At 49.5% G+C, this 71,877-nt stretch overlaps 2 protein-coding genes across 2 annotated transcripts; one reads left to right on the top strand and one right to left on the bottom strand.

The window, feature by feature from the left end:
- Positions 1-23,191: 23,191 nt before the first annotated feature.
- On the top strand, positions 23,192-28,252 carry LOC128270012 (connectin-like). The gene is made up of 3 exons (XM_053007415.1): positions 23,192-24,049; positions 24,126-24,342; positions 27,687-28,252. Exons 1-3 carry the CDS (start codon positions 23,192-23,194, stop codon positions 28,250-28,252), a joined length of 1,641 nt encoding a protein of 546 aa, XP_052863375.1.
- Positions 28,253-36,811: 8,559 nt separating this feature from the next.
- On the bottom strand, positions 36,812-38,588 carry LOC128270011 (fibrinogen C domain-containing protein 1-B-like). Its single transcript, XM_053007414.1, has 3 exons — positions 37,900-38,588; positions 37,198-37,824; positions 36,812-37,127 (listed from the first exon to the last, which is right to left on the bottom strand). Exons 1-3 carry the CDS (start codon positions 38,586-38,588, stop codon positions 36,812-36,814), a joined length of 1,632 nt encoding a protein of 543 aa, XP_052863374.1.
- Positions 38,589-71,877: the final 33,289 nt, after the last annotated feature.

Raw genomic sequence — 71,877 nt, 5'->3', positions numbered from 1 at the left:
TGCGTCCACTGGTTAACCTTGGCAGGGACATCATCATCCTGGCCCGGGGGGGACTATTTGCTTTTCCCTCGGTTTCACGAGACGACTTTTCGAACTTTTGCACCCTGCACCCCGAACCCGGTGGCCTTTCGTCCGCCGACTGCCGACGGTGAGCGATCCAATCCGATGACGGTGGTAAACAATCGTTTGCCATTTTCCAGTGGGTTTTGTTTTTCGATTCTGGCCAAGGGGATCCGTTTTCCACGAGCCACTTGAAGCGTTTGCTTTATCTTTTCTTTTGCAACGAACAAATACAGACACACACACACGTGTGGAAGTGGGAGTCCGCTTGGAGTGGAAACCCCAGCGTCCCATCAGGATCGGGGCCACCGTTGCCCGGGCGACAGCGAGCGAGTGGTGGAAAATTTCATTTTCGATGAACACAGAATTTTCCGTCCCGCCTTTCCGTCGTGCGGGCCCCTTGTTTTCTTCATCCCCTGATTCGACCCCGTTCCCCGTTTCCTCTGCCCCGTGGAAAATGAAAACTCGGGGAACTCAGTTTTAAGGTTCCGTGGAACCAATGAAAGCCAAAACGAAACGGAAAACGGAAACATTTCCTTATTCTTCGGCGGCGTAGCTTTTTTTTATTATGTCCTCCCCAACCGTTTGTGGAAAGTTGCGGAACCCGCCGCAGCGCCCGGCACTCCCCGCGAACCACCCAGGATCCCCGGAACTGTTGATGATGGCTATCTATTAGGTTGAACGGTTTCCATCTGAACGGGCGATCGGTTTTCATCCTCAAGTGGGGATCGCCAATACGAGCTGGCAGCGGGCTGATAGGGGGAGACAGAGAGACGGAGAGAAAGCACCGTTCAAGGACGCCTCGAGAAACAAGGAGAAAAGTGAGCAGCACCGAAGAGTGGGATGTTCGTTTTCGGAACGAAATGAGATGTTTACAGTTGACCGAATGACTTGAACAATTTTATTGGACTTTCGAGCGGAACTCGGTATGGGAATGCTTTTGCTACAGTTTTCAGCATTTTCTGTCCCGTCCTTCGGGTGCGCTAATCGAAGAACCATTCGTTCAAGTTCAAGGTGGACGCTTCACCGCCGGTCTCACCATCCCAGCAGGTGAGTCAGCCCCGCGAGCAGCGAAAGAAAGCATCCTTAAGGGGACGTGTTTTTATGTAACAAAAAATGTTGGCCGAATGTTGGTCATTAGAATTTGCATCTTATAAGTGGTTCGTGAATAAGAGATGCAACTTCCCCGGGCCGACCGCGATGGGCTTAAGACGATTGCCGATTCGCGGCCGATTTTAATATTGAATGGTTCTTCGTGGTACAATGCGCATTTCCGGAAAGGCTTTCGGAAATCAGAATCGGAAATACCAAACTGGATATAAAATATGTCTGCCGCTTCGTTAGGGTGTTAGGGTGAACATATCGACTGAAGAAAAGGTACGGCAAACTTACAATGTTTTAAGAAAAACACGGCATTCTTTCCTTCTTCTCTTTTTGCTCCACATGGAGCTGCTATGTCTCCAGCGATGTTTTAATTTAGGTAGAAATACAAATCAGTTTTCGGAAACGCTCAACAAAGCCGACCAAAACATCATTTGTGTGGCTGCCTGAAGCAAAACCTTCATATTTACCATGCTGTCACAGCACGTGATTTTGGTTAATTTTGCAGAAGACGCTCACCGATAGCCCAGAGCCGGGTTTGATGACTTCGGAGAAGTTCTTAGAAATTTGCAGAAGAAAATGGAAGATTATCACATATTTGAAGCCACAAGTTTTTAGCAAATCTGGACCATCCCGCGTGATTTCATCCACCATAAAGTATTGATACATTTTACGTTCACTACTCGATACTGCATTCGTCAGGTGATGTTCAGAGGGTTTAGTTTCTAAAATTTTTTATAACAGCAAGCACCCCAAAGACTTGAAAGTAAATAAACGATTGCTCGAGGTTGCCCACATTGCATACATTTTGGCGCACCGTTTTCAGTTCAACACGATTGTTTCACCATCAAAGTCACCGATGTGACAGAGTCCAGTTCCCGTTATTTTTTTGTGAGCTATCTGTGACCGTTCCGGTTTCCGCTTTCATCTCTCTCTCTCTCTCACTCTCGCGGAAGCCGAACAATGCGGAAGCGACAAATTCCATATTCCGCTCCGTTATTAAATGATTGAAATGTTAATGGTGTTTGATTTGACATAAGTGATTCAATATTTGCAGTTCGTTGCCAGTTCGTTCGCTGTGCGTCCACCGTGGAGCGTTTATATGTTGCCACCACACGCATCACGCTGCCCACCCTTTGGAGTGGGGTCGTCGGAGCAAACCCGAGCATGAAACGGGAACACACGGTAGTCCCGGCCCGGTTTTGCTCCCCGATACTTCCGGTTTGATCCGGTGGCAGCAACGGCAGCGCCAGTGAATCGATAGTATGCAATCAAATATTTGTAGACGATAACCTGCCCGACCCGGGGCAGATTGATCGGTGGATCGCGGAACACCGGGTGGGAACATTATTGTAGCAGATGTACGTTTATTGGAGCGCAAATTCGATCCTTTTTTTTGGATTCGCTCACTTCGTTCCCTAACGACCGCTCCGGATTCAGGATCGAGCCGGGCGAGGCAACAGCAGCATTCAGATGCGGATGCGTTTGCCAAAGGAATCGATCAACCATCCAATGTCGGCCGGCGCAAGGGATGTTACCTGTTAGGATCTGGGAAAGCGGGCGAGTTTTATGGCACGGTTTAGAAATTTAAATGCAACACGAGTCTCACGTCAAACTCCATTACTGCCAAGTCGGAGCCAATTGTGGAGTAATGGACGGTAAGTGTGTAGCTTTGTGACGTGATACGCCCCGTGTTCCGGTCATTGACATGCAAAAACTTACTTATACGGCGTCACAACCGAGGATACAGGCCTGTAATAGGCACGCCACATGACATGAGCAGCTCACCGTAGCCTAGCGAGGCGTATACGCATGACCAGCGATGTTATCGTACAGTGCGAACGCCAAAACTCAATCTGAACGGCTCCCCCACGTATGCTCTCTAGTGTTATTGGTACGGTTACCGATGATGGTGCCACCATGAATCCAGAGCTACATCGGAGAGCCTTAGATAGATGGTCTCCAGTCAAGAGTCCCGGTTGGCTCGCTCCAGCGGGATATTGAACAGGAAAAAGGGCTAGTTGTACCCTTGACGGAATCCTTTTTGTAGTAGCCAAGGTGTTAGAGAGCTTGCCATCCACATTTACCTGGTTTGTGACGTTGATCAAGGTCAGATGGTCAGTCGAGCATGTCTGGAATGTTTGCCCGTTATTCCGAAACTAGTCATGGACTCATACAGTTTTACTTTGGATAAGCTGTCGTATGCTGCCTGTAAATCGACGATGAGGTGGAAACTGCTCTTACGTAACTTTATTATTTCAAAGGCCTGTCGAGCGAGTGACTGACACGAACGGAAATGTTTGTGTGACTGACGCGAACATGTAACTTAAAAAGCAAAAAGGCTTCTCTAAATTGAATCAATTTTATTACGGACGTTCCATTCAATTTTATGACCCTATTCTGGAAAGTATTCTGGACCACGGACCAAGCCAAGAGTTGAGTCACGGGACCGGAAGGCAAACCGCAAACATCGTTCTCCGTCCGAGGTCGACCGGCGCAGGACAAACGGTGGCTATTTGCGCATTCGTCCTGCAAATCCGTCCGCATGTCTGGTAAATCAATCCGGCAATTGATTTTATCCTCGAAATCGCCACAACTGGGCGCCTGGGCGAGGGCGCTTCGGAAATGTCCGCAACTGCGGACGAGGGCTCACGTCACCCGGCCACTGGCCACACACGCGGTTGAGCGGTGTTTGCGACTCACGAGCGCTGCGGTATTGGCTGCATGTGCCGCCCCACACAGAGCCTGAGCAGATGCTGAAGCGTGAACTGGACCGATCCGGCCGTTCCAGAGAGTTCGTGCGGAGTCCAGAAGTCCGACCGTCACCGCGGCGCTGTCCGGTGGAAGTGCTGGAAACTGAACGCTTCCTGCGGTAGACCGTAGCCGTGGCCCTCGCCGAGCGGTCCGGGAGATTGAAGATTGGTTTCTGGTTTCACCAGCCGCGCTCCGCCGAGTTGCTAGGCTGTTGATGTGCCGATGTTGGGCCACCGAGCCGTCGGCATTCTCGTTATGATGATTATTATTATTATTCTGGCAACGCAAACTTCACATTACTCAAACCGGGTGGGCCCACCGTTCACTTCATTCCCGCGAACGTCGGAATGGCCAGCTTTCCAAGGCCCGGCACAGCCAATGTAAGGCTTGGTGGTCGTCCGTATCGGACTATGGTGCACCCGTTCTTATCCGTATGTTTATTGCGACACAAAACCAACCCACCAAGTCACACACACTCACACACAAACAGGTCACATGTAAGCTGCGAACCGGACCCCGAAACGTGGCCGGTTCCCGATGCTGATCGGATCGGTTCGGCACTGCAAACGCAAACAAACTACCGGATTAGAGGCTTCCGGTACCGAGTACCGTCCGGGTGCACCTGGACGCCGGACGTCGATGCACGGATGCACTTTTGCTGCGTCAATCTGCATAATCGAACGGCCGGCCGTGCAAAGGGCTTACTAACTGTTTTGTAGATGCAGAAAATAGATTTCACGAGCCGCAGCAGGAGGAGCAACATTTTTCACTGGGCTTTTTCATTTGCATCTCTTGGTACACACGGTGGAGTCATCTTAATTAATGGACCCGTGAGTGGAGGGAAGTGGTCCTTCGGTTCGTTTTTCTTTTGCAGTCCTAAAGCCCTGCAATGCGGTTACACAGGCATTCCATGAGGCGCAAAATGCACTGTTCTGCTGCATTCATAAGCCGTGAGCCTCGTGGGCTGTAGGTTGCAACTTCTAACACTAATCTGGCTCGTCCAACGGTCTTACATGCCGGGCGTGCGGTTCTCGAGTAGCTCGTGGTCTGAATATGGTCTTACAAAGAAAAGGATTATGCCAAAGATCTTGACCCCAGCTCTTGATCTCCGTGTAGCCGAGCATCTATTGAAAGCCTAGCGAATAAAGAACTGCAAAGCTCTTTTGAATCGCTTGCAAGGATTAAAAATCGATTTATGGGGAGAAAAAATAGCATCTTCCCTTGTTCCCCGATCAGGAAGCTTTGGAAGTGGATGCAAATACGGTGCTACAAATCAAACAACTTGCTCGGTAAAGGAGAGACAGGCCATCGAGTACTGACTTCATCGAAACTTTAATACCGGATAAGTCTGTTGTGGGCCAGTCGTTTCCAGGCACATCGATTTTTAGCACCACAATTCGTGGAAGGGCCTGGTCGACCTTTCCACGGTCACTGCAACAATGTTCGGGATTCTCCGAAAACCCCTGGCCCCTGGTACAGGACATGTGTTATTGAGTTATATTGCTACCCATCATTCACTTCTCTCGTATTTTTTTTTACTTTTGCTATCTAAATGATTAATTCCTTTGATTTTGCGGTTCAGTAGAGAAGAACGAATGTAATCGAACGGTACAAGTTTGTGTGTGTGTGTGTGTGTGTGTGTGTGTGTTATGGATCAGATTAGTCAGAAGGGAGCTCTTTTTTATCTGCCTTCTAGTATATAGTCTACCTTCTAGGATGGTTTCGTTCTTCGAGGTGAAGATTACGTCCAACAAGAGAATGGTACCCAGAAACTGTTCCTCGGGCGATGTTACGTTCAGCTCACCTTTGGCCGGGATGGTTAAAACGATTAAAGTTAATCTCCAAAATGGCAAACAAACGATGCCGGTGTCGGTGGTGGTGCTGTTGACCTGGTGAGAGAGAAGTCACCCCACCGTTCAACCAGAGCGCTCGCCGGGGGCGATCTCGAAGTGTGTCTTGAGGGCTCTTCGAGGGCACTTGAGACTGAACTACGGGAAAGTAAAAAGAATAACAAAGCTTCACCCACTTTAGCGAAAGAAGCGTTTAACTTTAATCTTCAATTGCACAACCCACCCTGGCTTGGTTTGTTGTTGGTGGTGGTGACGATGATGATGATGATGGTGATGGGTATCGCACGAGCGCGGGATCAAGATACAACACACGGACGGAGAGCCACGGCGATGGAATCGGCCCACCGACGAGGAGCCCCAGGAATGGCGAAAGGGTTTCGTAATTTCAGCTGAACCCATCCGAGCACCACTTTCGTTTGACATTGGAGCTCTCAGCGAAAACAACCGCCTGAGAGCTGTGTGTCGCGTGTGTGGTTCGCCAACCGCAAGGATAATTTTTAGTCGTAACGCACACCATGTCTAGCGAGAGAAAGGATCGCAAAGGTATGATAATGAAATGGACGCGCGGATCGCGGAGCCTCCAGCAAGGTGTAGTACGAATTGTTCAGTGCAAATTCCCGGCCCACGGGTTACGGTCTGCAGATTCTGACGGTGAGCGCAAATTGTTTGAAACAGAATCCGCGTGCGCGCGGTTCACTCGGAATTCGCAGTGCTAAGTCGAAGGATTCGAAATTAGTCTGATTATTGAAATAAGACACCAACAATGGGTAGGGTTTGACGGGGGAGGAGCACGATATTGACACGCAGAATGTAATACTTTCATGTTGAACCAAATATCGAAAGACAAACAAATATTTACTTCACCCGTTTCTTGTCCTGCGGTTTGGGTCCCGTGTGGTTAGTGATACTTTACTTGTCAAGTCCAAAACCGGCGAAGGATAAACACGACTCCGTCGATGATGTTTGCCTGGCAATACGATACGCTAAGTGTGCCACAATCTTCTCATTTAGCGTGTTGTGACATCAGATACAAGCTCGAACACACTGGCCAATAATTCTTGGGACGAGCCAAGCCATGAAGTGGCTGAAACAGTGTTTCGGTGTCTGTGCTGTGAGTCGAGTTGCTCGAATTTGCTGAGTCGTGTTGGTATTTTGCCCAACTTTCGTTGGAAGATAGTCGTTACGGGACGCTCCGAAAGATCCAAAAGGGGACGTAACGCCAGCCTGATGTTTGCCAACCTTTAAGTGAAATTGTACGTGACAGTTGACTCTTGTAGGTTATCTAAATGCAGTGTAGCCATCTTTTTGCGTAAAATTTGGCTGTGATTTCACATCGTTGGTCAATAAGAGAATAAAACCTTCAATATCGCTTTAGATTCAATGCTGTATCTATATTAACACAGGAGAGGCAACATTGACCGAAGAGCTTTGTTGCTAAACCGTTTAGCAAGGGCTGAAAGTTACACAAGCATGAAGTTGAGCATGAAGCATGAAGAGATTCGAAAGTTGGTTTTCTGATAGCGTTTTGGAAGAAACCTGGTACAGAATCGCATCGAATGCTTGTCGCAGCTTACGGTAAGCATATGCTCTGAGGCAATCGCAATCGCTTTGAGGGGTTTGAAACTTTTAAAAATTACTAGCTCAGCAACTCCACGATTGTATTTATGTATTGAAGAACCTTTAAATGGATTCCAGACTTATCCTGCTTCGCCAACTTTTTGACGAACGATGACAAATACGATAATCATGAACATTGTAAAATGCATCATCATCATCTCCGTTAGTTTGCGATGCTTTAAAATTTAAAAAGCCATCGCTTTGCGCAATGGTGGCAAATGGAAAATACACTTTTTCATATTCATTTTCACCATTTACTCGGAAGAGCCCGAAGCGATGGTGCAAAGCCATTACCGTCGTTGCCAGCGTGATCGGTAAATCCCACCGATGGTCCCCGGGATGATCTTCCGAATCCTAAACGGCTTACCGTGGGAAAACCTGAAACTCCGCTTTACGGCCAACAATTTACGTAGAAGTACATCTTTGGCGGCTTGCGCAACAATTCACTCGGGTCGGCGTGTGGAGTGCTGAAGCCTTCGAGAAATTAATTTATATTTCGCCATCGTTCACGCTCTCGCCCCACCGGTCACGAAGCTGCGCGTGGCTTTGGAAAGCAATGCGTTTTCGGTTCATAATATTCTCCCCGGCCCGGGCTTCGGGGCAGATAATACGAAAGCAATTTTCCGCGAAACACGAAAACGACCGAGCGGCACCGAATGACGGAAAAATTAAGAAACGAAACGGAAACAACGTTTCTTTACCAAACCAAACGCGACGACGACGATGGCCCTCCCGAGACGGGGACGTAAGTGGCTCGGAGCACCGCCGGCCCAGTGCCGCGCGGCCACGGATGAGCTCTCTTAGCGAGTGGCCATAATCGGGCGCGCGCGTTCAGAATAAAAACGCGAAATAAAAGGAGAAGAAACAACGGCCGAACCCACCAAGAGGAGGCAAAATAAATATATATTACGGAACAAAAGAGCTGCACCAGACACGACGGGGCCGCAGCGCAGCGCAGCCCAGCCCCGTGGCATGGGGACATGGACGATAAATGAAACTGACACTTAACACCACTCGAGTTGACGATAATTTTCTCGAGCGGTTCCCGCGGCTGCTGCTTCTGCTCTGCGCGGAGCAGCGGGTTTGCGTGTTTCGTGTTTGCGTTTTCCGCGTGAGCACCACGCGGAGCTTCACTCCAAGGAGCCCCCATTTCTTGCATTCTTTTTCCTATTGCAACCCGCAGCCAGGATTACTTGTTTCGTGTTTGCTTTCCGATTCCACATTCTCCCTCTCTCGTTCTCTCTCGGTCACTCGCTCTGTGCTATTTGTTTCCTGGCGCAAGACGCGTCACTGGTGAATGAGGTGCGAAGGCACTGTAAAGTGGAACGAAACGTGCCGGTAAAATAGCCGACGCCGACGGGAAGCGCCTTGAAAGCGCAAGCAAGTTTTTTAAACTTTAAATGGATCCCTTGAACAGAATCCAGAAAATTAGTTCGTCCGAAAGAGCGGTGGGACCGGGGGCAAACTGGGCCGCCGAAGGATCCTTTTCGGGGTGGACAAGGAAAAAGGACACACCGCAAACCTTTTCCCGACTTTTGGGATGCATGGAGCCGTAGATAGCTTAACACAGCCCAATTACGGTGAATAGAAAACCGTTGCCCACGCACACGAACACACCTTGGGTGACATATTTGGGAGCCACGGCAGGCCACGCTCAAGAAAACGGAGGGGACGCACTTCGCTTTCAAGTGATTGTTTTCCATTTCCACTTTCCGTCGAGAACCGCGAGACGGACGGTTATTGGGTAGGATCTTCATTAATTTCCCGCCGGTTCGGGCAGGTTCCACGTCTCATTATGACACCATTTGACCCGACCCCGGTTTTCCATAAACAGGAAATTTATCCCTCCGACACCGGCTCCGCTCCGGTGTTAGGTGTTACCACGCCGAGGAAGACGTTATCAGCCGGATAAGGGCCCTCAAATAAGTTCTGATTATTATTTAAAATATTGATATTGGCAACATCGCCGCTTTTTCGGGTGGCCATCTCATCCGGGAGTCGGAAATGGGGTGGTGGGGAGCGATTCCTAAACGGCCTTGCCTTAAATCGGTGCGCCGCCGGTAGGCCCAAGGAAATGGGTTTCTTAAACGGTTAAATTGTACGAGCTTAACGCCGTTTCGTCGAATTGTTCCGCCCGCACGGTTCGGGCGGCTGTTCCGGGGTTCCCGGGGAGCGGTGGCAGCGGCCCGCAGTGTCTGATAAGTTTATCCCGCGTAATGAGAGTTGATTGCTGTTTTCTGAAGCGGCCGGTGTCGTCCGCCCCATTTCCTGCAGGCCGCCGAAAACATAATGTTTTTATCGTCAAACGGCTTACGGTGGATCATTCATTAGCTGTTCCGGCAATCGGTACTGGCTGTTCATGGCAGTACCAAAATCGGTACCAGATCGGAGTCTTTTTTCCGGTGTGGAGTGCAACGTGTTTACTTCAATTTAATCTTATATTTTGTCAGTCTTCTTCACCAATGCTCACAATGTTCCTACAATCAAATAAGTCCAAAATATCGGTAAAGTGTGGTAAATAATACTTATGCTGTGTTTAGATATTTTTTAAATTCAGTCATCAACTCCCACATGTTCTCAATGATTGGCACATCTGCTGAGAATACTCAAAAACCTAAATATCAGCCTCCTCGAGGTCCAACATGACTACTTGCGCCCTGTGGATTGTAGAATTTGTATTTGATTGCATAAGGCCTTTGTAATTCGCTGCCTAATGATGATTTACCACGCTTATAGAAGAAAAGCTCGACTTCTTATAACTGCAGTTGAGTCTTACCAACAATTCATCAGACCAAAGTACCTTTTCCCAGAAAGTCAAAGGAAAGGTCAAAACATGCTGATGGTCGAGTGCAATTCTCTTTCTCAAATTAACTTACTTACTTAAGATATGTTTGGTTCTCATAACACGGAGATGAAATGAATTACTAAAATTGGGCGTAGTATTCAACTAATCAGCCGATAAAAATATTCATAAAACGTAATTCATTGTTGAGTAAACGATTAGTGATGAGCGTTATCTTATTTTAAATTAATCATATTTATTAATAGCGTTTAAAGTTTTATAAGTTTCTAGTTCAATTGTACAAAGTTTTTACTCCTATATTGTAGCGTCGTTTAAACACAAACTTATCTATGGCAGAGTATTATCATTCGTAACTCGTCCTTTCTATGCTCGAAGGCAATGAAATCATCGTTGCAAATCGAGGGCAACATTCGACAGAAAATTGCAATTTCAAAAGAACACTCAGCGCATCGGAATGTTCATTGGGTATGCAAACGTTTGTTCCACATTCAAACAATGGGAACACCGGCCTGACACTCTCCAGCAACCCGTTCCGCGCGGGTAGCATCTGTATCCGGATCCCAAGCCGAAAAAGGGCCCACTCCAAATTATTCGAGCAATGTAATAATATGAAGTATGCTGACTGCTCTGCGATCTAGAGCAGCGACTTCAGCACGCTTCCTTGCCCCTTTTTTGCGATAAAGGCGGAGCACATGCAACGAGAGTATGCAGGCCCCCCACGAAAGGATGTGACTGTGTGTGTGTGTGTGATTTTTTTTTCTCGCACGCCCGAGTGTATGTGCCTCCGGAGGAAAAGATTTTCTTTCACGATCCCGTCTCGAGAGGCAAGAATTTCAGTTAATGGAATGGATTAGCGAATCGAGCGAGGACACGAACGGCAGCTCGACACATGGTGGACCTGGCAGCGTAAACCAGAGCGAAGCTCTCTCATCTGTTGCCGGCTCGGGGTTTGCCTCGTGGCATCGGAAGACAGCCCAGAAGTGCCATGCACACACACACACACACGTACTGGAGGATTCTGAGGATTTATGCCCCGTTCAAGCGAAACATTCTTTCGGTCCGCACAATATCGAACGCTCCACCCCAGCGGCGCTGCCTTTCGTCCGCACGGAGCGAGAATCCAAATGGTATTTGCTACGCGCCAGCCAGCAAGGACGTTCCCGTTGATCCTGCGTTCGTTTACCCGAGCGTGGCGCTGGGCCCGATAAGGTGTGTCTCCGGCTCCGCTGCTCCGGAAGTCCAAAGGAAGATATTCGCGTTGTGGGACTGAGACTGAGAAAATGAATGAGCTCGCACGGAATGGAAGGAATTAAAACATTACTCTTCCGGGATGCAGTAATCCGGCAACCATTGGGCGGCACCCGTACCCGCAGCTGCATTCGATCGGAGCCGCAGCTCGTACCTAATTTTCAGCCCAATTCCCGCCGGTGTTACTCTTCTTCGAATGCTCTCGTCTACCTCGGTGCCGTGTGCAATTTCGTATCGAACGAAGACACTGAGGCCGACCTGGCACCATTCAGACCGGTTTCCATATCTTCTCGCAGACATGTTAATTAACGTCGGCAAATCGGTAGAATCAATTACTCGCTCGCTTGAAGTCACTGGGACAAGTTGGGCGCCGAAGTCGCCCCTTTCGCAGACAGGCCACCACCTTGCTCGCTTTTTTAATTCTAAAACTATGCAAACGTTATCTTTTTTCCTATGGAGAGCCTTATCAGAACCTCATTACAGTGAGAGCTGGTTGGAAAAGGAGTCGTTTTCCTTACCGAATCAAAACTCGCTGTCGATTTGAACAAGTGATAACCGTCCGATAATTCGTTTGGCTTGATTTAATATCCTGGCATTGCGTAATGCCGTGATAGGCTCTCCGCTATGATCTATATTGAGTAGTAATTATGGCGGCCTAATAGGGCACTTAAGCCCTTATCCGAACAATGCTCGGCTTATCAATAATTATCGAAGCCATCTGGAGCGGTACTCCATACGATGCCTGACCCTGTTCAATGGCCGCAATCAGAGCCCTTGAATGGCGCACCGCAGCACGAACGGTGCAGTTGGAGCCGTGTGTCCCAACGGAAATCAGCTCATCGATCCATCGCTGCTGGTTCTGCTGCTTAAAGCCTAAGCAGAACGGTTCCAAGAACCATTTCGTTTATTGGACCAGGTCATCGAGCTGTATCGATAACGTGCAGATTAAACAGGGGGCCAACGTTACACACCGGCCGTTCCGCCAACGGAACGCGCGGATCGTAAATTTAAACCTCACTCCCGATTTCACCGCCGTCGGTTAAACGGATGCAAAACGATTCGGGATATCAGATTTCGGCCCAGACCACCGTCCCGGTGGTCCCCAGCGGCGGTACGGGCAATCAATTATGAAGGGCGGAGGGCAGCCAAACAAACCAACACCAAAAAACGGCCCTCTGAACGCCCCTTTCCTCTGAGCCGCTTTTGGCCGCTGATCCGGATGCGAAGGGCAAGCCAGAAACCATACCAGAATTGTCATCAACGACCGGTGGGCGACCGGCGAAATATTGAAATTCAATCAAGTACGAAAACGGTGGCGCCGACCAAGACAGGGAGGCAGCGAACCGGAAAAAATCAGGACCGGAAGCCGAGACCGACATCCGATACACCGCTCACCGGGCAGGTTGGGTGTTCGCGGGACTGGCTTCGAACTTTCGAGCGCCGGCCCCTGTTTCTAGATTTGTTGTGAATTTTTTAAAAAGATTGTGCCATTTTGAAGTAGTCTTTTTTATCTTAGAATAACGGAACGGGGATGTTGAAATTGTTGTGTACATTATAAATAGGCGACTTGAACCCAACGCACACTACGTTGGGTGACCCTTCGCGTCGGTCCTTCCCGGTTTCTTGTTGCGAAAACCGCGAGCCCGCAATACGGTATCCATCACGCCGCACCGCAGCTTCCCTGGCCCTGAGCCACTTGAACCGTAGTGTAATGGAATTACATGCCACGGCCGGCGACCGACGGGCGATGCGGATTAATTTCAAAGTTGCGGTTATTGGCGAGCTGCTTCTCGGTCAACCCGGGCCACTCGTTAGGGCATCTCCCGGGCCACTCCGATTAACCTGACACCGTTAATGTCGAGGCCCGTTGGGAATCGGGCGATGCAAAAGTGTCGGGCCGGGTCGGGGACCAGAGTAGCCTCGTAATTTCCGGTCTGCGTTCCGTAGTCCGCGCACTATTCAAAGTAACTTCCCACAAGGGAAGGCGTCTTCAAAAGATTAACAAACCGGGCTGCGGGAGCGCAGTAGAAAAAACTACCCGTGAAGAAAGCAAAGCATAAAGATACACACAACGACCGAGAGAGAGAGAGAGAGAAGCCCAGAGAGATAGGACAATATTTATTGATTTTTTTATTGGACGCCCCACGGCTTCCGGACTCCCGGAGCTCACACGAAAGTGGGCCGCAATCTAGTGGCTCCATATTGGAACGCTTAAGCCTTCGCCCAAAGGCTCCGAAAGCCTTTTGGCAAGCGGCGCCCGGGGCCATTTTGTTGGCCGCACAACGGCAACTACGCTGCTGGCCGTGGGCGGGGGGCGAGCCCAGGTGGCCACAGGTAAATCCTTCGCTTGCCCGACGCTAATCGGACACCGGAGAGCCTTTCGCTGTCGGCAATTACAGTCATGGCCCGGCCCGGTGGCCCGGCGTTCGCTAAACACATTTTTAGCTAAAATCGGCCTCCGACCCGTCGGAACGTCGTCCTTTGGTGGCTCATAAAGCCATAAAACTTCCCCTTCGTTCGCCGCCGAGGCAGCATCCAGCATACAGAGTGAAGCCAGCACTGCTTCTGTTGCTGCTGCTGCTGCGGGAACGCCAATAAAATAAACGACTCACGGTGACCATTAGTCCGGTGTTGGTGCGGGCCTTCTCGCAGTTCCCACACAGTAAACGGTCGTTTCACGTTTATGCACGACCAACCGGGATAGATAGGGCGCTCGGAGCGCTCTGTGTGCGTGATTGGTCATCCTTTCGGGGTGTAAATAAAGAAGCGCGCCAACATGGGCGCCTCGGACCCGTGGGACCCACTCGCGCGGAATCAGTTCAGACAGTCCGGCACTATGGGACTGTGGCGTCAAAAATTAGTGCCATAAAATAAACGTCTTTATTGTGCAAACTTTTTGGGCCATAATCGGGCAAACTTCGGTTTTGACAAGGAGTGCCTGTCACTTGCGATGCGCTGTCCGACGAATTCAATATCCTAATCCACGCGCGCCCGAGAGAACGAATGTTGTAGCGGCATAATCATACCAGAAACGTCCTCGGCGAAATGGGTCACCCCACCGGTTGGAGCCATTTTCGGCCATAATGACCACCGTGGCCGAAGCTCGTCCATTGTCGGTGGAATGGCTTCTTCGCTTCACAGTTCGCACGGCAAATGGGCCGGCGAGTGGTCGGTGCGACGAAAACATGGAATTTATGAGTGTTTTTAATGTTCGTCTCGGTTCATTGCTCACACACACACACACACATACACCGTTACACACCGGTATACCGAGCGGAACAGGCCCTTTTCTCCACCCTGCACTACCTCGCCCGGCCACTAATGTTGTCCCAAATAGTGCAGTCAGCATGGCTCCCTGTTCGAGAATCCGGTCCATCCGGTGTGCCGGAAGGTGGGCAACTGGTGGAAGAGGGTCGTAAAGCAGCATCGAGAGCAAGGCAAGGCTCTCTCTCTCTCTCTCTCTCTCTCTCTCTCTCTCTCTCTCACGCTCTCTCTGCGTGCGAAGTGGATCGATGCCAAATTGCTCTGTAATTGTGTTTATGAAACTCTTTTGCAACTCCAACTATCCGAATACATTTGGCATGGCGCGCGCACAGCAAACCACCCGACCCCCTCAAACGCCCCCTCCCCCCGCGCAGTAATGTACCCGTTGGCGCCGGAGAAAGTATTCACATTTTATTTGTCCCCACCGCCGCCCGATGCACTTTTTACGGCCAGCGCACCAACGGCGCACGGCGCACATCCGGCCCAGAACGGGCGTCCCGGTTGGTGCCCCGTTTTATGACCCATTACCCATTCCGGTGGCCGGAATGGTAGGGATGGCCTCCCTGCCACACCGCACCGTCGACATGCAAAAGCACGGCCCCGGATTATTTGGCGAAATTCTTTTCAAACACTCAATAACACTTTCCTCTGTCCCCCTGCGCCGTGTGTGTGTGTGTGTGTGCATCGTGTCCTTACTTAACACGACGACCATTTGCAACCAAATGGCGAGCGGAAGCGCAATAAGAAGCGCGATGGGCTACGAAATGTCTTTCTTCCGATGGGCGAATTATCCCTTTTACGAGCCGCGCCCCTCATCGCACCCTTCGTCGGTTGATTTGTGTTGAAAAGATGGCGGATGCACGGAGCTTTCTTTGATGTGGTTTCCTGCAAACTGGCAAACGGTGGTAACTGCGCTCCAATGCCGATAAGGTTAAATAAGCAACAACAAGTGGACGATTTGGTGCAGCCGCAGCTCCTACAAATGTCAGGAAGTTCAGGATGCAGTTACACAAGGACACGAATTGAAAAACAGTGCCTCAATGTATGCAATCCGCTCGCGAGTAGCAGTGGAAGACGCCTAAGGTCATGTGATTACCATTATAATGCTACTTAACTTGTTCTTCCGTTACCTTTTTAACAATGAATTAATTTTAATTTAATTTCTAGTATAAGTAACGCACTAGATGAAGAGGATAGTTTTCTGGGATCATTCTGGGATCATTCTGGGATAATCATTTTAAGTAGTTGACTTTAGTAGCTCTCAACGATAAGAACCCAAAAGTAATTAAAAGCTAGTCAATTCGCTAGTCGCTGACAGCTTCCTTCTATAGTTGATTCAAAAGCTTCAGCTTCAGCTAAAGCTTCTGCTACGTTGGACTCGCAGTTGTTGTGTAACCATCGTTTTAGTGAGTTGATTGTCATTCAATATTTGTTTTTGAAAGGCAATAGGCCTACACCAATCGAAGATGAGTTGGATTCTGTATATGGGGACTCCGCACCATTATTTACAGTGACAATTAGATAGGTGCATTTACCGTAGGAGCTTGCGCTTCGATGAATTTTCGGGATGTTCGAAAACTGCAACAACCGGCGAAAACATCGCCAAAGATCACCAAACGGTGCTAGTCGAACGCTGCATTAAAGTGAGAGAGAACTTGTCAAATGAACATGTTTGTATCATATTCAAATTTACATTTACATTTACATTTACAAGAGAAAGATGTCCGCGTGTTATGTGCAACGTTTGTTCACGTTACCATCACGTTGCTCAGCGGTTGCCATGGCGAAAATCCGCGAATTACGGATCGAACTTCTTGACCATCCGCCTTACTCACCGCAAGCGACGTCGTTTAATTCCCTGATCTGAAACTTGCGCTCGCAGGATAGAGATTTTCGTCAATGGAAGAGACAATCTCCTTCGTGAACAATTATTTTGCTAAGCACAACAGAGATGTTAGATCGGACACTTTTCACACAACCCACGTCCTCATAGTCCACCACCAGACACGCACTCGAAAGGGCCCCAATGCTCTTGTCGTAAGTTCTACTCACGTCCTGAGCGCACTCCACCGTATGCTAATAATGAGCCGTGATGCTAATGATATGCCTTTGTCGATGGGACTGCAGTCGTAATTTAATTAGTTTTCACTTCCTGCGCTTGATTAATTCATTCTCCCAACGGCCAACCGTCAACAGCCCAACAAACCGAAGCCAATGGCCCTCCGAAAGCCGATGGCTGCTACTTCATGGGTTTTCCGTTCGTTCGTTTTCTTTTCGCTGCCGGCTTTCCTTATCAATCAGCTCCTTCCATGCCCGGCCGAAACCATTCTCCCAGTGGCCCTTCGGAGGCGGTGGCTATGACTTCATCAATTTCTAGCTTCTCAATTCGAGTCCGCCGACCGTTGAAACAACCGGAGGTCTGTGCGCGGCAGAGGACCATTACCGGCGTGCGGCAGTGTGGAAGTCAAGCAGCCGGACTGGCCGGAAATAAATCAATCCATCCGCAGCGTACCTTCTTGTCTTCTCGTTTTCTTTTGCCTGGGCTGCGGACCCTCAGTTTTTCGCCGTTCCCATTCCCCCGGTGCCGAAATGCCGGTGCTTCTTTGTTTCTGCTGCTGCCGCCGCCGGCGCTGCTGCTGGTTTATTTATGTTTTTATTTGCGTTCTCTCGTCGGGCCCGGGTTTTTGCAGCCACTTTCGGGCCCCAAGATCCGTGCACCGGGCCCCCGGTGGGCGCTATTTTATGCTCAATCATCGTTTGACTGCTCATCTTATGTCGATTCGGGGAGCTTTACTTTCTCGCTTGTATTTATCATTCCACCTCGAAAGACCGTTCGCCGGAACGGAGCCGCCCGGCGAGCGGCTATTGGAAATGACTGCTTTCTCTGGCGAAAAGAGCAATCATCCCTTTGGCGCCCGGAAAAAAGAAATCTCCCAACTATTGTAGCATCATTCCGCCCACAACCGGTTTCTGTGGCTCCGGAGCGCTGACGGGCAGAAGGCTAGAAAGACAAATATATTTTTTTTTGCTCGTCCACCCTTTCGCACGTCAAAGGGTATTCGAGAGTTAATTCCTCAGCTGGCAGCCACCGGGGGGCCAGGTTCAGGGGCCGATTACCCCGAACCGAGCCACACTGGAGAACTGTTCCGCCCAACACCGGGAACCGGGAAGTCGTCGAAATCGAACACCGGAAGCAAGTCGATGATAAATAAAGCCCGGCGCCGGATCTCGGCCACAGGATCATCGCGTCATCAATATGCCGTCATCCGCATGCAACCGGCCCACGGGTTGGGCTAGGTTTGACCCGTTCCAACTGATCCGGAACCTCCCTAATCTGCAGCCATTGGCCGGGTGGGTGCTTCGGTGAACCATTCGGTTCGGTTGATTTACATTTTAGCTGGGCACTTCCGGGCGATTCCGGATTGCCGGCTGGATCCGGTCCCAGTCCGGATCGAGCCCGGCCCGGTGTGTAATTGGAAGAGAATAAAGTGTAAATGAGCTGCAATATTTCAAACCCGTAGCCAAACCCGCAACGGAAAGGGCATTTAAATTTTATTACTATTTGATCGCGATATTGTAATGCGATTATTTCCAATTTTTCTTTCCCACGGTGCGCTCGTTTTTCACGGCCCCAAGCCGTGACGGAAAATGATGACCTTATTCTTCCGAACTGACTGGGGCGGGGACAGGGAAAATTGCCAGAAGCAGGACACCGTGAAGAGGATGTTCACGGTGGCCAGCGAAACGCGTCAATCGCCCAACTTCCCGAACAAAATGGTAACTCAGTTTTTCCATACTGAGAAGAAAAATTTGAGAGCCAATTCTTTTCTCACCAAAGGCCAGAAAGAGAACGCGACAGCGAGCAGTATTTTCTCTCTCTGTCACGCTAATATAGCGTCCAGTCCGCCACTCAAACGACAAACTGTTGGAGATTTTTGGTTCGGTGCAAAAGTGTAAACCGATAAAAGCCAGAAAGAGAGCTCAAGCGAGAAATATTTTCTGTCTTCTTCGCACTATTGCGGCACTTTCTCACATCCTTGGCTTTTTCGTTTAAGACGTAAATAAACAAGCTCGTGAAAATCATATTAAATTGTGAATTATAGCCACTTGTTTATTACGATACCGTACCGTACGGTACGGTTACGGTAACGTTAAACTTAAGTGAAGTGCCGAGCAGCGAAGGTGCATAGTGAAAGTGTTTAATATTTTCAGTCGTACAATGACTAAACGCATCACCATCCCATGGAATCGCACCGATCGACCGGACAGTGCAAAACGGCGGCGACGACAAGTATTTCAAACTCATAAACTCATAAAACAGGTATATTTCACCTAATATTTTTCCTAGTACCTAGTATTTCAAACTAATTCACATTGAAATTATCACTTCAGGTTAATTCACTAGCCAGCCAACTGCTGCTTATAAAGGTGAGTAAAGCTTTCGAAGCCAATAAGTTTCGAGTAATAAGTAGATAATTTAAAAAAGTTGTAAAAGCAGTAATAAGTAAATAAGTTAAAGAAATTATCTAATGCACCTAAGCAGGTTTGTTTTCTTTCCCTTTTGCACGTTTTCGCATTGACGGTTCCCTAAAAACTATTTGGTTTCTTCTGCGACCCGCAGCTAACATCCATTTGATTTTTTTCTCACAATCACCTTTTGTTAGGTTTGGGTCAAAGCGGTTACCTATTTTGTACATTAACTCAATAATATTGCGAAAGTCTCTAAATTGCACCACTTTTTCGCCAGTCTTTCGTGTGCCTGTCCACAAGCATTTTGATAACATTGATCGGGTAAATAAGAAATCTGCCGCAAGATAAACAGCGGTTACTCCGGTCAGACTTGAGCGGGAACGTGAGTTTGCAAATAACTCAATAACTGAATCGACAAAGTCTTTCTTTTTAGCATTCTCTTCGAGCAGCAACAGAGCTTCCAAAGTATTCACGGGAAAAAAGGAAGGCGGAACTGTCGGGTTTCCTTGGCTCATCGAGTTCGTTGGGAGCAGATTTCCCGTCGCGGTGTGGTCGTTCTGACACAGCTGACACCTGGAACTTTCCAGTCGGTCAATACGTTCTGTTACCGAATTTAGGTGGGCCACCATATTGCTGACCAGGGATCCTAGCGCGGACCTTTCCGAGGAACTTGGATTCATCGTATCTTCAAATAAATCCAATGGTAATGAATTGAACGATAACGGCGCGTTATTTCGATACAACTCAATGTAAGTATACTCACATATTATGATTGTATCAAATGTATCAAAATACTGATCGATAAATTGAATGTTTTTCAGTCGGTTTGCTTGAGAGCAACAACGCTCGTCCACTTCTTAACGAGTCACACAGAAAACTACGTATTGTGCCCGTGTAGGCGTAAGTAAAACAAAGCACGCAGGAGGAAAACAAACAAGCCTGCCATTGAATGCCAGCCATGCAGTAAAAAGTGCTTGCCGGAAACAAAAACGCTATCCAATTTTAGTAAAATTGTAACCTTGTGATTGTAATAAACTGTTTGTTTACATCAGTGACAAACACTGAAACTGTTTGACAGGTGAATGTGAGGGAGAGGATAGAGCGAAAGAAAAATATATCCAAGACACAATAAACACAAAACGCTTCATGAGCGTTTCTCACTTTTCTGTTTGTAGAAGCGTTTTACAATTATAAATGGACGAATGAGATTTACAAACACAAAAACGGCCATAGTGAGAGGGGTCTTCTCACCGGCTGAGATCTGCGGCTAGAAAAATGAAAAATTGAGTGACTTTTTCGTTCGGGTTGCTCGATCGTCCATTTTGTTCGCGCGGTTTTTCTTTTGACAATCAGACCGCCGAGCAAAGCCACCGGAGGGAAAGTGAGTAAAAATTAAATTTTCCTTCCCAATTTCCATCCTTCTCGGCCGCTCGGGAAAACCGGTCGCTCCGTTCGATTGATCCACTCGCCCGCTCGCTCGCACCGAAGATTGAAGTTTTTCCCATTTTCTTTAAGATATTTTTACCCAACATCATTCGCACCGCTCCGGCGTCGATGGGGCCAATGTTCTTACCAGTGCCGTCGGACGTTCCACGACTTTCACCTCCCCCGAGGGGACGCTTTTCTTCGGCCTCGCGCCTTTCTTTTTTCGGGATATTATGTACCACTTGAGGACCGCTTTTTCATCGACTGCGTCATCGCCCCGGACCCAACCCCAGGCACACTTTCCGTTTTGAGGCTCCAATCCTTTCGCCGTCGCGCCTTCACCGAACGTCTTCCACGGCGCCACCGAGTCTCACAACAGGAAATTACTTCGATAATAAAGCTGTTCGCCGCCGGTCGCCATCTGCCTTCCATTTTCGGTGCTTCGAAGTTTCTTGGGTAACTTTCGCGCGCCTGCGAGTGACGCAGGACTTTACGGAGGGCACCGCGAGATCTGTCGATGGTATCGGTCCGCACGTTCGTTCGCTCGAATCTGCTAAACTCGGCGAAACTTCCGGTGGGCCGGATCGGTACCATCGTATCCATCGGCTTAAGTTTGCCACTTACGGGACCAGCACACACACCCATACGGTGTTCGAGGGCGCACCTCCGACATAAGACGCGTTCGAGTGGCGTACACTTTAAATATGAATGTGGATTGAATTACATGAATGATAAATAAATGACCGCGGAACTCTGCCGAGCCGAGTGCCATTTCTGTTTTTTCTGGGAAAATCTTTCCCCAGCCGTTGACCCGATTCGGCGTGTCACTTGGTGGCACAAGTTACGTACACCACCATATCGTGCCGTTCGTTGTCGTTGGGAAATTATGAATTGAAAACCACCGGGTGTCGTTGTCGCTGCGGCTTAAATTATGCATCGTATGCGGCATCGACCCGAACGAACGAACTCGACAGTTAATAATCAATCGCATTAAAATGTAACCGGGAACGCCAGTATGTTGGCTCGTAAAGTGAGTGACCAAATGGGTGCTTTAATGCTCGCCCCCAGTACGCGAAACATTATGTAGGTGCAACATGGAAATTCCGTTGCGTTGGTTCCTTTCAAAGGTTCACAGATGAGAGCTTTCGACGAGTACAGCTCTCCTCATTTTTTTGGCGGTTCTCTTCATTTTTTTACCAATTATACTTTCCTCTCCGACGAATTGCTTTCTATAAATGTATCCATTGGCTAGGTGCTTCGTTTGTGCTCCGCGCTTTAGTTCGTTTGTTCATTTGTGCTCCGCACTTCAAGGACGTCCAAAAACAGCAACAACATCTAAAACTGTAGAAAAACACAGGATAGGATTCGCATTGGGCACCTTTGGCAATATGTTGAATGAAGTATTGGGTTTGAGGATCACTATGGATGAGATTTGGGTCTATCACCATGATTCTGAATTTAAAAAAAGGCTAAAAAGTGGTGTGAACCTGGTTCTTCGGCTCCGAAACGAGTTCGTGTCCAAAAATCGTCCAAAAAGGTTTTGTGTATTTTGCAGTCCTTTCAGATTCTCACTTCAATGATTGAATTCACGAATTGGAATCTCGTTGAAACAAGAGTTGTAATGTTCAGGGAGACTGTTCTGAATAATCCACTGTATTTCAAACCATAAAATTTTGTTTTTCTTTTCGAACCACAAGACTTAATGAATTGAATAATATAAACAAGTGACGACCAAAGACTCTTGATCGAGCAGAAAGGTCTGGCCAGTTGCCTAACGTCTACTTTATTGCAATTGCATCTCTGAATCTTGTGAACATTTCGAAAACCAAAAAAAATATGATTAAATGTCATCTACTTTGGCCGCACTTGACCATTTTGACGGCCCTTTACCGATTCTTTGGTTCCTGACAGTTCATCAACATGAATGCAAAACTTCAAGTTGGTGCTTAATGCAAAGAGGCCCCCAAAAATTGAAAAACAAACAACGTTAGTAATTAAATTAGAGAAACTTTGAGCTCAAACACTTTTTGGCACTTTAGAATGCCATCGAGGATACCGATAACTGATACAAATTATCTGAACTGGCCCGATGAAATAGATCGCCGTATAAATAACCCTTTTACCGCTTAATGACGCGTTAAAAACTAATTTGGTGTACAATTTCAGCCACGAAACAGTGTAGGGCCACCACGCTGGGACCACTTTTTGGGTCACAAGGATGTGTGTGTGTAAACCGAGTTCTCGTTGAAAATTAAAATCAGGTTCCAGAGATGGGCTTATTTGGGGTGTGCAACCTGTGCAAACTCTGTCCTGCACTTGGGGAAGTTAATTAATTTTGAATGGTTTTGTGCTTTCCAAATTTTGGGACAACTGAAGAGCACTGCAAACACTTTGATGGCGCGTATCCTTTCACGCGTGATTGGTAGTATCACGCGACAGAGCGTCCCTTTCGCCATCGTTGAAGTGCCCCTTCTTAAGGGCGCCTTGTTCGTCAAAAGGAGCCACACCGACACGTATGTAATTTCTCTTGCTTTTTTTCTCTCTCGATTGCAGACAACAGCGGCGACTCGATTTGGTCAGGCTCCCGCAGACTGTCACGATGGCCTCGGCGACATATCAGAGCCTCACGCTGGCCCTGCTGGTGCTGTGTAGCGTTACGAGCCCCATCGAGAGCCGCTACCGGGAAAAGGACGGCAAGAAGGGAAAGTCATCGCCCCTGAACCTCCCGCCGATAGTGGTCCCGTCGCCGCTGATGAACCTCTGCTCGGGCGACCGGGAGATGAAGCTCGTCTGCCACTGCTCGCCGGACGATCCGCACGTGAAGGCCCAGAAGGCGAACTGTTGGATATTCAGTAAGGAGTTACCGCGCAAGGACGCGAACTGGCTGGCGTTCCAAACGCAATCGACCTTGGAGCAGCTCAAGATCACGGTGCAGAAGATCGGCAACCTGGCGTACATTCCGTCGGATGTGCTGCACACGCTCAAGTATCTGAAGCAGCTGACGATCGAGTACGGGGTCATACCGGACCTGCAGAACTACGCCTTCGGTAACCTGACCGAGCTGCGGAACGTGACGCTGCACAAGAACCAGATTCGGCTCGTGCACCCGTTCGCCTTCGCCAACCACCCGTACCTGGAGGAGATCAATCTGGAGCGCAATGAGATCATCGAGCTGGACAAGGAAGCGCTGGTGCACCTGCCCGCGCTGAAGCGGCTCAATCTGGACTTTAACAATCTGACCCTGCTGCACGACGATGTGTTCGTGTACCTGACCAGCCTGGACGAGCTGAAGCTAGAATCGAACCAGATTTCGGTGCTGACACGCGAGATTTTCAAAGGGCTGGGCAACCTGCGGATACTGAAGCTCACCGCCAACAGTTTGACTTTCATCGGTGACACGATCTTCGCCGAGCTCTGGAGCCTCCAGGAGCTTGACCTTGACCACAACCAGATCGAGGTATGTCCGGACCGTGACGGAGTGACCTTCGTGTCTCTAAGACGCGCCCCCCCTCTGTCCAAATACTTTTCCACAGAAACTGTCGGCCCGGGCGTTCGATGGACTGAACAACCTGCGAAAGCTGAACCTGGAAAACAATCGGCTGAAGCGGTTGGAGCGTGGCATCTTTACCGGCGTCCCGGCCGTGCTCAATCTGAACCTAAACTCCAATCAGCTGGAAACGATTACGTACAACAACTTCCTCCCGCTGATGGACAACCTTGTCAACAGTACGGCCATTCTGCACCTTAAAGGTAAGGTCACCCCCGGACCGCCCGAAAGGACACCGATCTGACAGCCCGATCCGCAGACACAAACGAGAACAAACGATGCGCACCAGTAGGTTCCGGACACGGGGCACACGTGCAAATCTCAACCCAATTAGTGCCACAAAATGGTGTCGTCTGCCCACTGCCACTGCCACCCGGTACCAGTTGGATTGTTTTTAAGCCCGACGGTCCTTTATTTTAGTGCCAACTCTCGGGGAAGGCTTCCGAGTCCGGGGGTCCCTCGAGTGATTCGAGGATTCATTTGGGCTACAAATGTTTTTCGCCTTCTTTCCGTGCCCGGCGGCCCAAGATCCACACACACACACACACACGCTGGCCATTGACATAAAAAGAAGCGGAATCGATGCGGATAGAAAACTTAAACGACTTCCCTTATTTGTTCGCCCCGGGGAAGCGTTCCCCGGAGAAAGCTTAACGGAAGCGAAGTTTTCTTGTTTGTTCCTCTTTTTTCTGGTGGATATTGTATCTTTGCTTTTTACACCCGGTGCATGTGTGTGTTTGTGGCGGTCGATACAAAAATCCGAGCTCTCCGAGGTGATCCTTTGGAAGGGTACATAGAACCGGGTTTGGAGGACTTATGCTGCAATACATGAAAAGTTTGCACGCAGAAAGAGCATTTAGTGAAATTTTGAAACTTTTGCACACACTGACCCAGCCGACGGATTGAATCGTCGTGGTATGGGGGCAGTTAGTTGATTCTATTACCTTCACGGTATCTCTCTCGAGGGTTCCGATGACATTTCACAACATTGGCCATCCGGAAGGGTGGACCTTCAAAGCACATGCCCTTTGGAACTCAGTAATGAAGTAGAGGTGAATCTGGCGTAGGTTGGGTTGCAATTAGTTGCTCCATGGGCTGGATAATTGGATTGGCTACCGTATAAAAAGGTATCAAAGCAATTTAGATGCATACTTCATGCGAACGACGGGGGAAGACAGGGACTTCCGTTCGAGTGCTTTACGGTCCACTTTGGCTCCAGCCTTTTTTTTGTATTGTGAGGATTTGTAGCCAAAGAGGCTATAATTTGCAAGTGCGATAATCTGCATCTGCCGGGGGCCGGAAAGCCTCGGTAATTGCATATGCTGATGGCATAGCGGTGTGAAAAGCGCCATTCTTGAGTGCGACAATAATTCATTGAGGGCCACCATTTTTTACTGTAAAAGTAATTTATTTACCACATAACCGTTTGCGTCAGGGGAACATCAAAAGGTTTCTCGGGCTTCGATAAGCTTTCTTCGTTGGGCGCAAAAAAGGCGATTGCTTTAACGATTATCTGTCCCTTTCAACACTCACACAACAAACGATGGAACGACAAACGGCTTCGAATGCCGCACGGTCCGAAGTAATGCATAATTTGTAGGGTCATTTATATTTTAAAACAGCATTTGCAAGTCCATCCCCACCGGCACCGGCTGCGATCCGTTCCGTCCGATGGGCTTTACGCGCCAGCCGGTCAGCAACGCAGCCAGAGGCACACCAGGAACACATGTGCGGCCACACGATTGATGAGGTCGTACACGCACGTTTTAATGGTCTTTTTTTTAATTAACTCAAATAACACTTTCAACCGGGCACGTTAAAATAACAACATTTCGAGCGAGTCTGTCTCGATTGTGTCGTCTCTGTTGTTGTCTCTACGGAAGAGCACGGAAAACGTGGTCTCTTGTTTCGCTCAACCCCAAAACGAGTTCCAGTGAATTGAAACCACTCTCTCTTCCCGTTTTTTTTCAAGAACGCTGCGGCATAAAGCGTATGTGCCGAACCGAGAAAGTCTGTCCCTCGGGAGGGGGCGGCCCACAAAACCAACATCAATCACAATTACTAACTGATGATCCGGCTACACCAAACTGTCACTCTCGCCGGACAGCCAGGGAAATTGCTGGCAAACTTTCCCCGGGCCTGCCCGGGCTTTTCTCTCGGAGCACAAAATACTCAGCCAAATGGCGGCCACAAAAATGAAGGCCCACCTAAACAGAATAAAAAAAAAAGAGTGAAGGGAGAAAACACTAAAAAATTTGCCATCAATCATCGTATTCATTAGTCGCCGTGAGGGACACGCCGCACGCCGCCTTGGCCGCACCAGACGCCCACAGCGGAGTCTCGGTGGACGTACTTTGGAGTTCATTTAAATTTTCATTAGCCGTAAAAGCTCAACATAAACTTTCGTCCTTTCGGTCGGCCACGCCGCACCGACAACCGGCTTGAGGTGGTCGGTCTGTGGTCTCGCAGGGAATATTCTTGGGCCAGCCTAAAGGTCACTCTGGGGCCGTCCGGACCCGGTGGTGGCCAGCGCAGCGCAACGGGTTGAAGCAGGTGAAAAGTTGTTCCCCACATTTTCCGTGCGCTAATGATGATTTACGTCAAGTGTGCGTCTCACCCGGCCGCCCGGGCTACCGAGTCTTGTGGCGCAAAATAAATAGTACGCCAACACTACGCAATTACGGCCAGCTGCTGCCCTCACCCGGGAACTGAGATTAGTTTGTAAATTGCTTGCCGTCGGGCGGCCGCCGCCGCATAATGTGGTCCCGGCAAACTTGAATCAATCATTTTATGATTGGAAACATTTGCGCCCGTCGATTGAGGATCGAACGTTCGAAACTTTGCCCCACAAGCGCATGGAATATCATGCGGGTGCCGTTCCCGTGGCTTCGTAAAATTAACTTCTGTAGAGGGTGACCGAAGCGGCGGGAAAAGAAAATAAAAAAAGGGGAAAGGTACGGGGTGGCCACTAGCTACAAATCCCTTCCGATTCGGAACGTTGCACCAAAAGTTGCAGGATTATTGATGGATTAGCGTCTGACAGCCCGTTCCCGGTGCAACCCGCGTCGCGTGTCGGGCAACTTTCGCACGAAGGTGAGCGAAAAACTTTTGGCCACCCGACCCGGCCCGTCTGCGCTGCGACCTTCAGCGCCGTTTGAGAAAGCGTTTCAACACAAAACGGTACCGCACTGCACAGTTTTAAACGTCGCTCAAACAGCTCGGCCCAGCTGTCAGGGTTGTCAGGCGCGTTGCCTAACTTTAAGGCGCACTGCACCGATTTCCGTTACACGCGCGCTGTTCGCTTATTTTGACGATGTAAACTGACGCTATTCGCCGACAGAAACCAACAGATTGTTCCGCTGAATGCAATCAGGTCACGCGCTGTCTAGAACCATAGTGAGTCACACAGCGCATAGTCATCTCACGCCACTCTCAGACCGATGACATTGTAATCGTCGTAGATGGCTATGATCTGGATGGCGAGCTTTGACGATTGACCGCTCAACTCTATTAATGTGCTACTTCGATGTGCATTCTTCCTCCCCAGACAACCGGTTCGTCTGCGACTGCCGACTCCTGTGGCTGTTTGATCTGCGGAACAACACCAAAAACGATGTGCTGCGACAGGCGCTCCAGCAGATCGAATGCCTGCACGACTTCAAGGGAACCTCCGTGTACGGCCTTCCGCTGCCGAACCACCTGCTGAAGGAGTACGGCCGCGAGCTCGTTCCCGCCACGGACACGGACTACTACGACGAAACCGGACACCGGCTGCAGAAGCCACCGCAGGTGGCGGTACAGAAGAAGTTCAGCTCAGCCCGATCGGCTAGCGATGAGCGAGCGGCCGTGGCTGCTGGTCAGCTAGAGAAGCCCGCCACCTTGATGGGTCCCCAGACCGTGACGTTGATGAGCCTACGGAAGGACACCATCATGCCGTGCCCGAAGGAGCTGGACGAGCCCACGGAGCTGCCGCTGTCGCGCGAATCCATCGGCCTCGATATGGGCTGGCGGTCGTCGGTGACGGCCACCAGTGCCACCGGGCGGTTGGGTGGCGGCAGTGCGGCACTGCTCGTCGGTACGCTCCTGTTCTTCGCCTTCTCTCCCCAGTGTTAGTGGTGGTTACCGACCAACAGGGGCCACCTTCAATTAGGACTTAAACAGGCAGGCAAGTTACAGAGAGTAGAGTAGACCTATAGAGACGTCCCTCTACCTTAGGCGAACCTTGTTTTCCCGTTTACACCGCCTTTCCGTTGGCCGTTCGCGCGAGTTACGGTGCTGGTCGCGGAACGAATTGCATTACCCAGTTAAGTTTACGTCTAGAACGTAATAGAAACCACACACTCCACTCTCTGGCCGCAGACAATGGCATTGGCAATGGCTGCGGTTACGGGGGGTGCGCAGGCAGCCTGTGGTTTCGCCTTTCGTTCGCGAGCGGCGTGTGTAAATATTTATGTTTAGATCACCGAATCGTGGAATCGTGGACGGCGGAAGTAGATAAACGAAACTCATCTAGCAACAGGAAAACGAATTTACCAGAAACCCCAGGCGAACTGTCGAGCTCGGTTTAAGGTCCGTCTAAAGCAGGAAGTAGGGCGGTAGAAAAGGACATTTCGCGTGAGGGCAGCCAATCGAATCTCCCCCCCGGGAGGGGATGATTCTGTAAATAAACTCCGATCCGGCCCGGGCTCGGTATTTGAAGAATCATACAGCAAAGAATATTCTTACTCACTGTAAATAGTACTGAACTACTAAACGTGTTACTACGCGATCGCGAAGACGCGATCCACATTTGTCCTCAGCTAGCGCACACGGTCACACACTCACTCACATTCAGCGTACCTTCAGGACGAACCCACTTCTAGTGCAATCAACTCGTCCGGAGCTCGGTTTGTTGTTGTTGTGTGAAGCATCGGAAGCATCCTGCGGTCAGCATCGCATCGCTTGGATCGGAAACACTGGAAGACGGCCGAGGCGGCCACTCGCTCGCTGCTGTGGAAAATACTTTTGCTGGCTGCTTGATAAAACAAATCCCTTGTCTTCTTTCCCCTTCGGTATGTTCGGTACTTCACCGGGTACGTACGTAGACTGTGAGCAAGGCATGGAATTGAACCGGTTTAACGACGCTCGACGGAACCTTAAATGCTGTAGCTTTATAGATCCGAACTACGCGATTGTATCGTGTTGCTTTGCAACAATTGTTGTTTAATATGCAGGATTCCTTTCAATTAACCATCGTACGCCACCCAACACGCCGAGCCCGATTAACATATTCCAACGGGAAAACCCTTGTTCGGTACTCGAGCAACAAGGATTCCAGCATCTCGACCGAACGATCCACGCTGATTAATTACAACAAGCACCACGCACGTGTCGCCAACGGGAAACTCTTTCTTCCCCGGTGCCCAAAACTCGTCCCCGTCCCCGACTCAGGACTCGTGTTTTTTCGCAAGCACATTCATTTGAAAGAATGAAAGCCACCAAACAGCAAAAGCTGCCGGAAGTACCTCTTTGGCAGCTCATCAAGCAGGCACTCCGAAACGGAGGTCGGCCGACATTTCATGGCCGATTTTTACGGTCCAAGTCCAAGGGTGCTCTTCTGGAGCTTCTGGGAGCTGAAATTAACTCCGAAACAGTTTCCAGTGCCATCAGAGTTTGTCGGCCCGGGAAGTCTTAACTTTTTCGGCCCCGTTCCGGACCCGTCGGTGGCACAAAAATCATGTCATCAAAACCGTAATTTACATGCACCACCACCACGGTGCCAACATTAGCATTCCGGGTGTCGCACAGAGAACCACGCGCGAACGCGGACTGTGAACCCCTTTTTCTTGGTGGTCTGATGAACTGGCCTGGCACTGGCTCTCTCTCTGTCTCACTCGCACTGGTGAGGAGATAAAACAAAATAATTTTCCTGCACCGCACGAAACTGGTGCACTGACTCGATGGTCTGGCGCCAGGAAGCATAAACTGGCGCGGCATAAAATGTGCGCCACGCCAAAGACGCAGCGCAGCATCCGGGGCGCAAAAAGCCCGAACTAGAAGAAGTTAAACGGCTTGCAAGACTTCAACAGAAGGAACGTCCATCAAATGTGGCGTCGAGGCGCAACAAAATGGGCGGAGGCAATGTTAATAAAGTAAGCAAAGTACTACGTACATTTAACTGCATCGTAAAACGGTGTAAAACGAGCCGGCACATAAACCGGCCGGTCTCCGTTTCTGGGGGCAGCCCTCCCCTTTAAAAGTGGTGCTAGTGATGGGGCTGATCGATGCTTATTCGGTTAAAATCACGCTCCAAGACCCGGTTTCCGGTTTGTTTTGTACAAACCCCCCAGTGGCCCAGAGTGTGTTAATCTATTTAAATGCTTCATACGTAACCCGACCTCCGGGCACTCGCCGGGCCGGCGCTTCATTTTGAGTCCGTTAGACACACACACACACACACGCACGGGTGAGCGCTAAAAAAAGGAAACCGATCTTCGTGGTGTGAATCGCTAAACACGCGGGCACGAAGAAAAGAAAATTAATATTTAATGTACGCCGCACCGAACTTTTCCGACAGAGGGGGGAGCTTTTTTCCGAGAAGATACCAAGCGGCCGTCTTTCGCTGGTTGAAGACCTTGGGGACTGAGGCTCCCCAGGGGGTGGTGTAGCAAGTTGATTTGAGCCCCGTTTCGTTTTAGGATACAATCAAGTTAGCGCTTCCGCGCTTATTGAGCACAACCGATGGCGCAACCGAGGCCACTCGCTCCTCGGATGGTGGTGGGTACTAAAAATTTGTATCCACTTCTTGGTAGCTGGTAATTGCCTTGCCTTTGCGAGCGACAGAGATCCCGCGCGGGACCGAGCGGGACCACCACTCACCGGAGGATCGAGCATAAAACTAGCGCGCACCCAATTAGTAGTCGAGTGTAATCTGCGTAATTGAGTGTAATCACATTACGCCCGGGAATTCGCCATCGATGGCGCGGAGGAAGTTTTTGTTCCGCCAGGTCTTCGAGGTTTCCCTTTTGGTTTCCCGTTTCTTCGTGCGATGGTCCCGCAGAAAGTTGTGCCGGGGGATCTGGGACGAGCCGGGGATTTAAGGAAGATACTTCCAAAAGTTCGGTAACGAAGATTTACGACCCCGCCGGACTGCCCGCGGAGATGATGTCTACCGCCATGTCTACCGTGTGGGCCTACCGTGTCCAGGCAGGCAGCTCAAATTTCCGGGATGTGATGAATGTGGTTGTAAAGAGCGCGAACCAGGATGCACCGGAGGCCGAGCGCGACCCGAGGCGCGCATTCCAACAGACAAACGGCAAACTCCGACAGACAAACGGGAAAGATACAATTAAGTACACTCTTTAAGCAAAATCCACATTCTACCAAAGATCCCACTCTTGCTCGTGAAGGAGAAATCGAGACAGAAGAAACCGGTACGTGCACCATACAAACTTTATACAACAAAACAAAAAACACGAATGACACGTAAGTTAAAAGAACACAAAAAGAGGGGCAAAATAATAAACAATCCATTCCGATTAAAATGCAAGCTTTCTGTAACTGTAAATACTGTATAAATGTGATTCTACTAGGTGTGCGATACTAAAGAAACCGATACCGACAACAAAACAAACCAACAAGCAAACAGACAGAGAGACAGGGCAGCAATGCGAACCTGGTGAACAGACTAGCAAACCCTACCCACGATCAAGTGACTAAGCGGCGCACTAAGTGAGTAGGAAAGTAACTTTAAAATACGAAACGCGGCTGGAATGATCGAAGACGATGTGAAAAAGTCTGATGAGAGAGTGAAGCGAACGATAAAAACGAACGAATGGGAAGGAAACACGCATAAGGAACGGATGACTGAGCGGAACAATCGATAGACATACGCAACCGGGAACCGGAGCCCAACACGGTCCGGGGAAGCCACACTAAACCAATTATGTCCGACAGTTTATGGCTGCTGCGATTGCAGTGCCGGGCCAAGGACGGGACGCCGGTTCGCCTACCGGTATGTGCGCGCCTTGTATTTGTTTTTCTTCCTACGTACTCCCTTTAAGATGTTCCGTTTCCCCCCCCCCCTCCCTTTTCGTTGTGTGCCCCTTTCCCATGGCCGGTTAGTTGGGGAAAAAGAAAGAAATAAATAAAACGTTCACCTAACGACCCGCAGGCACGTACGTGCGTTGCGTTTTCCGCGCCCGTAACGGCGTGAAATGAAAATACGCTTCGAAGCGTAAGGAGCCGAGCCGAGCCACTCGAGCAAAGCGACAACAAACCACAGATCGGCTCTCGGCCAGTGACATTCGGTGCACACACAAAAAAAAACACAAAGCGAACAAAGGAGATGTACATTTTTTATGCTTCACAAAACAATGTCCTTGATTCGAGTAAGTTTAGTGAACCCTATGAAAGTGAAATGAAATAAAACATAATTTGACCTAAAACAGACGTCAATTCGATGCACAGACGGCCGGAAGGTGTTACAGGTAAGAACCACCCAAAGAGCAAAGTCCGTCGTCCGTTTCCGTCGCCAAAATCAACGGAACGCCCAGGGCCGTCACGACAATCGACGAAACTAATCAAATTTCGGCGCAGATTGCCGGTCTCTACTCGATATCCGTGCCTATCGGAGGCTTTTGCGGGAAGAAAATTATTCAAATCCGTGGCCCCGGATCGATCACCGCTTCTTCGCCCCGGTAAGTGGCGGACCCCTAGCGTCCCGGCCATTGTTCTTTCCGCCCGTTCCGATATCGGGCTTTTTTTGGCTGGGCCCGGACCAAAAGTAGATTAAAATTTATAATCCCCTCCTGTCGGTAATTTACTCGTTCTTTTCTTCCTGTTTTACTGCCTTCTTCTTTGCCATCAAAGAAAAGATTCCAGATTCGAGCCGGCCGCAACCTTCGGAGCGGGAGATCGATGTTTCGACCGGCCTGCTGAATCATGGGGCCAAACGAAAGAAATTCCGGCACGATCCGGCGCGGGGGAAGGATGGACACAAAAACTTCCGCCCAAGAAGTTTCGCCCGGCCCGGCGTCTTAAGAAGCATGTTTTCTAAATTAACCCCCCCGGCCAAGTTTTTGGCACCTCTTGTGGTGCCGCACCGCTCAGAATATTGATGGGCGATTGGACCATCAACTTAAAGCTTATGGTGCGCCCCGTTCGAGGTTGGCCAGATTATTATGGTTAACGTCGGGCGAACGTGACCTCTTGCTGATGAGAGAAAATTATGTTTAAAAACCATCAAATTAGCAAACCGCCGAGTGGGCCGCTTGACTGAAGCACCGCGATCCAAACAGCGGCGTGAATTTAAGCCTCTCCATGATTAATACCGAAGAACCGGTCGCCTTTAGGAAACCGATTCTACTTTCGCCCTCCCGGGCATGACTTACGAAAATTGCGAAACTAATACAATTTCGCGCATGAACGTACATCATCCGACCACCGCTCGGTGTTCCGGTACCGGCGAATCACATGGCCATGGAGCCTAATGTGGGCCAATTATCAAAAACGTTTTTCCGGCAAAAGTAAGTCGCCCACAAACTGTTCCTTCAGAAGTTAACTCGTCCGTACCTAATTTCCCCAGAGTGCGGTCCGTTCGTACGTCGCTCAATCGCCTCCGCCTCGGTGCCCTCCGTGTTCGGCCGTATTTGTCGGCCATTTTAAAAATGTATGCTTACGCTAAACAGCATACCAACCACCGACCGGCACCGAGCTTCGAACAAGTCAACCAATGCATGGGAAGTGAAAAAAAAAAATACATCACCAAACGGTAAATTGTCCGGTAAGTTCTTCCCCGGGCCGAACGTGAGCTAGTTTTTTTTCCCGAGGATTAATATAATTTGCCAAATGGAAAAACTTTTAAAGCCAATTTAATTTCCACAGCCACGGTTTTGGCTGCGCATGGCGCGCGGAGTGTGTGAGAACGATGAACGCTGCGCGGTGTCCGCCCGTTGGAAATGCCAAGAAAACTTTGAATAGTACCGAAAACGTGAGCAAAAAACGGGCTCGCCGGGCACAGGAATTGGTATTTGTGACCCAAAGTACGCCAACGGGAGACGAAACTTTGGCCACCGCTCAACGCTCACTAACCGACTCCGAGCAGCACACGCTAATGATGATTATGATTGCGGAGGGATGGTCCTGTGTGTCCTGGGGGCCGGATTGCGGCCCCGGGAGAGATGGTCAAATGTTTGGTTCATCAGGTGAAAAACTGCAACAAGGCGCATCATCATGTGAAAAACTCTTCCGCATAGTTGGCGCTGCATTTGCGAAGGACGCTTTTTTCAACCCCGCGCCACGCCGCGTTGTTGTGCCGCCGGCGGAGGTCTTTTAAAAGGCGTGCATTGAAACCGCATTCCATGGCCGTACCGGGTCGAGTCCGCGTCCAAAGGTCGGGCATTCCGTTGGCCACCAACGGAGCGGGATGACCGTACTGCATAGCGAACGGATCGGTCAAAAACATCAAAGCAACCCAAGGTTTGCGTGGAGCCATGGCTCTCACAAGCAGAGGCCACCGCAGGGAACCGCTCGTCCGATTTGCGGCCGAAACGTCGACGGCTCGTCGAATATTTCATTAGCACCCAGAATGGCGCGACTGCTTGGCTTAATTTGGCACGAGATCTCTGGCAAGAGGGCTGCGCCACCGCGGAAGCCTTTTTCCGCAAGGTACTGTAAATGACATGTGATTTGCTGCTGCTGCATCGCCGGGCTCGGTTTAAGTCGCCGGATTGGGCACTGCCTTTGACAGCCGCGCTGTTTTGAATTTGTTTGTACTTTTAGCCAAGCATCAAAGCTGCTCACCCAGCGATCGTTCCCCACATCGTACTAAATCGTAAGGGCGATAAAAAAAATATTTTTTTTTACTTAGTGTTACCCATCGTCAGACATTTTCGCCAGCGCAACATGTATGCTGAGGGCAGCATGCCAGTAACGCTGCTTCCGAGCGACCCGCCTACGGGTAGAACTTCCTTACCAGGAGTTTGCAACGAACGTTTGACCAACAGTATCTACTAAGTTTACTAAGTTTTAGTAGCTCAATGGCTTTCTAGCTCGAACCCAATACTGACAACATTTTTCTACAAAGCCTACGAAGCATGCTTCTTTTGTATGCCTCTTACCCCCTTTTTTTGTGAATTTTTCATTAGATGATTGAGCATCAGACAGGACATTCGAGCAGTGTTGTTTTGTGACACATTATATTAAAAAGCTTTTGAAATTCTTCAGGCTCGTAGTTCGTGGTCACGATCACGAGCGTGCGGTGTGTCCTTCTGCGGTGTTTTGTACACCAAAAAGGACACATCTTCCTCCAGCAAACGCTGCTTATCACTGCCGGGCAAAAGAGTGTTAAGGGACTACTTATTAAATTAAACCTAAATAAATCAAGAACCACCACCGAGCGGGTGGAGCACACACACGTTTATCGAACACAACAGTTCATTTAATTATCTGCCCCGTAAATGGCGATTTAATCGACCCGCCCCGGCCAAAAGTTGCTGTAACATTGAGGTTTCGTAATTATTATTAAATCTGTCGTGGTGCATGTTTTTTGCTTTTGGTCCGTACCATTCTTTCATCCAAAAAGCACTACATTCAAATAGGGAACCACTACGAGAGAGAGAGAGAGAGCGAACGCAACCGGAGAGAGCGAGATCGACAGCATCGCAGCGCGTAAATCATGTTCAAGTCGATGGTTCGAGTGCGGCAATAAATAAAAATAATTTAAATTACTCACTCTGGAGTTGCGACGCTGGCCTTAATGGCGCTGTAGGATCGCAATCGGTGTCCGGCAACGCACCGAAACTGTGAACCCGAAATTCGACCACGGGCAGCCTTTCGGGGGCCATTTGAATCGCGGGGCGTGGGCGAAAGAATATTTATTATGGCAGAAAATAAATTACTGATATTAATATTTGTATTTTGTAACGTGTGACAGTCACACACAGTGGACAGTGGACATAAATCTACCCGCTCCCGGCCGTCTAGGCGATGGGCGGACATAATGAAGTGGAAACTAGTTTTGGCACAACTCAGCGACGTCACTCAACGCCCGAGCAGGTTGGCGCTTAACAGGATCTAATCAAATGCAGCATAAGTCGGGCGACATAATCACGTCGCTTAAAACAGGATTCTTCCCCTTTGGCCGGAAGAACCGTCCAAACCTAACAATGTTTGGTGGTAGTCCGATGGAGAAGATTTGGACGCAAGTTGCAGTCACAATGTTGTGCCCTTTAATTAATGCTCTTTTGCCTCTTCCCACAGACCGCGTGCGCGTAGGGAGCAAAAATCAAAAGTCAACATATGGACACGGGCCGCTGATTGGTAATCTGTAAGGTCACCTTGATAAGGTCCATCATCCGCTGCGATGATGATGGATCGCTGCCAGGCAGAAGTGGCCCTGTTTTTTGTTTGGCTGCACCAAAAAATTCGCTCGATTGCCCGTCCGCAGTGCGTAACTCGTGCCGAAGCCGAATTAATCAAGCAGCAATCAGTGCCCGGGAAATCCGCAAGCAGGAAAATGTTTAATTAAACGTAATGCAAGACCAAAGGTTCCGGCCCACCGCGGGGCAAAAACGAACAACGGAATGTTGAAGAATCACACACAATTTTGCAGTTTATTTTTATTAACTACATCCATATAAATAGTGGACTTGCCCGAAAGCGCACCAGCCCAAGAAAAAGCCCGGCTTCTTCTTACTTCTCAAGTTCCTCCTCTTCGAAGCCGTCCCACAACGTGGACCATGACTCCTGTTCGATCTGGAAGTCTTCGTCCTCCTCACCTTCGCTCTCGATTATAACGCCATCGTCTTCCTCGGATTCGGTCTCTCCCGTCCGATGGTAGCTGTGATGGTGGTGGTGGTGATGCTCGTCATGGTGGTGATGGTACTCCTTTTTGCTGCGAATCATAATCCGGGAGCGCTTGAGGCTGTAGTTGAGCCCCCGGAACTCCTTCCAGTACATTCCCATCTGGTCGTGCGAGTACTCCTTCCGGTACGCTCCGTTCAGGTTGCTGACACCGGGGCGAAAGTCGAAGTGATCAGTGGTCAATCGTCGTCAGTGGAGCCCGTTGGCCTTCTTACCTGTCACCGCACGCACGGAACCACCAGGCGCCATGGTTTTCTTGGGCACAGTTGCCCTTGTCCAGCTTGTCGTTGTCCCGATCGTAGGTCGTAAACGCCATCCCGTCGGAGGTCTGCAGCGAGTTGCCGGCACTCCCGATGTATCCGTGCAGTTTGGCCAGCTTGTAGTTGTACTTTTCGCCCTCGATGCGGAAGTACTTGTACTTGGCGTACGTAAACGCACCGTCAAAGTCCTCCAGCAGGATGAGCAACTCGTACTCGCGGCCCCGCGTCATAGTGTAGATGTTCTCCAGCCCCAGCCAGTACTCACCGAACCCGAAGTACCCGAAGCCCTGCTTGTAGTGGTTCCACGGGCGGAAAAAGTTCTCCCTGCCGTTGTACCGGTTCTGGATGACAGTCCAGGCGTTGTGGCCAAAGTCCAGGCTGCACATCACGTACATCTCCTTGGTGATGTTGATCGCGATCCGGTACACGCCCGTCTTGAGGATGCGCCGATCCTGACACGAACCGTACACGGGCTCGTCGAGCTCCTGCAGCGGCGGCATATCGGTGCTCGACTTCAGTGGTCCCAGCGCATCCACCAGGTACTCCTTCGTAATGCTCTGCAGGGCCAATGCCTTTGCACGACTAAACAGAAGGTTGGCGAGGTTGGAACGCAATACGCTCCACGTCTCTCAACGGTGGCGCTCTCACACAACCTACCTGAGTTCCTTCGAGATGGCGGACGTTTGTTCCTCGAGCGCTCCGAGCTGACTCTCGCTGCTCGAGACGGATCCCCCGGCGGTGGTCAGACTGAGGTTGATGTTTTTGAGCAGGTTCTTGATCTGCCGCAGATCGACCTGCGCCTTGCCCAGCTTGTCGAACGACGCGAGCACGATCAGTACCTTCTCCCGGAGCTTCTTCAGCTTTTGGCCGATTAGCTCGCAGTTACACGTGGAGTCCTCGTTCAGCCAGCGTGCGTTCGACTCGAACGGATCGCCGAACCCGTAAACCTCACCACCATGATGATGATGATGATGTTGGTTCTTATGATGGTTTTTGTGCTTCTTGTGATGGTGATGATCGGCATGGTGATGATCGGCATGGTGATGATCTGGATGATGGTGATCCGGATGATGTTTATCTGGATGATGGTGATCCGGATGATGTTTATCTGGATGATGATGGTCCGGATGATGTTTATCTGGATGATGATGGTCCGGATGATGTTTATCTGGATGATGATGGTCCGGATGATGATGGTCCGGATGTTGATGATCCGGATGGTGATGATCCGGATGGTGATGATGATGGTTGTGGGTGTTCTTCTTGACTGGCTCGCTGAACGCACGTTGTAAGGCCACCGCCAGCCCCACGGCCGCTCCAACCAACAGTAGCTTCGTTGGGATCATTTCCGTTCTACTCCTAAATCACGACTGCCATCCGACGGTGTCTGCGGTGCCCAGCGTAGCTGCCGCTACCACAATAGCCGCCAAACTGCGCCGTGCCCGATAACTGCCCGCCGTTCACCGTTAGATGCCTTCGTAAGGAAGCTTTCTCTGCCGCAACTGGTTTTCGCGGGCCTGCAATCAACCGCCGTCCCATTCGCCCCAGTCTTCTCTTCCTGGTCCGGGTCCAACTGGTCCACCGAAAGGCTATTTTCAGCAAACGGGTCACAAATTAAAATAACAAAAACCAGGCGCGTGGGGAAGCACCGGACGAGAATCGTCTTGCTTTTTCGATGGCCGCGATCGATGATTGATCGCCCACGATCAAGTGCACCAAACCAAATCTGTCTCGGTCAAGTGCATTAGCCATTCCGGCGGTTCGAAAAGATAGTCGAAAGTGCGAACTAGAAGGTGTGTCTTATCACAGCCACCAAAACACCATCTTCGCTAATGCGGCAACGATCGCTCGCTCCGAAGAAAACCGGTCCCACTCGAGTTCCGGACAGCGGACAGAACCTGTTCCCGCGAAACAATGTATCTCATTTTTATGACCTACCTCTAGCGCGATCCCGCTGTGGCACATAAATTAATAACCCTGGACAATCCGGTGGTCCGGTTTGGGCCGTCATTATGTAAATCGACCACACAAAACACCCGGACCAGCATCCCGGCCTAGCGGAATGCACCGTCATTGACGTCATGGAACGATGCACGGTCCCTGGTTGGCATAGTGACCTTCGGCTGTGCCAAACTTCGGTGAGGCTATTTGGAACAAGTAGCGTGTTAACTAAAAACTAAAACATTCAGTTCAGTTTTTCGGAACCACACACTTATCTTTACCACCAATAGTCCCACGGAAGCGCATAAATGGCTGAAAGTTTTGAGCGATTTGACGAATTTACACTGCTGGCCAATAAAATAGGTAATTGTGTGAAGCTGATACAATTTGAACTGTACTCAAGCCACTACTGAGTTAATGATCACCAAACTGATACTGTACTTAGCTACACTAGTTAACGTCATTTTTTTGCTATGTTGGTGATATTTATGTCAAAAGTGACAGGTGTGTTACCACTTATTTTGGCAGCAGTCTGATATGGCCTGGTCAATAAATTAGGTAATTCGTTGTATACGATGCAATTTCATCCGACTTCTTGAACGAAATTGGTTTAATTGGTCTTGTTGCAATCAATTTTCAATTGTGAATCTAAAAAAAGGGTTGTTTCCTGGTAGAACATCTAGAATGGGCAGAAGAACTCATTGCAATACTTGAGGAAAGAAAGATTGTGAAGAATCTACGCAACGAAGGCGCGAGGTACAAAAGCATCGCCGAACTACTAGGAAAATCAGTAAATTTTGTGAGAAATGCTTTGTTGTGGAAAAAAACAAAGGAAACGCGAAGTAAACCAAGAAAAACCAGACCAACGATAGATCATCGCATATCATTTTAGGCAAAAGCGGATCCGTTTGGTGCATCTAGAGCGATTTGCTCAATAATAAATAACATTATTAGCCCAAAACCTGTCCACAGGCGGTTACAAGAAGCTAATCTACCAGGGCTAATTGCATGAAAAGTGCCACTATTGATTAAAAAAAAAATACAGATGAGGTAACAGTTTGTTGCTCAACATCGTTCTTGGGGAGGTATTGAGGGTTACGAAAAATTGGCATAATATTTTATGGAACGACGAAACCAAAATAAATTTGTTTCGTTCGGACTCTCAGTGTAACGTTTGACGACCTGCTAGTAAAAAATTCCATCCTAGGTTTACAAAAAAAATTTTAAACATGTAGGTGGAAGTATCATGATTTGGGAATATTTGTCATGATCTGGTATAGGTCCCTATTTCAGAATAAAGTACACCATGAATGCTTTCGAGTATAAGTGAATCATGAAAGACGTTTATGCTACCTTACTTAGTAGAAACCATACCACTGAGATGGATATTTCAACCAGAAAACGATCCCAAGCATACGTCATAGCTTATGATATCGTGGTTTGATGGCAATAATGTGTCAGTTTCGCCTTGGCCAAGTCAGTCTCCTGACTTAAACCATTTTGAAAACTTGTGGAATACCTTGAAGCAAAAGTTAGCTGGACAATAGTTTTCAAACAAAGATGAATTGTGACAAAAAGTGCAGCAGGAATGGTATTCCATTCCAGTAAAAACTTGTCAGGATTTGGTCGATTCGCTGCCAAAAAGAGTGCATAAAGTGCTGCAAAACAACGGTGGATATACCCCACTGACTAATTTTTAAATAAAATATTCACTTTTGATAATAGAAAAAGAATAAACCGTCTAAATTCATTAAAATTTGCCATATACGCAGAATTACCTATTTTATTGACCAGGTACTTTTAACTGCTTTCTATTGTAATGAGCGAATTTCTAGAATTTTTCACTTATTATAGACTATCTTTATCTTATTTTTAGTACTTCTATCTTATGCTATCATTGAAATACCTGTGAATTCAATAGGTTTTGAAAAATGATCAAATAACGCAGCCTCAATACATTTACCTATTTCATTGGCCAGCAGTGTATATGAAACGAAAGAGTAGAAAAAGTAGAAGAGTGAACCATATCGCAATCTAGACGCGTCTAGTTGAGCCGAAAAGTTTAGCATTGAATCGTTATCACGTTAAGTACCATCGATCTAGCCTGTTGCTATCAGAATCAGGTCAACTATTGTCGTCGTAGAAGCGTTCCACAGTAATTGAGCCGTCTGTCCTGAATTCAACGCTTTTCTTGGTCCGCTCCAGAAGCGCTCCATTTGCCCGACACAAAGAAAACACTTCCGGCAATTGCTAGAGAGAGAACACGTCCGAGCCCGAGCACCGACGAGATCCTGGCAAAAGAAGTGAAACCGTCGCCCACACCGAGGTGCTTCTTCGGCCGCGTCGACTTTCACTTCACCGAATGCATCGGACAAATCATATTCCGTCTTCGTTTTTGCGCCCGACTGGCCCGACCCTTTGATCAGTGTAACAACTTCAGCCGGCGTTCTGATGGCGATGGCGAACAGGAGAAGCCCGAACAACATAGACACGGCCACTCTCGTCTCGGGTCTCACATTTGCGGCACAACGTCAACGTCCTAAAAATTGATATGTTATTTAATTTCCGGGATGGGCCTTCGAGCGCATTAAGACCGTTGCGTAAAACTCGCTTTTGCTAATGGACGTCCGAGCAATCGATCAAAGGAATGACCCCAACAGGCAGGCATCCGTGCGGACTTTGTTTCCCAAAGGATGCTTCCACAAGCATTCCAGCTTGAACGCTGTCGGTTAATGTCAAGTAGTGAATCCCCATAATGATGAGTACCTTCCATAATGTAAGCTGCACATAGTTGTAGCAAAAATGTTCCAACGAGTGTCCACTTTGGTTGCTATTTGGCACCTCGTGACACCACAAAGCAATAGTCCTCCTGTCGGGGTCAGTCACGAAACTGCAGACGATGCACACCAGTACCTAGGGGTCCGGGCCAACTAATTAAACCCGAATATGCCAAAAATTTAGAGCAACATGAAAAATATGCTCAAAACTTTGGGCCATTTTTCCCCGGCAAAGACACATTGCTGTCGTACGGGACACAAAACTGGGGCACCCAGATAGGATGGTCACCGAGGGAGAGCTTCGTTCGCCACGCACCCGAACCGGGCGACCTGTGTCGGGGTGACCTGGAATTCCGAAACGAAATACAGTGCACCACTATCTTGCGTCGCTGTGCAGCGCCGCACCGGTGTAAGTCGCTGGACCAGCAGGTCAAAAGTGTCGTCCATTTGCTCTAGACATCATAATTGAATCGCTCCGTAGCTCCGTCCGGGAGCCAAGCGCCAAAAAACCAGTGTGCGTCCGACTGTGTGTGCCCGCCTCGGTGCAGCTTGCGGTCTGGCCCACCCCAGAAACGACTCGCCCCGAAGTCCCGGGGGCACTAAAAGTACCCAGACAGGACGACGGCCACAGGAGCGGAATAATTTATCGTGTCATAATAACTGTCGAAAACTGGACTCTGCGTGCCATTTTGTGCGGCTGTGCACTGGCACCGGGACGAAACGCTCGGTCTGTCCTAGCGTGGCGCCCACAGTGTGGCTCGATGTAAATTTGCGTGGCCCCCCCCTGGGCCGACGAGAGGAGGGAATAATAGAGCGAAAGAGAGTGTCTGTGTGTGTGGACGATTGAAACTAGAAACGACAGAGAACCAGATTCAGCTTTTGAGGTGAAATGGAAAGCTTTTTTACCTTACCAGATGTAGAACAAACGGACCACCGTTTCGTTTCTGATTTGGGCAGAGTAAGGTTTTCGGTTCCTGGGGTCCAGCAGCCAGCCGTAACCAGGAAGAACTGACCATATCCAATTTTGGCTTGCCAAAAAATTCTGCCAGATCCAATATGTTGGCTGTGCAATTCTTATTCCGGGCCAATGGATTTTACATAAGAACCTGGAACGCTTGGAACGTCTATAGGAAACTGAAGAATTATCCAAAGAATTTAAATTTTCTTTTGATAATTAGACTGTTCCTGTTGAGTCAGCTCTGCGCCTCAAGGGTTGCTGCATCTCGGGCACTTCAATTGCACCGAGCTCCTATACATTTGCATAAAGCTAGATCTATATTGAAGAAAAAGTTACAATTGGATACAAGCGTAGAGTAATAGAAACGGTGTGGTTTTAAGCTTCTTTCGTAACCCAACACCATACCTCCATTGCTCACCGATGAGAAAGCTTCACTCGATCATGAAACCTCCTATTTTTCGATCCAATCTACCGTTGTCCTTGTGCCACGTTCCATTGAACCGAGGCCCCACGAGGCAAACCGTTTGATTCTTGCACTCTCTCCGAAAATGGGATGAAAAATTGTGTGAATATTCAAACCCGATCGTCGCTGGGCAAGCCCAGGTAGGCAGCCTGGTCTGGAAGGCCTCCGAAAACTTTCTTCCATGTCCATCGCACCATCACCGTGAGCGTAGTAACTCAGGAGCCTCTCTGCCTGAGGGCGGCACCCCATAAGCCATATTGGACCTTGCCCAGTGCAGCCGAATGGGCTTACTTCATCGTCGCAGCATAAGACCCTCCCGCACGGCCGGAGGGGACCAACCAGAACCGACGGTCTCTATTGATGTAGGATCGTCGTCCGGACAGCAGTTCTTTCAGAATATTCACAAATTTTCCACCGATGGTTTTATTTTTCTCGGTCACTCCACCCCTGTTACTAATGGCGGTGAAACTATGGATTTTCCGTCTTTCCGTCCGACCACCGCCGTCCCGCAGGGGCAGCGTTTTTCTTCCAACAATGGCCATCGTCCATCTTTGAACATAACTTGGCCCCCCGTCTCGCTCGCCCCGCCCGGGCGGGACGTGCCATGCAAACGACCGAAAGTGCATTCGCCGTGAAACGACGATAAAGCGGACGCGATGGGCTACGACGTTGTTATTGCGTTAGTGGTGGGGGGGCTAGACCGCCCGGAGGTCCCTGGGACCCAAACCGAGGAGCAAGTAATGCGATAAAATAATGTCCAGCTACGTAATCGTTTTCGGCAGCAGCGCCGGGGGCTGCACACCAGACTAAATGATTGTCACAGAACTTTTCCCGAACGTGCATCTTCGGAGCCAAAACTCGTCAACGACCGCCTCAAAAAAAAAACCGGGACGGAAGATTGAGACGTCCGTCAAAAAAGAAAATCGGAAATAGATCCCATTACGTGTCAGCTCGATCGGATGAATAATGGTGGCCGGGAAATGGAGTTGCACAAGCAGAACGAACATCCGTTTACAAACTGGTGTACCGAAGGAAAGGAACGGAAGTAACTTGCCTGCCCAACACTGCCAACGTATGATTTAGAACTCTTTGAACCGGTTCTCGGTAGTCACTCCCGCTGTAGATTATTTCACCGGCAAATGCCGATGACTGTCCGCTGACGCCAGATAGTTGAGGAACCGCTTCAATCAACAGTTCCCGAACTGCAGTTTCTAACGTTGCCTCTCGTCCGGTTGGAATGGAATTTTCACTTAACAAAGGTCCCGAAATCGGTTCGAACCATAAACAGCTCCACAAACACAGTGCGTCCGAGCTCCGCCGTTAGTGATTAAGACAGAGCTCCGCACGGTGCAGCGTGCAGTGCAAGAGGGCTCCGTGTTTGTCGTTGTAGCCTCGTCCATCGAAAGATTACCACCCTGGGGCCGGAATCGGCTGAGATGAGCCAGATGAGATTATCGGACTCAACACTTCCGGCCGTCCGGCCGAGCCGATCCGAATGCCGAAGACATCGACGCGTTGGCGGCGTGCCGTTTAATTGAATATTTGAAGCATTAACGCCTGCCAAGCCGTCGATAGGGGTTGTTTATTGACCCTGTGTGGGCTGTTTTGCATCCGACTGTTCCACCCGTAGCTTACCCGTAGATGTTCGTTGCACTCGAAGTTAAATCACTCCGCTCTGATCAGCTGCAAACGGCTGCAGTAGATTGGTGTTGTGTTTATTGTTGTTTGGCCATCAATAGACGGGTGTGGACGGAAGCGATAGGGCAGAGCTTTCGACGTGGCTTTCCAACGACAACGTTTTGCACTTATTCAATTACAAGCAACGTACGTAATTTTATACTGACACATTCCGCCACAGACGGTAACGAGGACTCGCGTAATTTCAAATTCCAAACCGTGTGATGACACAAAACATTCCCGACACGAAATGGAGGTGGTTGATTTGAAAAAAGGTTTTCGAAACAGATTGACGCTCTGGGAGCACTCTGTAGAACGACAAAATCTAACGTAGCATAACCGCAGCATCGAGGCGGGGCCGAAAGGCGTAACAGAGCCCTCAAAGAGTCGGAGTATTCCACTTTCCACGGTTCCCAGCGAGCGCTGTGGCAGGATGCGATAAAACGTGGAATGCTTAAAATTAATCAGAAAGAATTCTCACATCGCGCATTTCGTCGAATCCGGTCGTGTGTGTATCCGGTCGATGCCGGAAGTTTGGTTGCTCGTCTACGCAGGGCCTGTAAGGAGCCGAGAAGCTTTTGTGCTAGGTACAGCTGTGTGAAGATCAACGCACGAGTTTGCTTAAAGGGATTCAACTCAACATCGCTGATGATCCTTGAAGTGGCCGAAAACAAGACAACCAGGAAACCAAGGTCCAGGACACACGTGTGTCGGCAATTTAATTGCTCCGTTTAACGCGCTTCACGGGCTTGGATGCTGTGGGCTGTCCCGATTAATGCGCGATGGGCAGTGCCGGGATGTGGACGGCGGCTCATCATGGACCCAATGATGAGCCCAATGAAGCTGTACGCCAATGGATGATGAGCTGTGGCCCGAAACCGGTAGCCGAGAACCGGTGCCGGTCTGCCTTAATGACCAGCGAGCGGAACGGAGCAAAAAAGGGAACGCTGCACAACGAAGGCCGGAAAACTGTAATTAAAATTTTCTTTCGCTTGTTCAGTGGACTTCATTCGGGAAGGGCCTCGATTGTCCCTTACGGTGTGCTGTGTCGCCTTATTTGCGACTCGTTATTTATGTGCGGTCTGCTTGTGTGCTTTTAACCACGTGCAATTATGTTCGCTGTGCAAACCGCACAACATGATAGCCGTCTTCTAGGAAATGGGTATTTTTCAAATAAAGTTCCCCTGCTACAGTGCTATAATTTCAGGAATTCATTTGCAGAAGCACAAACAGCACAACCGAGTTTAAAAAGTTGATTGAGAAAGCCTAAAATTCTGGAGAAACTCGAAATGTGAAATGCGGATTGCCTACATCTAGGCTTCATAACAAATTACTCAGTCGAATGTGCCAGGAGACTGGAGCGACTGCTCGCAACTTGCCGATTATTCTTGTAAACTTTAGAGTAGTAAATACTTGTCAGATGAAAGCAATCTGATAAGTCGTACCGTGTTCTAATAGTTTCCTGCTTTTTAGTGCGCCTTTAAATGGGCTCCATAAAAAGAGGTTCCCCAAAAGAGGGCAGTAAAAAGCCAATCAAAGTGATAATGTACCCATCGCAGCTAAATGAAACAAGAACTATAAAGGCTATAACCCAATCGCAATATCAAACAATGAAACATCATCGATAAATTTTACTGCCGCCATCAATGCGTATCGTCAGCCGGCGCGAATGTTCCCGTTCCATTCTGCGCTCTGAGCCGGTGGGCCCACTAATGAGGCAGCTTTCTAACCAAAGGCGAAAGAAATCCTCATTCAAAGTAGAATTACAGTGCACACAAGCTAAATAAACCCATCATCGACCGTAACGAGTCGGGTCACGTCAGCGGCGAGCCTAATGCGCTTGCCGATGCCGAGCTGCAAAGCTAATCAATCTAGGCCCCGGCCGGAAGCCGGCCCAGTTGTGGGCCCGGTAATAAAGTTATTATGTAGGCCCGTCGGCCACCCGTCGGCTAGGCCCGGCTAGGAGAGAACAAACGGCCGATAGCATCTGTTCGGGGCAAGGGCCCTACTGGTTTATGTCCTCAATTAACTGTTGTTTGATGAAAAGTTACCAATAGTTTGCCATCGCCATGCTAGTGTCGCATTAGAGGCCACTGCCGGGGCTGGCCGATTAAGATCCGTTTTCCCGCGGAAGACCGCCATCCTCGTTGGAGTGTTTTTCCGCCCGCTTCCGGCCCACTCCACGCATAATCGTATGCCATATGGTGATCGAGCATCGGGTGTGTGTTTGCATTGGGTTCCGTGGGATGGGTCATAAATCATTGAACGATTGCCGGCGCTCGTTAGAAACCTTCGGCCTCGGGGCTTCATAAAATCCGATCTGCAACCCGGGGCACCCGGGGCACGGCACGCTGGCAGGACCCGGTGGCCGGAATTGCCAACTGGCACGCAGCTACGCTGAGCGCTTATTTGGCACCGGAGGCTTTATGAAAACAATTAATTATGAAACAAACTGTTTGATTCAATTTGGTGCCCGTCGCCGGCCCGAGGTGTCGTTTATTAGCGAAAATTCGAAAAACCGAATTCGTTGTCCGAAAAAAAATGAACCGCCGGAAACACGGAGTTCCGCAGCGGAGCTCCGGCGTGCGAATAGAATTTTCTCGCTATCGCCCCGTCCGGGTGATAATGAGCATTTAATAATTCAAGCCATCGCCAGTGCGTTCCATAATTCCGCGCGGTCATATTTGTGAGCGCAATTAATTTTCCAACATAAAATCGGGCCCCAAACGGCCGAGCGGCGAGATGAGGCCCCCTGTATGCACGGCGCGGCCCTCAGCAATTCAAGTCGCGTCTTTAGTGCTTGGTTTACGATGCCGAACGCGAATAAAAACGGGCCGAATCTTCTTCATCAGCGCTGCTCGCAGATAATTAACCAAGTCGATCGCACACCGCGAGCCGGTCCCGCTCCTTTATCAGGTGTGTGACGGCTCGGTGGCCAAGAAATGCGATTAAAATGCTTTATTTATGTTAGCATAATTCGCCCAATATTAACCACGGCGCGTTTCGCAGCGAGCGGAACAAAAGTTTAGCGTAAACACGTTCGCGCAACGCTGCACACGCCTCGGCCCGGCTTTTGTTTGGTTTTTCTTTCATTTCCACACACACTTTTCCGGTGGCCGGGCCAAAGTTTTAGCCAGCGTGCACCTCGCAAGTACGGCTCGGTACGGCCGCACACTGAACGCGCGAACCGAAGCGGAAAGACTTTTCCCGAGCCCCCGGCCACGGTTTGCTTGTGGTTTTGTGTTTTATTTCTATTTAGTTGCCTACGCTCGTTGCGGCCGATGAAAGAGCACACGCCGTGTATCGCGAGGCCAAATAGAAAAGCAAATAAAGGGCGGCATCTCCTTGAAGTAAGCCGAACAAAACCAAAAGCCCCGGAGAGTGTTTACGCTATGGGATCGGAGCGTGCACGAAGTTGGCGCAAAACACATTTGATGTTGGCCAGCCTTGGCACGCATGGCACTTGGGCTGTGGGCCATAATTTGAGTACACATTTGAATCCTTTGGATCGATTTCCATTTATTCTCAGTCTTTTGTATGCGTCCTATTATGCGTCCTTTTATATCAATCAACGTTAGTTCGTTTGGTCGTCTCTATGAATTAACCGCCCGTCGGCTCGATTCTTCTCCGAAAACATTCTCCATATTAGCCTCGGGGTGCGCTAACAAGTCAAATGTTACATACAAAAACACTTGGCCACGAAGGACGCAGGAAGGGACCATTACTTACACGTCCATCAGCGGCCGTCTCATTACCGAGTGTTCACCTGCCGGTGCCGGCAACCGAAGGGTTCACTTTGTGGCTAACGAGTTTTTCCGCCGGAACCGTGTGCCGACCGTGCTGTTTGGTTTGGCTTTTTGTTTACCAGTTTTTGCACGTCACCTACGACCTTCCTACGACGACGGCGGCCAAGAGGATGTCTTCAGCGCAGACCTCCGCAGGTTCTAAGGAAACGAAAATCATCAACCATCCGTGTGGTTAGACGCCGGACCTTCCAGGTATAATCAAGGGCTGTGGGCTTTCGGGGAAAAGGAATTTTAATTACTTTCATCGCTCCGTGGCCTGCACAGCATGTCTCTATTTGATACATCAGTCAATATACTACCTTCGCTGCTCTTGAGGTCCACTTCAGGCTCGAGTCTTGCGTGCGATGCTCAGCACGCTGATGAGTAGACGAGAACCCTGACTCTACAGTCAACACAAGTGACATCTCTTTTGGGTTAATTTAAGTTCGTTAAAAACTTATACTTCAGATGGTTCGGAGCTTCATTATTTAACCTGCTGTTATTAAACTAATTTGGACTGGAGTATCACATTGCACCAGGCGACAACTTCATGCAATTCTACATTAACAAAGAACTAAAAGCTCGAAGTCGGAAGTGGGCCATATTCGGAACGCGGTCAAGAATTTCATAATTTAACCGGCACTCGGGTCGGGCTCGGTAATTATTTCGGCTCACAGAAGTTCAATAGCTCGTCACCTACAATCAGCGGGTGACGGTGTAATCCTTGCCAAAAGAAAGCACTCAAATTAATTACCACGGAGAAATCTCATTAATAGCCGCCCACAGCCCAACGGCATTCACTCTCGTCACTTGCTATGTGTGCTCAACATGCACGATTGTTTACGACAAACCACACGCAACGCAACCACAGCACGATTAAATGGAATGACCACCACCTGCTGCTGCTGCTGCTGGCGGTGCTTTCATCTGTGGGAAGAAATCATAAAAAGATGTATGTTCTCACACACGCCGTTTCGGGCGGTGACGGCGGACCAACCGACCGACCAAGCCCAGCTCAAAACATAATAATAAACACCTAGCCTTTGTAGCAGCAGGCACCAAGAAGCGAGCGAGAGGCCCTTCTTTTGTGCGCTGATGGCTAGAGAAACAAAAACACCACACAACGCCCCACCCACATGGTCGGTGGTGGCCATCATGTCAGCCGTGTCGTGTCACATAAAGTCACCAAGCGCCAAAGCGCCGACTTTGTAGCCCCGGAGCCGTGGCAACCCGCGACAAACAACCCGCGAGCGGCTCAAAGCAGCGCTTGAACAAAAGAAAACGCCACCCCTGGGGCGCTTTTCCCGGGAGGAAAAACCCGTCGATGTGCCGGAAAAGTGTTTAGCGGTGGATGCTACGGCGTAGGACCTTCGGTTTCGCAGACTGACGGTGACACTGGGTGACTGGGTGTTGTCTTGCCCGCTTTACTTTGCTTCCTAGAAAAGTACGTACTTTGTGGAGCTTTACCCATACGGTGCGCCAAAATGCTGTGGGTCGGAACCTCTCCTGCTGGGTGTTGGGTTCCCAATAATTCACGAAAAGAAACCATCACAAACAACCACCATTTGATTGGCTTTATTTTTCGATAAACAAAGCCCGGCACGAAACGTCGTGCGTGTACAGCGAGAATCTTAGCAGGCGAAGGCGGTTCACAAACATGAACGCGGTTGCTAAGCACTCGCTGAGTGCGCTGTAAGAAGCCCCGAAAGTGGTAAGCAAATAGAGAATTTATTGAAACAAAATTAAAAATTGATAACGTTGAAAAGAATCCTAGAAAGTAACAAGCAAACAAGCAAAAATAGACAAGCAGCGAGGTGAAAACACAGATTAGCATGTCAGAGGGAGAAAAGAACAACCGAAATCTTACAAAGATCGCCTGTAAATGCTTTTGTGCTGTGTTGTATGTGTGCCCGAATGGTTTCATTAAGAGTCTACCAAACAAAACCAATGCGCAGCCCGCATCTGACCGTTGGGCGCTTGGGTAATCGGAGTGGCGCGAAGTGAGTGGCACGAAACACGGTGCTGGGTGCTAAAATATTTATGGTGATTGATGACGTCGGATTTGGTCCTGCTGGCCCAGTGCGTCCGTCCCGTTGGTGTGTGAACGCGCTGAAAAGGACGTGTTTGTTTGATTTATACAGTTATTTATTTATTTAGTGTTGCCGGTGTGGCCACGCAATCATGTCGGTGTGCGCCACGCACACGCCACGACCCTGTTCCTGCCTGTTGAACACGGAACACGAGCCAGAAGGAGATCGTTGGGAGAAGGTGAAGCTGCCAGTCCAACATGCACCCATGCGCCGTCGGTTGGCGTCACTTTTCCGGTCCACTTCGCAATTGGGAATGGGAAAATTGTTTTTCCCCGCGTTTGATATGGCTTAATATTTGTTTGGTTTTTTTTTTATTGCTTTCCGCTGTCAGCAAGCCAGCCCGGGCCCGGGCAGTCTGTGGGACCGCACCGGGCCCGGGCTCCCGGGAGTGACAGGATGACAAAACGAGCAGCTCATACACGGGCGATGCAAGCTGTTGGGCGATGAACTTACATCGTCTTACACGGGGAAACTGCATGACTGGCGCCCTCTGAGCCACAGCCGCTGCACGGTGAAGCGGATTGAATCTGACAGGTGTAATAAATATGGCAGCTCCTTAAAAGCCAGCCTCCTTACTGGTTACGGAAGATGCATACTGAAGAACGGAAACAGGGAGCGTATGTTGGCCCAACTCTCGTCCCGGGTTGATTTAAATGGTCTCGTTTGTTGTCGTGAAGCTGCCTCGTGAATGCAGCTTTGAATAGACCGTTTTGTTGGGTTTCAATCTTCTAAAAACACTCCCGTTGACGTTACACCGAAATGTTGATCAGGCGGTGCACATTCACTTTGGCGAATAATTTTTTATGCAAATCAGGCCGCACGAAAACTTTGCTTTGCATTCCGAGCTAATCAATGGGCGGGAGATGGTATAATTAAAAAAAAACTTCCAACCTGTCTGATGCTATCCTCGTGGTACCGAGCATAAAACAGGATTCATTCATGACCAAAAACTTGTCAGTTGATCGGAGGCCGGTTTTAAGGAGAAAAAAAACTCCGCTAGATCTGCGAGCGGCGACTCCCAACCAAACGTGCGTCCGTTCAAACTGTTTTGAATACAGTTGAAATTCAAATTTTCGGTGACATCCCTTCGAACCCCCGCCCCTCACCCGGTCCGCGTTACATCAGCGTGTCCGTGTTACCGAGGGCACCGGTTTGAGTGCAAGGTTTTGCATTTTTATTTGCCTTCCAACGAGCCAGAGAAAAATAAACGCAAGCAAGTGAACTTACGGATGAACGAACGTACCAATCATGTGGAACATTTCTTTCGTCCTTTATTAAAAGTCTCGTTCTCTCACTCTCGTTCTCTCCGCTCCGCTTCGCTTTCCATTATCCGTTCCGGTGGTCCGGTGAGTGCATCCACAGGCTCCAATTGCCAACCCGCCATCGCAGCGCCACGATGTTGGAATGCATAAATTGTCTAGTCCCGATGTAATACGTTTGCAGGTGGCCAGACTACGACTACGGACTTGTATCTCGAGCCCGGATGCCCTGCCAGGACGACGCCAGGAACATTGGCTCAATGTCATGTCAACTACCAACGCCCTCTCCAACTACGATGCCACCCGAAGTAGTTTCTCGGGGTTTAAAATAACATTTAGGAAGGTTGCCGACGTTTCAATGCAAAACAGGAATGCTGTGCTGGGAGTTAAGGTAAGAAATAAAATTCCTCAAAAAGTGTTGCCTAACATTCCCGGGGAGAGGATTTGTCAAATTTGCATAGTTTTAGTCGCAAGCGCCGACATTCCAATGCCGCTCGTCGCCAGTGCATCCGGCTCACCGTTCGGCCCCGCGTTCGATTGACCGTACTCAATTAGCCTCCAAAACGTGAACCCGTCAGTCTGTGGGGCTCGCTTTGACTTTTTGTACATCGCGCCCTTCGCTCGCAAACTTCGCACGGGGTCCATGTTTCGCCATGTTTCGTCATAAAAATGAAATATGGAACGGGAACACGAGCGGGCATCGGAATCGGGCAAACTTTGCACCGAAGGTTGGCCCGAAGCGGTATGCGGAGTCGTGTAAAACACAGTTTCGAAGCTCAGACCACCGGTGGACCCACCTGCCGGTCGGAGCCGTTGCGAAAATTTTAACTCCACTTGTTCGCCGGTAGTATTAGAAAGCGGGCAACGTGGCCATTTTCGACATGCAGCTAATATAGTTCCCAACATTTTTTGGATGGGCAACCCAATCATAGTCGCCTAAACTATGTTTTACGCTACAAGCTACGGTTTCCGATCGTCGATGCTATTTGAAAAGTTACCCTTATATCTGGCTGGGCACCACGTGCAGTGTTCTAGGATGTTCCCAAGGCTTAGCAGTTGCCAGTTGGTTGATGAAACTGAATTCATTCCGGTGCTTCAGAAGTAAACGTCAATGCTATTTAATATTACACCAACCCAATTTGACATTTCCATCATTCAACTTTGACTCTTCGCAGCGAACTATTTCACTCGGTGAGGTACGTTCCTGGAATAGGGAGAAAGGAGGATTATATTATAAACAGATTATGAGTGAAAAAGTTCGCACTACCGCACGGTGCCACCAGGGATTCGTTTTCCTTTTAATTTATTAATTGACTTGCCGAGGCTTGCCGAGCTTCTCGTGAAGCTGTCGACCGTTATTTTCGAATCCTGCCCAATCAAGAAAATCCCAGAAAGCGCCACTCTGCCGCATCGTTAGCAGGAAGGCGGGCCAATATAAATCATTCCCAATCGGACGAGACCCGAGAACCGTGCTTTGGGGTCGATGTTGTAAAATGATTGATTACCCTTCTGGCAACGCGCAGGCTGCGCCAGCCCAGGGCCGCCAGTCCATCGTCGAATAATGAACGCGATACAGCCCGATCCGATGCCAATTTTCCACCTGAAGCGTTACATTGCATTGCCAAAATCAGATTCCGTTGCGACGGCAGCCGTCCTTCACTCGCAGTCCTTTAGACAACCGTCCCAGGACAACAAGGGATCTCCAGCACCAGACCCCGCCTTAATTAGATTGATTTGCATAAACCGGCGGTGGAGTGGAGTGGAACCTTTGGCGTCTTGTTCCCGGCGGCAGAAAACTGCATCCGACAGACACAGTGAACCAAGGCCTCTGTTCGGGACCTGCGAAGTGGATTGTCCTGGGGTCTGAAGCCTGAAGACTCACGGCCTCGGGCCGGCCCGGACAAATTTCAATTGGCATTGACGTTCGGATTGCGCCGGGTGCCGAGTGGCCGTAAAATAGGATGAGCGTAAAGCACTTTATCACCGACGGCTCAGGCTCGGGCCGGAGGGAGAAAGCGAAAAAAGCACCCCGTAGCGAAGCCGACATTGTGCGTCGCTCTGGGTAGCGTCGCCGGATCGCTGGCCGTAGGCCGTACCGGCTGGTATGGGCTGGGCTCTAGAACTTTCTGGGCGTTGTGAGATTTTTTTCCCCCAACAACTCCATTATCACCTGCAACGGTGCAGTCGGGACCGACGGCCGAAGTGAAGAAGCTAAACCTCCGTGCCCGTGGAATCATGGAGTCATGGAGTCGTGGCTTAGAGCCACGATCGGGTGCGTACTAGAAGAGTTTGTATGTTTACTTCAATTCGTATTAAATTTATGGCCCTCCGATGCGGTTCCTCGTCAAGCCTCGGGGCCGGCACCGGCACTAAGCCCTTAAGCCCGGGGTCTATCACTCTCGCCGGTGGCCCGCGGAGTGCATTTCAAGCCCACCGACCGACCGACCGACCGATGGACGACGATGAACGATGCTGACAGCTCCCGCTGGCGGTGCCCGGAGCAGTCGACGCGCAGCTGTAAACGTACACGATGACGGGCACCGAGAGGCCCATTTCATGCCACGCCACACACAGCAGGCCGGGCTGATGATAGTGTTTGGTGGGAGCGTAGTCACAAAAAGGCAATAAAAATACTATCGAAAAACACGCACACACACACACGACCGGAGCGACAATCCGCTCGAGAACAGTGGTTGGCTTCGGTTGGCTCCAGAAAGTTCTCCACTTGTCGCACCGCGGGATGCTCGGGATGGTGGTGAAAAGTTAAATGTTTGGCTCCCCGGTATCGACACTGCCCGGAGTGGAAGGTGGCCTCCATCGGAGGCTAAGTTGTGACAAAACCGTACACAGTGCGAGTGACACTAATTGTGACGTGACCGAAAACTTTTGCCTTTCTCGGAAAAACGCGCCCCCTGGAAAGGAGGTAGGCTGCGTTTGCTACGTGCCGGAGACACCTTCGACACGCTCGAGTCAAGGCGTTAGACATTTTCAATTATACCCGGCCGCCGGGGTAACTCACGAGGCCAGAAGTCACGTGCCACGTGTTTTCTTTGGATTACTTCATTATTTTTATTTTAAATATTACGAAGCAAGATTTTAATCTGCGATTTTCTGCGTGCCACTTTCTACCCACCGACACCGGCCAGTAGTTGGCCGGCTCAACGCGTAATCCTTTGGAACAAATGGACCAAAAAAGGTGTTTTATTTCATCATCGTGTTCGTCGTGAAATTGTACGCTTTTTTTCTTCTTCCCCCTGAGCCCTTCGTGAGTACTGCAGCAAAACTCCGGTGGCCTCCGGGTCTGGCAGGGACATCAATTTTCATGACAACGACGACGACGGCACCAGTGAGCGGTGGCACTGCAGACGACAGGCCGCGCGATACTGAGCGAGTGTTGAGTGAGATTTATTTGAGTTTAGCGCACGGCAACGGCGATTTTGGCCATGTTGACCCCAACCGGGTCGGCATCAAGTTACCGGCGACGCACTCCAGGCTCTGGACTCTCGCAGCTGAGCGGCGTATCTCCGGCACAGTGGCACTGCAGAATTGCGCGTCAAATTGGAGACTTTTTCTCGGCCCGGCCAAGCTAATGGTCCGACGGTTCGTAAAGCTGCGATCCGTCGTGACTCACCGACTCGCCACCGACGCTGATGGGCATATGCAAATTTGTTTCTCATTGCGTTACGCCGCCTGTGGCCGCCCTGCACCTTCCGGCTGGTGCTACCGGCCATTGGTTCCGGTTTTATTTCAACATTTCACTGCACACGAACGAGGGCGAGTTATTTATGTCGAGTACGGCATAGTTTTTGTTTCGCGATTCGTTTTCCCTGTTTTTTTTTTTCTTTGTTCAAAAATCATCATCACCACACACCAAAATCGTCCTTCTGTTTGCTCAAACGGCTCCGCATTGGAGGAGGGGATTGAAAAAATCACACACACACAGTTGAGCGCCTTCGACGGTTGCTCCCATTTTTCACGGACCTATAATCGGTTTGAATCCGGCGTTCTGCAGTCGGCCCATTGTCGGCCGTGTTCGGTTCGCATAATCGCATAAAATGTATGTGACAGCAAACGGAAAATGTGATTATAAATCCTACCCGGTCCGGCCCGGCCAGGGCAATAATCTTCCGCTGCCCGAAAAGGGCAGCGAGAAAAAATGACCTCGATCGGGGAAAAAACGCAACGGAACAACCTTCGCCGGAAAGCCGGCCAGAACTCCGGCACGGCGACCCACGTGCCCGCTACTGCTGTGGCTCACGAGGTTCGGTTGCGGTTTGGTGGTCAATTTTTGTGCGACTCATTCGCCTTGCGGCTGAAAAAGATTTTAATAGTCATTATTCTTCATTTTCTCTGCCCATCATCGGCGCTGGCAGCAGCAATAGGAGAGGACGAGCAAAAAAAACGGGCCAAATCCAATGGAGGCGCCTGGTGGCGCAATAAAAAAGAGCTCCAAACCCAACGGAGGCGCCTGGTCGTCTTCGGCGTGGATGATCGTTTCGTCTCACCCAACACGCGTCACCCACGGGGGGAAAACCCATCTGCTGTGGTGTGATCTGTGAGCGATTCGGGGGCTGCCCTTTCGGTTCCCACGTTTCGCGACTTGCCGCCTAATCCTCCAACAACCGACCCGAACCGGATTCGCTCGAAAAAAATCAATTTTCCCACGGAGCCGTCCGCCGGCGGCAGCTGCACTCGTGCCAGTAGTTTTTCATCCACTTACTGCCCTCCGCCCATCGGATTCGAGGTCCCAACGGCTGCAAAAAAAATCCCCCGCGGACCAGCCAGACCGGCGGCGGGTGTAACATGTTCAGCTGGCAGCAACAAACTAACACCTACCGGAGCTGGGCGCAAAAAACCCGGCCCGGGCCCATCGGGGCACAAATATACTCCGCTGCTACTGCTGCTGCTGCTGGCCCATTCGCAGCCATTCATCATCGGGACGAAAAAATCAAACAAAAATTAAAAAAAGAGATTTTTCAAACTCAAAGCTACACTCTCGACGTCCGCACGCTCCACAGAGAGAGTGTGTGCGTGCTGGGGTTTCGGGGCCGCAGCCGGGTAAAGTGGAAAGCTGCAGCTGTGGTTTAAGGTAAAATATGGAAAATATTTTGCAATACACGGCCACACACACATGTGCGTGCCCGCTCTTTCTCGCCCTCTCTCTCACGCCGAATCTGGGTAAAAACACCATCAACACACATCGTCCCACGTGTTCACGAGCGCTAGGACCGGAATCCGGACGGCTGGCAGGATGGGGCAAAATATTTCGGCACAAAACTTTCAATCCTTACAGATGCTCCCGCAAAAGTGCATAAACAAACGAGGTTATTCCGGGTCCATGCCCCCACCCGAGGGCTTGATATGTTTCCAGAAGGATGGCGGTGAAAATTATTCGAAACGTGTAATGGCAGTGGCCGTCTAAGCACAGGTAGGACGTTTCTTCAACGGAAACCTTTTTCAAACAAATTTTGCACTAAAACACAAAAAGGCGAGCATCGTTTGTATTAATTTTTCAAATAAATCAGACATTTCTTCAACGGAAACATATTTAAAACTACAATAGTTTTGTACTAAAACGAAATGAGACGAGCAGCGTTTGTACTAAATGCGGCCAAGGTTACTAGATCCGATGAAAGTGATCGTAGTTGAAGCCGCCCAGCAGTGGAGCGTTCAGAATAGAAACTCATCCACCATCATGCGGCCCTGCTTCTGCGCTGGGCTGCAGTTTCGGGCTCCACATCACTGGTGCACCATCGCCAAGCATCCTCCACGTCGGAGGGCTCCCCTGTGCGGCGTTTAGTGCGGCGATACAACCGCAGCGCCACCGATGGCTACTTTTCACTGCGGACAGAAGCTGACAGTGGTGCCGTTTCGGGACGCCAGTATGTGCCAGGGACCAGCGAATGGAATTTAGAACGCTCCTCGGTGTCACCCCCTTAAAGGTGACTATGGCGAGGGCGAAGTGGACCAGAGAAAGGGAGCGGTGAATGCGGGGCGTCGGGTATTTGTCGCCCGAGCGTCCAGGAGTGCGTCAAACGAGTCGTTGGCTTCATCGTTGTCGTGCCAAAAATCGAGCCACCACCACCACCGAGTCAACCGAGGAGGACGATGGATAGTGCGACGGTAAGCGACATTCGTGACAGTGCTGACAAGTGTGAACCATTATGACAGTGCCGATGCCAGCGCCAGCATGATGAATGGCACGACGGGAACCTGCGCTCTGTCGTTGGAAGGGAAATTTTAATCCCCACCACTCACTTGGTGGGTCCCGAGCAGGACTTGATCACCAATATCACCGCCCGCCGCTGGCGTGGCCCTTCTGACGGAAGGTACCGGAAAAAATGAGCATTTTTGTCGAATAAAACTGTGGCAAATGTCGTGTCCCGAGTGGCAATGCCAGTGCATCTGGTGCCTTTCTTGATCATCACCGATGATCACTCTCATCGTCATTAGCAACAGGACGCACCTTGCAAAGGAGTGAACCAAATTCGCTAAACAACAGCAAATGGGGCAATTGGTAGGATTATCTTACATGGCACAGCGCCGATTTCCGAACGTAAGGAATTTTTAGAACCGGTCTGTTGAGTCCTACGAATGCTAGGGCAGCATAGGGGAGGTTATTTAAAACACGGAATCGTCAGCTCCATGGAATTCTATGCCACAAATTGGACAGAATTTAGGGTCTTTCATTAATTCTGAACACTGCAAAATAATTTTTCTTCTTTATTATTCTGGCAAAACTTATTTGTACTAAGTAACTAAGCATTTGTGTAAATACGTATAACAAAGTTTGCGAATTTATTCACATTAATTTACGATAAGTTTGAGTGGGTTTGCAACGACCTTCAAGGAAAATACAGCAATTTAACAACAAAGTCGTCCCCAAACTGTCACTCAAACAATGTTAGAGCTTCAATCGGAACATAAGCCGATCGATAGGCATCCCGCGGATCGCTTTCCGGTCGGGGGCAACCCAATTTAGTTTATGCTCAATTACTCGAAACTTGACGGCGGTGAAAATTATACAATTAATGGATTAATTCAATGATGCTGGGCTTTCCGAAAAGGCATCGCACCGGTGCCAGCGGTTGACGATGGCACCACTTTGTACGCACCGTGCTCCCCGGACCGTCGCCGATAGTCGGCGGTGACTTTATCTCAGGTCGAATCGTTTGCTAATTGATTTGTCATCTTGCCTAACGTGGTCTTCGGGGTCGGGGTTGGGTCTTCCCGGCACGCGCGACCACACGATAACCGCCGGAAGTGAAGCAAGAGCAAGACGGCACCAGTCTGAAGCAGGCTAGCCGGGAACTCCGGTTCCGTTCCGTTCGGCGTGTCTGCCACTGCACGAGATCAAAGAATTCCGACGGCGCCGCCGGGGAAACAAACGCCTGCCAAAGTTATCTAAACTTGATTTCGTACCAGTTCAGGCCCAAAGTTTGCCCTGCGACCGGGTTCGGCCGACCGGGAACCTCCGGCCGAAAGGGAACGGCAAACTTTCACCCATCGACGATAGGCTGCCGACGCATCGGGACGCACGGGCTTGGCAGTTGAGGTCTACGGTGGCTTCATGTTTCACTTTGATATTTTAATAAATGCCCTAGCCCCTCCAATCTCTTCCCCTTTCGCCCTGAGCGTCAGCAGTGATCAACTTTTCCTACACGTTTCGGTCGGCGTCGGAAAATGGTCGGAAGGTAAGTGACCAAATCGGGCACAAATCTCTGCTCTTTGCAGCGAGCAACAAGAACCCGAAATGTGCCGCCGGGGATGCTATGGATCTTTTGTTTCTGCAACGAAACGAATCAGGAGCCGTGAAAAGGTTTGCCTACCTGGTCATCTTGGGCCCCGTGAAGGACGGAGGAAGATGCCCCGTGCCCGTCCCCGGAAGCCAACCCGTTTGCATTTCTAGTAGGCGTTTGGTTGTTTTCAAAGAAAACTGCAAGAGAACTTTCCCAAGTTGCCCACGGGCAATGCTTGAACATTATTCAATGGCTTCTGTCTGCAGGGAAGCCCCGTCAATGGCATTATGGCTGGGGAGCATGTGCACGTTGCCGGTTATGTGTTGAGATAAACCGTTCGACAGGACATCTGGTGTTGCCGTAATTAAACCGCTTCGTGCTGGCCCCTGTAAGCTAGCTGTGAGTGAGAGAGAATCAAATTTTCAGCTAATTCCTTGTAGAATAACTTGCAACACCTTATTACCTTTCGATAGAGCGATTACAGTTCAAGATATGCGAGGTTAACCCAACACCACCTCATTGGGTGGAACGGAAGGCATCTCATTCGAATCCTATCACAGCTAATCCTATCAATCTTATCACTGCCTGTCAAATTGCTGAATCCTATCACTTCTTGATGAAAAAACTAAAGAAGCAACACATAATCTGATTTCACCAAAATTAAATTAAAATACGAGCTGCGATGCGAGAGTTGCTTCGCTTTTTAAAGTGTTTTTACTACCAATTCCTACGTTCAAAACGTATAAGGCCGTCGGTAATATTAGAATTCGGGGTAGAACTACACCTTCCCCTTTATAATTTACATTTTAGATGGTGGCTTCGATGGTGTTGTTCATTGACTTTTTCATGGTAAGCCGAGTACCAAGTCTCGGCAGATGGATTTTGCTCAAAAGACTAATAATTGCTCCTACCTTCAACTTCATAATATGTGAAGGCAGTCCTGGTAAATCAACCGAGCTAAGAAATTTTGTTGGATGATTTACTGCCTTATCCTGATTCACAAAGGTATCAATCAGATGATTCGTAGAACTTTATTGTCAATATGATGGAATTTGTTGACACATCTTTTAGAATTGATCTATTACTAGCATCTATCAATTATTTTGCGAACTGATGCGTCCTTTTCCAATTGCATACGCATATTGGTTTTCAATGACAAATTTTGTGTAAACTATATGCATGCAAGCTACAATGGAACCAACAAACCTACAAATAAACATTCATGTATATTTCATACAGTCAGGCACAAACATTTTATAGATTGGAGTCGTATCTCGAAACATTTAAACAGAACAACATTAAAGTAGAAGATAAACCAATTTCGTAAAAAATTATCACCAAAGCCGACTAACATTCGTATTCGACGAACACCTCGGCAACGCCTGCTTCACGCAAAGCCCACTCCTTAGCAACCGAAAATCAAACAAATGCATCCACGATAAATAGCAGAAAATGTAGAATCGAGGCCGTAAAAAGCGGAAGACAATAGTCTTCTCCGAATTCTCCGTAACATGCAGATAGCACCAACCCCCAGCATAGTCAAGAAGTGACACAAGAAACGGGCGGGCGGTCCAAAAAAGAAACGGCGAAATTAAATTATATCACCGCCCGCTAATGCCAGCTCTTAGCGAAGATAAATAAAAGGCGATAGATGCGGTTTTTCTTTCGCCTTTCGCCATCTCACTTTTCTCGCTCGCAATCATGCTCCGGCCCCGGGACCCCTGCCGGTGACAAAGAGCACCCCGGCCCACACCCCCGGCGAGAGGGAGCAAAAGTTTTCCATTTTAAATTTCACCGTCGGCTTTGGAAGCTCATTTGCCTTCCGCGATCGCGGCGACGTGTTTCATTGTTTCCTTTGGCCCGGAGACGCGCACGGAGCGGCCCGACCGGTGGAGGCGCCTGGTACGTGTTGCTAATAAATTGCAATACACTTTGGATTAGAGGAGGCTTCCGGATTGGCAAAGTTTCCGAAGGTCTGGGTTGCAATTTTCTTGTGCGTGGCGTGCGCGGGAAGGCGGCCGGACTTTCTTCCAAGTGGCCGGCCAGAATTTACCTTCGGCAAGTTTTGACTTATTTGCCGTGGGCCGCGTCGCGGCCAGTGGCCAGCGTTTCGTTTCGTGGCGCTCGTACGGTCAATGTTTGGCTATTGCTCCCCAGCCGATCCCGAGCCTCAGATACGAGTGGCTCGGACCGGCCACGAGCCACGCGCAGTTCTTTCACATTGACCTCCGCGCCTTCCTCCCGATGGGCGCATAATTCAGGCACAAGTTTTGTCGTAGTGCATAAATCTCTCTAATAGGCCATAAATCGCGCGCGCCCGGGCCGGGTGAGCCGGCTGGCTCCGTGGAAGGCTCCGAAGGGACCGAAGAGGCCCCGATTTTCGCCTTCAGTCGCCCTCGGAAGCGGCGGTCGGGCGGTCACGTTCGCGGCCAATTTTCCGTGCGTGCAGCTTCCCGCACGATTTATTTTGTTTCGCAAAGAACCGGGCCCCCAAATCGCCGGGGTCCCATACGCGGCTCCGGCGACGCTGGCCATCGTGCTTCTTTCTTTTTTTTGCTCCATCATCGAAGCGGTTGCAATGGGAAAATTTGATAATGTTAACTTAATTTCTGCGAAGTGGAGTCGAAGTTTGGCGAAAACGCCAAATCGGTCGACAAGATTAATGTGTGCGGCACCCGAATATTGCCTCCGGCGATTAATCGTCGCGCTCCCCGGGCATGACCGCGTGGTGGTCGCACGAGATTGCGGTTTTTTCTCCGTTTTGTGTGTGTGTGTGGTTTGTGGCAGAATTTATATTTGGGACGGGCTTTCGTTTTCCATTTTCCAACATGTTCTGCGAATCGAAAGTTATGGATTCAGAGATCGGAGACATTTTAATCTGCGTGTCTCTGGCCGGTCTGTCTGTGTGTTTCGCATAAATTTTAAAGCCAATGCACATGGCCAAGCTACGGATAAATGGTTTAATTTGTAAGGACATTTTTAAATCTTTTTTTTCCTGTAAAAATCTGTAAATAACTCCTTGCAATGAATCCAAATGAGTTATTGCAAAAATTCGTTCATAAGGCATTAACGTTGTTTAACAAGAACATAACTTGTTTTTTATTATTAGAATGGTCAGTACCAGTTTAAAGCTTTGCTCTCTAGCGGATGGGTAGAGGTTCATCCGTTCTTCAAGATTTAACATAATTAAAAAAATTAATAAAGGACGCACAAATTCATCCGAAAAACATACTCGAAAAGAACTCACGACTACTCAAAATTACATTGAATCACTAATCTACGTATCTTCTAATTTCTCTATCGAATCTTCTTGTAATCCATTGGAATCCCTCACAGCCTCGAATAACGATATGATTACCAACTTCATGCAAAATTCGGAAAAGCACAGAAGATGAATCTACGCAGCCCTTCTCTTGCGGGCAAAAAACAGTTTAATTGAAATTCTTTCCTATAAACCAAACTGTTTCGAATTATGATTGGACTCTAAAGCACTTTGCACAATCGGCTCTGCTCAGCACTCGACCCTTGACGGGGGCCAACCTCATTACTGTTGTACATTCTGCCCTTGACTCCATCTCATACTCCGTGTCAAACACCAAACGGTTGCATCGGCACTCCTAGCCCCCGACGACGGGGGTGATTCGGACAAAAATCTGCAAACCAGAACCAAGTCTCTGTGGGTGGGTGTGTTGATTTATTACAGCCGATAGCATTCCGAGCATATTTCCGTCACACGACCGAGCGAAGGAGCAAGGCGAGATTGGAATTTGCTGATAAGTGAGGAAAAGGTAAACTTCGGTCATGCTGCCAGCAACAAGCAAGCAAATAATCTTAGCCGCCGTGCACTTCCAAGGGTGGAGGACTTCTTGGAGCGTAACTACTCGACTCATCTGCCTCGACGCTGGGCCGTGCAGCCACCCGGAGCTGAGCAGACGATGGCACCACCACAACATGTGAGACGGCGCGTTTCGGAAGCGCCATCGTCATCGTTCGGTCTTCAGTGTTCAGCCCGGTACACTCTCGCCGACTCCGGTTGCCAGCGTCAACAACATCAAAGCGATAACAGTTTCACTAGACCCGGCACACCGCGGTGCGACACTGGCGACAGCAGCTTGTGTCAGATTTTCGTGTTCCTTACTTACGGGCGCCCGACCCCGGAACCCGCATCCGGCCGCTGCCCAACAGGAACTGCCCCGGCACCGGCCTTTTTGATGGTGACGTTCGTGATGGCGATAAAAGTGAAACGAACCGAGGCAGACCAACGTCCCGCGGGACGCACTCGATGTTCGATGGTCCCCGACGACGCGTAAAAGGTACACGCCCTGAGGCGGCCCGGAAATGGGCCGCCACCGACGTCCTTTCACGGCCATCGACGGTGGAGTCATATTAAAATTAATTTTTCTCAAACGAACACCGCGATGGGGAGATCGGGCCGGTCGGGTCGGTCGGGTCGGATTTTTCCACCAGTCGCCAGTGGATGCCCCGGGTCGAGAACAATCCAAACAACAGTCATGATGGGGTCTTAATGTCAAACGGTGCCCTTATTTGGCCGTTCTGGTGTAAAGTTGCAGAAAGATTTACACAATTAAATTACACGACACGCCGGTTGGTTGGCGTTATGAGAACCTTGAAAGGTGCCGAAACGGAGAACTGACGAACTAACGCACCAAACCTAATGAAGAAAAACGTGACTTACGGAGGGCCACGCACTTCTTGGGGGTGCTGCAGCGTCATTCGCCAGATGCAAAAGTACACCGACTGGTTTCGTTTCAGCCCAACGCCCACGGCCAATTGGTGCCTTCCAGTTGACTATTATCTGGTATACAAAACCCTGCCAATGCCAATCGGGTAGCGTGGGCACTCTTCACGCTCAAAAAGCCGGCACAGCGCCGAGCTTCACAGTAAACGACCTCTGAGTGATATTAATCAGACACATACGCACGTCACGCAATGGACCACCAGGACAAAATATTATTCATGGATGCGAATTTGCTGCTGGGGCAGCGTAAACAGCGAGTCGAAAGATATCTGGCAGAAGCGAAACGCTTGGAGCACCCGCAACCGAGCGATGTCGAAATTATCATCTGGTGATGTCCAAAAACACGGGCGGTCCTTACGGGCGATGCTCAACAAACCGGAAGCTATTGTAATAAAAATAATAATAAAAACGATACCAGGATTCGGTGGTGGCCGCCGTGAACCGTGATCGTGAAGGGCCGTAGGTGGCCAGTCCGCCCGCGCAGGATGTCTGTGCCAACGAAAAACATGGCTGATCAGAACGATGGCTAGCAGATATTTGTGGCGGCTTCCCGGAGCGCTCCCGGAGTGGGCCACTTACAAGGGAACCTAGGACTTGCGGAGGGCCAATCGCCCATGCCTAGGCCTAACCGTCTGACCTTCGGTGCGCGCGCGGAAACAGCTGGTACCGAGCGAGGTCCGAGAAGGAAAAATAATCAAACCCGGCACAGCATCTGCCGTGCGCCCGCTTTTTACTGACCCGACCCGTTGGGGGGGAAAACACAGAACAATAACAAGATGGAGAATAGGGAAAAAGACGGACCGACCAACGCGGGCCGCGTGGAAAAACAAACTCCGCGAGCGCGGGCGCGGGCGCTACGGGTGCGTACATTCAAAACCTGGCGAATTTATTATTCTTCCATCCTTCTCACTCGCACGCATGTGCTTTGATTTGCCTTTTCCATTCCTTTTTCGTCTCTCTGCCTCCCGGAAAGCTCGTCGCTTTTATGCCGCTTTTTTAATGTTTCTTCGCAGCCCCACGGCACAGTTGCTTTCTCGGAGCGGCCGCCGTCGCAAGAAGATGAATGGTGTTTTTCTTGCGAATCCACCATTTCCGAGGACCAAAAGCGGAGGGCGGAACGGGCCAGGTGGCAGACACTGATGAAACGGTGTCTTACTCCTGATTTAACGGTGAACAAGAAAACTCCGTGTTAACAATCAGGCTCGACCGGCAGGCCCCAAGATGGATGCGTTTTCTTCGCGTTTCTGCCCTTACACCCCAGAGCAGGATTTGTGACGCGAAAGGCTCTCTCCGGCTGCGGCCACCGCGAAAGTGCGTCGCGTAATGTCCCGCGCAAGACTCGGGTGGGGCTTTAAAAATTCACCACCAAAAGTCAATAAATTCTAATCAAATAACACACGCCATCATCGCTTCGATATCGTGTCGTCCACAGACCCACAGACTGATCCTCCGATCGATTCGGTGGACTCCGGGAGTGGGGCGTAGGGTGCGAAGAAACGCTCTTCGGCGTGCGGGCAGATTCGGCGTAACTTTAGAAAACTAATTTCGGGCCCCGTCAATGTCAAGACCACGGTGGCTTCCCCGAAGGCTTTGGGGGCTCGGTCGTCCGACGGCCGAGAAAAAAGTTTGACCACGCGACCTTCGGCCGAGAGTCAGGTCGTGCCCTCGCCCTTTGAAGTACGCAAATCAACCGCGATTCCCGCGAAGCAAACCGATCAACGTAATTACTCACTCAACACGCATCACGAGGTCTCAACTCGAAATAGGAAAGGTGCGAAAAAAAACGGGGCAAAGCAATGCAAACGAAACAGAAATGGGTGCCACAACGCGGTGTCTGCACTCCGACTTCGGCTTGGCGTCGCTTCATTAGACATTCACGTCGTCGTTGTGTTGTCGACAGAAAGCGACAGGTAAAACACTTCCCATCCATTAGGCGCTGGCCATGGGAAAGGTGCGTCTTCGCGCGGATTGCGGCAGCAAATTGATGGCGCTTCCCAACCCAGCGGGACTTCCGGCTTTTGGCAGTCGTCATGGTTCGTCACGCTTTGATGCTGTTAGCAGGAACCGACACGAAGTGACAGACATTGCGTCGAAATCTTATGAACTCGGTTCAATTCCGGGCGGTTCCATTAATGTGAGCGCGGACCACATTACGGTCCTGCGGCCCTGAAATGTCAGAAGCATCAACAATTTGAACGCTGGAATGCTTCGACGGACCGCGTTCGAAAGCCGTGTGAACATGGTATTTATTAATTCCAAACAATGGGCTTCTGAGCACGGGATAAATAAATTTTCTTCGCAAATATCATTCATACTGGATTGCTGTTTGTTGAAATTCCATCACTTTCTGGCGAACTGATGATGTTCCAGCTTCCGGAACCGGAAGACCAAGACTGCCCAAAGTCCTCTGGTCGCACTTTGCATTCTCAAGATGCTCTTCGACGACGGCACAAGGATTCCGACCTAGTGACCGTCAGTTCGGGGTGAACGCTCATTCCCGATTAGCCTAAGGATTGGTGTAGCTCATAACCCAACACGGAGCGCCATCGTTTCCCGCGATGAAATTGCGAAGAAATAATTGCGCCTAACCCAATTGGGCCGCGGGAGCATCGAAACATCTTTTATTGATTAACTGCCCACGGCACGGCACGAATGTTGGTTCCGGTAACGCAGCGCGGGCAGCCGAACCGACTGCCCCCTCCCACAAAACCCAATCGTACCGGAATTACTCATTAATGTTGCAACGCGCCACTATCGTTTCCTTCGTTCGACACCTCGTGCCGTTCAATAATAAAATCATCCTTCGAACGCTCCTTCGGCAAAGGCTCGAAGCGTGGATCCGGGCTAAACTACACAGATATCTTATTCCCGGCGGTCGGTGGAGTGAATTCCCACACCCCCCCCTTCCCGCCCACATTTTGTCCGGGAACATTTTCCTTCCCCGGTGTTCGTTTAAAAGTTTTACTTCCGCTTCCGATCTCGCACCGCGATTGGTTTTCTTTCGCGTCTTTTTTTTCTGGCGTTGCGTGTTGGGTTGTGGGAAACTGATAAGCTCCGTTTGGCTCCATCCAAAACGAAATGGCAGCCATGGCAGAATGAGCTACGTTCAAGAAACTTTTTTTTTTGTTAAATTATTAGAAGTTAATCCACAGCGGGGATTAAAGTAACTTACAGTTGATTGAGCTCGACTTATGTAAAAACTATTAAACAGACAAACAAACAATAAAACTAAATAAAACAAGTAAAGAAACAAGTAAAGTGGCCTCATTGGTATTTTGAAAGTGCAAAAAAGAATGTGAAAAAATCGCAGAAAACATTTCACGCCCGACAACGAAACATTTGGGACAACCTGTTCGGAGAACATCCTGTAGGCCGGCTGGCGGCAGACAGCATTAGCAGTTGCTGTGGAAATGAGAGAGACCAAACCACACACACACACACAGGCATTGCGCCACGGCTAGTCGCCAAGAGGCCGGATCGAGTTGAAGGCATGAATGATTGAATCAATCGAAATGAAAAATTCAAAACCCAGCGGTGAGCATGGCAACATAGCCGAGGCCTGCTGCTGTCTGCTGCCGTCGACGCCTTCACGCCACAAAACAATCGGTTCCGATCGCTTCTGCTTCTTCTTCTTCTTTATCGCCACGCAACACAAGCCGGGCCGGACTCTCGGAAACCCCGGCGACGTGGGAATGATTTCAAACGAACTTGGACCGCATCCCTGGACCGCACCGGGCACCGAGGTTCTGCGTGCGCAGCGATGCAGCGGCGTTTCGGAAAACCAAATCCCTGCGCACTACAGTACCCCCGGTCTTGCCGTTTTTTCTGCCCCGTGCCCCGTGCCCCGGTCGCGATCTATTGGTTCGGAACCGGTTCCGATTCACATTCGTAGCGCAGCATAGCGTACGGCACATTTGTATGCCACTTCCGTTCAGGAGCGTTTCATTTTACGCGTTGCTGGAGACACTCTTGTCGGCGGCGGAAAAACGGTGGAAAAATTGTTGCGCTGAACTTACACTGCGTCAGCAGCCGGGGACGAATGTTTCCCACCGACCCACCCCGGGAATCCGGAGCGGCAGGAAAATGGGGCAAACGCGGATAACGAAGAAATAACGGAAGGATCAAATTTGCCGGCAACGACACGATAGGCACTTAGGTTTTACTTGACGGCAAACGGCGTTTCTTCGCCGCCTTCTTAGATCGATCTCTCCCTCTCTCGCTATCTCTCGCTCGGTGCCTTGGTGAAAAACCACTCAGACAGACTGTCAGTCCGTTTACGTTTTCCACTCGACATCGGGCCCGGGCCAATGGAATATGCGCGCCCAAGAACGGACGTGCATCTTGCAGGACGCCGTCGAATCGGAGCCATTGTGCATTGTGAATGCAATTTGCACCCATTCCGAGCTGGATGCGATATGAATAATTTGCGGTATCAGCGAGCAGACTTGCGTCTGTTCGGCAAGCAATTCCGTTCGAACTTTGTATGATGAGCGTGCACTAATTTCACCGAGACCTCCAGATATAGAAGGGGAATTAGCAAAATAAAAAAATTAAACTAGTTCAATTGCGTTATACGAGGGTGACGAGGGTGAAAATTATCAACCTAACAAAGATGGAAGACCTTTTTTTTTTTACTTTTCAACGTTCATTGTAACTCTAAATAGATGCTCCCGAAGGGGATTGCCTCGTGGTAAATGGTGTATGAAGGTGCAGAATCCCTAGACACAGATTGCAATCGCATCTTTGACGACGTTATGCCTTTTAAGGTAAATATTTAACGACATCTCGATACTTGATTTAGGTCACTTTCATAAAAAAACACTGACATCAACTGGCTCAAACGATTGTTACACATAAACTGCGGGTCCAAAGTGACTGAAATTTTGGTGAGTAACTGACAAAAGATTGACAACCACATTCACTATCTTTTATTCACTAGTTCAGCAATCTTTATGTTGATGTCGGAAGTATATCATGCCAGTCTCGTACAATTTTGTAGCTCCAGCGAGCGCGCAAAGTAGATTCTTATCGGTAACCATATTGACGCCTGCACCTGCACCTGAAGCTGTTATGCAACCGACTGACCTGCTCCGACCTCTGCCCAGCAAATGAGTGGTTCAACGTCCTGACCTCTCAAGCATCATACTGTAAAATATGCTGCCGGAGAAACTTAAGATAATTTTCATACCAATAGAACGTGCCGTTCGGATGAAATACCGTAACTGCATTAAATCCATTCCGCACTTGCACTCTGGCAGAGTTTTCTTTCTTCTGTGCTGCCGTCCCCGGGCTTACACGCGTTTTAAATTAATTAGTATGCTATCCTGTTCAAGGAAAACTTTACCGGAGTTTTTTTTCCTTTTTTTTGTTTACCCTGGATAAAATGTCCCACGAACCGGATAATTCATCTCATGTCCGTGCCGCGTTCTTCGGAAAGTTTCGTAAGGGAAAATCCACGCGCTTTGAACGCTGGCCAAACATTAGCATATACCTGATAACAATTCAAATATTTGCAGTCTGACGAGAGAGACTGGCGCAAGATAATCAGTCCGCAAGACGAAAGATAATGGAATCTTCCCGACGGTTCGCTTCCGGAACTGTCGGTGCAGTGAAAAAGAATAAAAGATTAATAATTGAATTCAATTTAGTTCGCCTTTAAGTCGAAATTCCACATTGTTTACTACACTTCAGTGCCGGTGCCAGTAAAATCGTCCGAAATCATTATAAATGCTCGGCGCGTTAATTTGCAATCTCCTCGTTGCGCCGGGCGCCTCCAGCCGTTGGCTCTGCTGATTAATCAGAATCTACGCTTTCACTTCTGAAGACGCATTTAAGAATTATTACCCACTTTAATGGACCAATTCTGGCGCTTCACACTCCACAAAGCCACTTTTACGTTGAGCATAACGATGCCGGTAAAGGATGCTTCTCTATTGGGCTCCTACAATGTACCCGTTGAAGATAGGATGCTGGTTGGCTGCGAATCAAACACTAAGCACCGACAACAGGCTGACAACAAACATAGCTTTCAAATGAGCCGTTTGATCACATTGATAGGGCTCGCAGTGATAATGAAGCGATAGAGAGAGGGAGAGAATGTGTCTGAGAGAAAGAGAGAGAGTGAAAAGTCCAATGAAGTAGACTAGTTGACTATCATTTCGCCGCCGAGGTTCGGCGCAGCTTTGCCGGCCCGGCAAAGATCAGCAAAAAGCGGGCAGCGCTTTGAACAGGGCATTATATTACATTTAATTAGCTTCAATTAAATTTTACTATCTGACCAAGGCGAGAGGCGAGAACCGGCGGCCCCACTTTCGACAGCCTGGAAACGTCTCTCCATCGAACGGAGGGACAGCATTTCTTTGTGCAGTGCGCATCTCCAAGTGCTGTCGAGGAACATGTGAGTGCGATCCAACCCGAAGCCAACGGATGCAGTCGTCCCGGAGCCGGGAGCATCGTTTTACAACGACCGGTTCCCCTTCCGGTGCGGTCTGGTTTCTTCGAACCCGTGCGGAAGCTATCCATCTGGCTGCTCGACCGGCTTCTGGTCGAACGCAGCGAACGCCGCACCGAACGACGTACTCCCCCACGGGAGTACGTTGTAATGCTTCAATGGTGCCATGCGGCCGACATGCACACGTCGTTCCAACACGATCCTTCCATCGGCACTGCAGCGGAAACCGGCACATCCGGGACTCTGGCAACGCCCGGCCGCCGCCATCGTAGCAGTAGCAGCAGCAGCAGCATAATGATTATACAGTTAATTTCGAGCGCCGGCTGCGGGACTAGTGGCTAGTGGGGGCTAAAGTTTCACTTAAAAAGCGTATCTCACCATCAACACCTCATGCACCGCACCGGTCGTAATACCCTTCCGGGCGTGACCCGATAGCGAAGGCGTCGAAGGCGCGCAGGCAGCATCGGGAAAATGTAACTAAAAAGCATAATCAACTCGTTCGCCGGAACTGAAACGCGATCCTGTTGGCGCCCGCACTCTTCGCAGCCCCCAACAATGCAACGCCCGAGGAAGTAATAAAGTTTTAGAAAGAAAGTGATTCATTAATGAGACTCATCCGCCGCAAGCTTCACTTTCTGCTGAGCCACTCCGCGAAGCTGCTGCTCTGCATGCTGAAAATAGACTTTTTCTCGTCGATAATTGATCCGTTCGCTTGTGGGTTGCAAGTGGGTCCAAT

This window comes from Anopheles cruzii, chromosome 3 (assembly GCF_943734635.1).
Source record: "Anopheles cruzii chromosome 3, idAnoCruzAS_RS32_06, whole genome shotgun sequence".
Lineage (NCBI taxonomy): Eukaryota > Metazoa > Arthropoda > Insecta > Diptera > Culicidae > Anopheles > Anopheles cruzii.
This window is presented reverse-complemented; position numbering and strand designations above follow the sequence as displayed.

Excerpts from the sequence above, each read along its gene's own strand:
- LOC128270012 (XM_053007415.1), top strand. The coding sequence starts at position 23,192 with ATGGCCTCGGCGACATATCAGAGCCTCACGCTGGCCCTGCTGGTGCTG. Across the intron at positions 24,050-24,125 it reads TTGACCACAACCAGATCGAG|AAACTGTCGGCCCGGGCGTT; the intron begins GTATGTCCGGAC and ends ACTTTTCCACAG. Across the intron at positions 24,343-27,686 it reads GGCCATTCTGCACCTTAAAG|ACAACCGGTTCGTCTGCGAC; the intron begins GTAAGGTCACCC and ends CTTCCTCCCCAG.
- LOC128270011 (XM_053007414.1), bottom strand. The coding sequence starts at position 38,588 with ATGATCCCAACGAAGCTACTGTTGGTTGGAGCGGCCGTGGGGCTGGCG. Across the intron at positions 37,825-37,899 it reads GCCATCTCGAAGGAACTCAG|TCGTGCAAAGGCATTGGCCC; the intron begins GTAGGTTGTGTG and ends CCTTCTGTTTAG. Across the intron at positions 37,128-37,197 it reads TTCCGTGCGTGCGGTGACAG|CAACCTGAACGGAGCGTACC; the intron begins GTAAGAAGGCCA and ends CCCCGGTGTCAG.